Below are 72,089 nucleotides of genomic sequence, written 5' to 3'. Positions count from 1 at the left end.
TCTTCCTGTCTGCCTGTCTCTCTTCCTGTCTGTCTGTCTGTCTGTCTGTCTTTCTTCCTGTTTCTCTGCCTGTCTGTCTTTCTTCCTGTCTCTCTTCCTGTCTGCCTGTCTCTCTTCCTGTCTGTCTGTCTGTCTGTCTGTCTTTCTTCCTGTCTGTCTGTCTGTCTGTCTTTCTTCCTGTCTTTCTTCCTGTCTCTCTGCCTGTCTGTCTTTCTTTCTGTCTCTCTTCCTGTCTGCCTGTCTGCCTGCTTGTCTGTAGCAATAATTTATTAAACATTACATTGTTATAAGTTTGTTCTGTGTTTTGTTTCTGTTTCTCAGGGTCTTCATCTGCTCTGTAGTCAGTTAAGGGCTGAGTCAGCTTGTGTTTACTCGCGTACCTTCTACAGAGGTTTGTCAATATTTGTCTCCTGTTATAAGTTTGTTCTGTGTTTTGTTTCTGTTTCTCAGGGTCTTCATCTGCTCTGTAGTCAGTTAAGGGCTGAGTCAGCTTGTGTTTACTCGCGTACCTTCTACAGAGGTTTGTCAATATTTGTCTCCTGTTATAAGTTTGTTCTGTGTTTTGTTTCTGTTTCTCAGGGTCTTCATCTGCTCTGTAGTCAGTTAAGGGCTGAGTCAGCTTGTGTTTACTCACGTACCTTCTACAGAGGTTTGTCAATATTTGTCTCCTGTTATAAGTTTGTTCTGTGTTTTGTTTCTGTTTCTCAGGGTCTTCATCTGCTCTGTAGTCAGTTAAGGGCAGAGTCAGCTTGTGTTTACTCACGTACCTTCTACAGAGGTTTGTCAATATTTGTCTCCTGAATCTTGTCTGCCTGTCTCTCTTCCTGTCTGTCTGCCTGTCTGTAATTTATTGAACTCTAGCGATAATTTATTAAACATTACATTGTTTTAAGTTTGTTCTGTGTTTTGTTTCTGTTTCTCAGGGTCTTCATCAGCCCTTAACTTTGACTACAGGGCAGAGTCAGCTTGTTTACTCACGTACCTTCTACAGAGGTTTGTCAATATTTGTCTCCTGAATCTTGTCTGCCTGTCTCTCTTCCTGTCTGTCTGTCTGTCTGTTTCTCTTCCTGTCTGTCTGCCTGTCTCTCTTCCTGTCTGTCTGTCTGTCTGTCTGTCTGTCTCTCTTCCTGTCTGTCTGCCTGTCTCTCTTCCTGTGTGTCTGCCTGTCTGTAATTTATTGAACTCTAGCAATAATTTATTAAACATTACATTGTTAAAAGTTTGTTCTGTGTTTTGTTTCTGTTTCTCAGGGTCTTCATCAGCCCTTAACTTTGACTACAGGGCAGAGTCAGCTTGTGTTTACTCACGTACCTTCTACAGAGGTTTGTCAATATTTTTCTCCTGAATCTTGTCTGCCTGTCTCTCTTCCTGTCTGTCTGTCTGTCTGTTTCTCTTCCTGTCTGTCTGCCTGTCTCTCTTCCTGTCTGTCTGTCTGTCTGTCTGTCTGTCTGTCTGTCTCTCTTCCTGTCTGTCTGCCTGTCTCTCTTCCTGTGTGTCTGCCTGTCTGTAATTTATTGAACTCTAGCAATAATTTATTAAACATTACATTGTTAAAAGTTTGTTCTGTGTTTTGTTTCTGTTTCTCAGGGTCTTCATCAGCCCTTAACTTTGACTACAGGGCAGAGTCAGCTTGTGTTTACTCACGTACCTTCTACAGAGGTTTGTCAATATTTCTCCTGAATCTTGTCTGCCTGTCTCTCTTCCTGTCTGTCTTCCTGTCTCTCTGCCTGTCTGTCTGCCTGTCTTTCTTCCTGTCTCTCTTCCTGTCTGCCTGTCTCTCTTCCTGTCTGTCTGTCTGTCTGTCTTTCTTCCTGTCTGTCTGTCTGTCTGTCTTTCTTCCTGTCTTTCTTCCTGTCTCTCTGCCTGTCTGTCTTTCTTTCTGTCTCTCTTCCTGTCTGCCTGTCTGCCTGCTTGTCTGTAGCAATAATTTATTAAACATTACATTGTTATAAGTTTGTTCTGTGTTTTGTTTCTGTTTCGCAGGGTCTTCATCTGCTCTGTAGTCAGTTAAGGGCTGAGTCAGCTTGTGTTTACTCACGTACCTTCTACAGAGGTTTGTCAATATTTGTCTCCTGTTATAAGTTTGTTCTGTGTTTTGTTTCTGTTTCTCAGGGTCTTCATCTGCTCTGTAGTCAGTTAAGGGCTGAGTCAGCTTGTGTTTACTCACGTACCTTCTACAGAGGTTTGTCAATATTTGTCTCCTGTTATAAGTTTGTTCTGTGTTTTGTTTCTGTTTCTCAGGGTCTTCATCTGCTCTGTAGTCAGTTAAGGGCTGAGTCAGCTTGTGTTTACTCACGTACCTTCTACAGAGGTTTGTCAATATTTGTCTCCTGTTATAAGTTTGTTCTGTGTTTTGTTTCTGTTTCTCAGGGTCTTCATCTGCTCTGTAGTCAGTTAAGGGCTGAGTCAGCTTGTGTTTACTCGCGTACCTTCTACAGAGGTTTGTCAATATTTGTCTCCTGTTATAAGTTTGTTCTGTGTTTTGTTTCTGTTTCTCAGGGTCTTCATCTGCTCTGTAGTCAGTTAAGGGCTGAGTCAGCTTGTGTTTACTCACGTACCTTCTACAGAGGTTTGTCAATATTTGTCTCCTGTTATAAGTTTGTTCTGTGTTTTGTTTCTGTTTCTCAGGGTCTTCATCTGCTCTGTAGTCAGTTAAGGGCAGAGTCAGCTTGTGTTTACTCACGTACCTTCTACAGAGGTTTGTCAATATTTGTCTCCTGAATCTTGTCTGCCTGTCTCTCTTCCTGTCTGTCTGCCTGTCTGTAATTTATTGAACTCTAGCGATAATTTATTAAACATTACATTGTTTTAAGTTTGTTCTGTGTTTTGTTTCTGTTTCTCAGGGTCTTCATCAGCCCTTAACTTTGACTACAGGGCAGAGTCAGCTTGTTTACTCACGTACCTTCTACAGAGGTTTGTCAATATTTGTCTCCTGAATCTTGTCTGCCTGTCTCTCTTCCTGTCTGTCTGTCTGTCTGTTTCTCTTCCTGTCTGTCTGCCTGTCTCTCTTCCTGTCTGTCTGTCTGTCTGTCTGTCTGTCTCTCTTCCTGTCTGTCTGCCTGTCTCTCTTCCTGTGTGTCTGCCTGTCTGTAATTTATTGAACTCTAGCAATAATTTATTAAACATTACATTGTTAAAAGTTTGTTCTGTGTTTTGTTTCTGTTTCTCAGGGTCTTCATCAGCCCTTAACTTTGACTACAGGGCAGAGTCAGCTTGTGTTTACTCACGTACCTTCTACAGAGGTTTGTCAATATTTTTCTCCTGAATCTTGTCTGCCTGTCTCTCTTCCTGTCTGTCTGTCTGTCTGTTTCTCTTCCTGTCTGTCTGCCTGTCTCTCTTCCTGTCTGTCTGTCTGTCTGTCTGTCTGTCTGTCTGTCTCTCTTCCTGTCTGTCTGCCTGTCTCTCTTCCTGTGTGTCTGCCTGTCTGTAATTTATTGAACTCTAGCAATAATTTATTAAACATTACATTGTTAAAAGTTTGTTCTGTGTTTTGTTTCTGTTTCTCAGGGTCTTCATCAGCCCTTAACTTTGACTACAGGGCAGAGTCAGCTTGTGTTTACTCACGTACCTTCTACAGAGGTTTGTCAATATTTCTCCTGAATCTTGTCTGCCTGTCTCTCTTCCTGTCTGTCTTCCTGTCTCTCTGCCTGTCTGTCTGCCTGTCTTTCTTCCTGTCTCTCTTCCTGTCTGCCTGTCTCTCTTCCTGTCTGTCTGTCTGTCTGTCTTTCTTCCTGTCTGTCTGTCTGTCTGTCTGTCTTTCTTCCTGTCTTTCTTCCTGTCTCTCTGCCTGTCTGTCTTTCTTTCTGTCTCTCTTCCTGTCTGCCTGTCTGCCTGCTTGTCTGTAGCAATAATTTATTAAACATTACATTGTTATAAGTTTGTTCTGTGTTTTGTTTCTGTTTCGCAGGGTCTTCATCTGCTCTGTAGTCAGTTAAGGGCTGAGTCAGCTTGTGTTTACTCGCGTACCTTCTACAGAGGTTTGTCAATATTTGTCTCCTGTTATAAGTTTGTTCTGTGTTTTGTTTCTGTTTCTCAGGGTCTTCATCTGCTCTGTAGTCAGTTAAGGGCTGAGTCAGCTTGTGTTTACTCACGTACCTTCTACAGAGGTTTGTCAATATTTGTCTCCTGTTATAAGTTTGTTCTGTGTTTTGTTTGTTTCTCAGGGTCTTCATCTGCTCTGTAGTCAGTTAAGGGCAGAGTCAGCTTGTGTTTACTCACGTACCTTCTACAGAGGTTTGTCAATATTTGTCTCCTGAATCTTGTCTGCCTGTCTCTCTTCCTGTCTGTCTGCCTGTCTGTAATTTATTGAACTCTAGCAATAATTTATTAAACATTACATTGTTTTAAGTTTGTTCTGTGTTTTGTTTCTGTTTCTCAGGGTCTTCATCAGCCCTTAACTTTGACTACAGGGCAGAGTCAGCTTGTTTACTCACGTACCTTCTACAGAGGTTTGTCAATATTTTTCTCCTGAATCTTGTCTGCCTGTCTCTCTTCCTGTCTGTCTGTCTGTCTGTAATTTATTGAACTCTAGCAATAATTTATTAAACATTACATTGTTATAAGTTTGTTCTGTGTTTTGTTTCTGTTTCTCAGGGTCTTCATCAGCCCTTAACTTTGACTACAGGGCAGAGTCAGCTTGTTTACTCACGTACCTTCTACAGAGGTTTGTCAATATTTTTCTCCTGATTCTTGTCTGCCTGTCTCTCTTCCTGTCTGTCTGTCTGTCTGTCTTTCTTCCTGTCTGTCTGTCTGTCTGTCTTTCTTCCTGTCTTTCTTCCTGTCTCTCTGCCTGTCTGTCTTTCTTTCTGTCTTTCTTCCTGTCTGTCTGTCTGTCTGTCTTTCTTCCTGTCTTTCTTCCTGTCTCTCTGCCTGTCTGTCTTTCTTCCTGTCTTTCTTCCTGTCTGTCTGTCTTTCTTCCTGTCTGTCTGTCTTCCTGTCTCTCTGCCTGTCTGTCTTTCTTTCAGTCTTTCTTTCTGTCTCTTTTCCTGTCTGCCTGTCTGCCTGCTTGTCTGTAGCAATAATTTATTAAACATTACATTGTTATAAGTTTGTTCTGTGTTTTGTTTCTGTTTCGCAGGGTCTTCATCTGCTCTGTAGTCAGTTAAGGGCTGAGTCAGCTTGTGTTTACTCGCGTACCTTCTACAGAGGTTTGTCAATATTTGTCTCCTGTTATAAGTTTGTTCTGTGTTTTGTTTCTGTTTCTCAGGGTCTTCATCTGCTCTGTAGTCAGTTAAGGGCTGAGTCAGCTTGTGTTTACTCACGTACCTTCTACAGAGGTTTGTCAATATTTGTCTCCTGTTATAAGTTTGTTCTGTGTTTTGTTTCTGTTTCTCAGGGTCTTCATCTGCTCTGTAGTCAGTTAAGGGCAGAGTCAGCTTGTGTTTACTCACGTACCTTCTACAGAGGTTTGTCAATATTTGTCTCCTGTTATAAGTTTGTTCTGTGTTTTGTTTGTTTCTCAGGGTCTTCATCTGCTCTGTAGTCAGTTAAGGGCAGAGTCAGCTTGTGTTTACTCACGTACCTTCTACAGAGGTTTTTCAATATTTGTCTCCTGAATCTTGTCTGCCTGTCTCTCTTCCTGTCTGTCTGCCTGTCTGTAATTTATTGAACTCTAGCAATAATTTATTAAACATTACATTGTTTTAAGTTTGTTCTGTGTTTTGTTTCTGTTTCTCAGGGTCTTCATCAGCCCTTAACTTTGACTACAGGGCAGAGTCAGCTTGTTTACTCACGTACCTTCTACAGGGGTTTGTCAATATTTTTCTCCTGAATCTTGTCTGCCTGTCTCTCTTCCTGTCTGTCTGTCTGTCTGTCTGTCTGTCTGTCTGTCTCTCTTCCTGTCTGTCTGCCTGTCTCTCTTCCTGTGTGTCTGCCTGTCTGTAATTTATTGAACTCTAGCAATAATTTATTAAACATTACATTGTTATAAGTTTGTTCTGTGTTTTGTTTCTGTTTCTCAGGGTCTTCATCAGCCCTTAACTTTGACTACAGGGCAGAGTCAGCTTGTGTTTACTCACGTACCTTCTACAGAGGTTTGTCAATATTTTTCCTGAATCTTGTCTGCCGGTCTCTCTTCCTGTCTGTCTTCCTGTCTCTCTGCCTGTCTGTCTGCCTGTCTTTCTTCCTGTCTCTCTTCCTGTCTGCCTGTCTCTCTTCCTGTCTGCCTGTCTCTCTTCCTGTCTGTCTGTCTCTCTTTCTTCCTGTTTCTCTGCCTGTCTGTCTTTCTTCCTGTCTCTCTTCCTGTCTGCCTGTCTCTCTTCCTGTCTGTCTGTCTGTCTGTCTTTCTTCCTGTCTGTCTGTCTGTCTGTCTTTCTTCCTGTCTTTCTTCCTGTCTCTCTGCCTGTCTGTCTTTCTTTCTGTCTCTCTTCCTGTCTGCCTGTCTGCCTGCTTGTCTGTAGCAATAATTTATTAAACATTACATTGTTATAAGTTTGTTCTGTGTTTTGTTTCTGTTTCTCAGGGTCTTCATCTGCTCTGTAGTCAGTTAAGGGCTGAGTCAGCTTGTGTTTACTCGCGTACCTTCTACAGAGGTTTGTCAATATTTGTCTCCTGTTATAAGTTTGTTCTGTGTTTTGTTTCTGTTTCTCAGGGTCTTCATCTGCTCTGTAGTCAGTTAAGGGCTGAGTCAGCTTGTGTTTACTCGCGTACCTTCTACAGAGGTTTGTCAATATTTGTCTCCTGTTATAAGTTTGTTCTGTGTTTTGTTTCTGTTTCTCAGGGTCTTCATCTGCTCTGTAGTCAGTTAAGGGCAGAGTCAGCTTGTGTTTACTCACGTACCTTCTACAGAGGTTTGTCAATATTTGTCTCCTGAATCTTGTCTGCCTGTCTCTCTTCCTGTCTGTCTGCCTGTCTGTAATTTATTGAACTCTAGCGATAATTTATTAAACATTACATTGTTTTAAGTTTGTTCTGTGTTTTGTTTCTGTTTCTCAGGGTCTTCATCAGCCCTTAACTTTGACTACAGGGCATAGTCAGCTTGTTTACTCACGTACCTTCTACAGAGGTTTGTCAATATTTTTCTCCTGAATCTTGTCTGCCTGTCTCTCTTCCTGTCTGTCTGTCTGTCTGTCTGTCTCTCTTCCTGTCTGTCTGCCTGTCTCTCTTCCTGTGTGTCTGCCTGTCTGTAATTTATTGAACTCTAGCAATAATTTATTAAACATTACATTGTTAAAAGTTTGTTCTGTGTTTTGTTTCTGTTTCTCAGGGTCTTCATCAGCCCTTAACTTTGACTACAGGGCAGAGTCAGCTTGTGTTTACTCACGTACCTTCTACAGAGGTTTGTCAATATTTCTCCTGAATCTTGTCTGCCTGTCTCTCTTCCTGTCTGTCTTCCTGTCTCTCTGCCTGTCTGTCTGCCTGTCTTTCTTCCTGTCTCTCTTCCTGTCTGCCTGTCTCTCTTCCTGTCTGTCTGTCTGTCTTTCTTCCTGTCTGTCTGTCTGTCTTTCTTCCTGTCTTTCTTCCTGTCTCTCTGCCTGTCTGTCTTTCTTTCTGTCTCTCTTCCTGTCTGCCTGTCTGCCTGCTTGTCTGTAGCAATAATTTATTAAACATTACATTGTTATAAGTTTGTTCTGTGTTTTGTTTCTGTTTCGCAGGGTCTTCATCTGCTCTGTAGTCAGTTAAGGGCTGAGTCAGCTTGTGTTTACTCGCGTACCTTCTACAGAGGTTTGTCAATATTTGTCTCCTGTTATAAGTTTGTTCTGTGTTTTGTTTCTGTTTCTCAGGGTCTTCATCTGCTCTGTAGTCAGTTAAGGGCTGAGTCAGCTTGTGTTTACTCACGTACCTTCTACAGAGGTTTGTCAATATTTGTCTCCTGTTATAAGTTTGTTCTGTGTTTTGTTTGTTTCTCAGGGTCTTCATCTGCTCTGTAGTCAGTTAAGGGCTGAGTCAGCTTGTGTTTACTCACGTACCTTCTACAGAGGTTTGTCAATATTTGTCTCCTGAATCTTGTCTGCCTGTCTCTCTTCCTGTCTGTCTGCCTGTCTGTAATTTATTGAACGCTAGCAATAATTTATTAAACATTACATTGTTTTAAGTTTGTTCTGTGTTTTGTTTCTGTTTCTCAGGGTCTTCACCAGCCCTTAACTTTGACTACAGGGCAGAGTCAGCTTGTTTACTCACGTACCTTCTACAGAGGTTTGTCAATATTTTTCTCCTGAATCTTGTCTGCCTGTCTCTCTTCCTGTCTGTCTGTCTGTCTGTCTGTCTGTCTGTCTGTCTGTCTGTGTCTCTTCCTGTCTGTCTGCCTGTCTCTCTTCCTGTGTGTCTGCCTGTCTGTAATTTATTGAACTCTAGCAATAATTTATTAAACATTACATTGTTTTAAGTTTGTTCTGTGTTTTGTTTCTGTTTCTCAGGGTCTTCATCAGCCCTTAACTTTGACTACAGGGCAGAGTCAGCTTGTGTTTACTCACGTACCTTCTACAGAGGTTTGTCAATATTTCTCCTGAATCTTGTCTGCCTGTCTCTCTTCCTGTCTGTCTTCCTGTCTCTCTGCCTGTCTGTCTGCCTGTCTTTCTTCCTGTCTCTCTTCCTGTCTGCCTGTCTCTCTTCCTGTCTGTCTGTCTGTCTTTCTTCCTGTCTGTCTGTCTTTCTTCCTGTCTGTCTGTCTGTCTTCCTGTCTTTCTTCCTGTCTCTCTGCCTGTCTGTCTTTCTTTCTGTCTCTCTTCCTGTCTGCCTGTCTGCCTGCTTGTCTGTAGCAATAATTTATTAAACATTACATTGTTATAAGTTTGTTCTGTGTTTTGTTTCTGTTTCTCAGGGTCTTCATCTGCTCTGTAGTCAGTTAAGGGCTGAGTCAGCTTGTGTTTACTCGCGTACCTTCTACAGAGGTTTGTCAATATTTGTCTCCTGTTATAAGTTTGTTCTGTGTTTTGTTTCTGTTTCTCAGGGTCTTCATCTGCTCTGTAGTCAGTTAAGGGCTGAGTCAGCTTGTGTTTACTCACGTACCTTCTACAGAGGTTTGTCAATATTTGTCTCCTGTTATAAGTTTGTTCTGTGTTTTGTTTCTGTTTCTCAGGGTCTTCATCTGCTCTGTAGTCAGTTAAGGGCAGAGTCAGCTTGTGTTTACTCACGTACCTTCTACAGAGGTTTGTCAATATTTGTCTCCTGTTATAAGTTTGTTCTGTGTTTTGTTTCTGTTTCTCAGGGTCTTCATCTGCTCTGTAGTCAGTTAAGGGCTGAGTCAGCTTGTGTTTACTCACGTACCTTCTACAGAGGTTTGTCAATATTTGTCTCCTGTTATAAGTTTGTTCTGTGTTTTGTTTCTGTTTCTCAGGGTCTTCATCTGCTCTGTAGTCAGTTAAGGGCTGAGTCAGCTTGTGTTTACTCACGTACCTTCTACAGAGGTTTGTCAATATTTGTCTCCTGTTATAAGTTTGTTCTGTGTTTTGTTTCTGTTTCTCAGGGTCTTCATCTGCTCTGTAGTCAGTTAAGGGCTGAGTCAGCTTGTGTTTACTCGCGTACCTTCTACAGAGGTTTGTCAATATTTGTCTCCTGAATCTTGTCTGCCTGTCTCTCTTCCTGTCTGTCTGCCTGTCTGTAATTTATTGAACTCTAGCAATAATTTATTAAACATTACATTGTTTTAAGTTTGTTCTGTGTTTTGTTTCTGTTTCTCAGGGTCTTCATCAGCCCTTAACTTTGACTACAGGGCAGAGTCAGCTTGTTTACTCACGTACCTTCTACAGAGGTTTGTCAATATTTTTCTCCTGAATCTTGTCTGCCTGTCTCTCTTCCTGTCTGTCTGTCTGTCTGTCTGTCTGTCTCTCTTCCTGTCTGTCTGCCTGTCTCTCTTCCTGTGTGTCTGCCTGTCTGTAATTTATTGAACTCTAGCAATAATTTATTAAACATTACATTGTTATAAGTTTGTTCTGTGTTTTGTTTCTGTTTCTCAGGGTCTTCATCAGCCCTTAACTTTGACTACAGGGCAGAGTCAGCTTGTGTTTACTCACGTACCTTCTACAGAGGTTTGTCAATATTTCTCCTGAATCTTGTCTGCCTGTCTCTCTTCCTGTCTGTCTTCCTGTCTCTCTGCCTGTCTGTCTGCCTGTCTTTCTTCCTGTCTCTCTTCCTGTCTGCCTGTCTCTCTTCCTGTCTGTCTGTCTGTCTTTCTTCCTGTCTGTCTGTCTTTCTTCCTGTCTGTCTGTCTGTCTGTCTTTCTTCCTGTCTGTCTGTCTGTCTTTCTTTCTGTCTCTCTTCCTGTCTGCCTGTCTGCCTGCTTGTCTGTAGCAATAATTTATTAAACATTACATTGTTATAAGTTTGTTCTGTGTTTTGTTTCTGTTTCTCAGGGTCTTCATCTGCTCTGTAGTCAGTTAAGGGCTGAGTCAGCTTGTGTTTACTCACGTACCTTCTACAGAGGTTTGTCAATATTTGTTTCCTGTTATAAGTTTGTTCTGTGTTTTGTTTCTGTTTCTCAGGGTCTTCATCTGCTCTGTAGTCAGTTAAGGGCAGAGTCAGCTTGTGTTTACTCACGTACCTTCTACCGAGGTTTGTCAATATTTGTCTCCTGAATCTTGTCTGCCTGTCTCTCTTCCTGTCTGTCTGTCTGTCTGTCTCTCTTCCTGTCTGTCTGCCTGTCTTTCTTCCTGTCTCTCTTCCTGTGTGTCTGCCTGTCTGTAATTTATTGAACTCTAGCAATAATTTATTAAACATTACATTGTTTTAAGTTTGTTCTGTGTTTTGTTTCTGTTTCTCAGGGTCTTCATCAGCCCTTAACTTTGACTACAGGGCAGAGTCAGCTTGTTTACTCACGTACCTTCTACAGAGGTTTGTCAATATTTGTCTCCTGAATCTTGTCTGCCTGTCTCTCTTCCTGTCTGTCTGCCTGTCTGTAATTTATTGAACTCTAGCAATAATTTATTAAACATTACATTGTTATAAGTTTGTTCTGTGTTTTGTTTCTGTTTCTCAGGGTCTTCATCAGCCCTTAACTTTGACTACAGGGCAGAGTCAGCTTGTGTTTACTCACGTACCTTCTACAGAGGTTTGTCAATATTTCTCCTGAATCTTGTCTGCCTGTCTCTCTTCCTGTCTGTCTTCCTGTCTCTCTGCCTGTCTGTCTGCCTGTCTTTCTTCCTGTCTCTCTTCCTGTCTGCCTGTCTCTCTTCCTGTCTGTCTGTCTTTCTTCCTGTCTGTCTGTCTTTCTTCCTGTTTCTCTGCCTGTCTGTCTTTCTTTCTGTCTCTCTTCCTGTCTGCCTGTCTGCCTGAGTAGTACTTATGATATACCATGTGTCAAAATGATTGATGACTTCCGGTCCCGCCCACTAGATATGACATCTGGTCACCGCCCTTCCGGTTGTCCGTTGAGCTGTCCCGCCCTTTCTGGCGTGTATAGATATGGATATGGATTGTCGTATCGGGCGTTCGATCATGTGTTTTGACAGGTTTATCTACCGCATATGTTGTTTTTATCTACCGGTGTCTTTCCGGCATATGTTGTTATGGTTTGCCCTATTGTCCTAGCTAGTCGTAGATCATGTGGTTTTGACAGAAAGTTTGAAGACTGTGTCACACAACCATTATCTCTTGTGCACACGAGTTGGGTGTATTTTCTGTGTTTGTGATCTGTTTTTGACAGAAAGTTTGAATTTGCGGTCTGTATTCACAGAATTGGCCATAAACACTGATATCTCTGCTACGCAGACGTCCACGCTCACATTCCAGAGCAATGTATATAAATGGGTGTAGTGTGTTGTAAAACCATCACCAGAAACATGAGCTACATGAGCATGGATGGTTTATCCTCTCCTCAATCCCTAGAGCCGGGGGTGTGCGACCAAATGATGGAAAGGCTGACTATGGCACCAAGAAAAAAAACCCCTTTCGGACGCATCCGTTTGACAAGTTTTCTCCATGAACTTTCGGAATGGACTACTGCTGAATATGTAATGTGTAGGAACCGTGTATTCGGATACAAATTTCACAAACCAACTCGAGTTGTTACACTCTACACCACTGACAGCGTCGGAGAGTTTCAGCCTGGGGAAGATACGTGTGTGGTATTTCCTGAAAAAGACTGGACTCTCTTCTACAATCGTGTCTGGAAGGATCTGAATGATGACGGCGAAGAGCCTTTGTACATTTCGGAGTGGGACGGGGTAACCGATAATGTTCGGTACCGCGTGGTAGGTGACCATACTAACAAGAGTCCTACTGATTCTGTTTACATATTCTGTTGTAGAGACAAGACAAAGCTCAACAACAAGCGGTCGGGACGCATCCAGCCTAACGAGCATCACGATCTGTATGAAATGCAATTTTTGTTCGACTGGTGCGATCTGAATCTCCTGAATATGGTTTTTTCAATCATCAACAAAATGTTCAAATGGTGTGACATGCATGACGAATACAGCAAAATTAAAGTGCAACTGTTCCACCCTCAGACATGCCCACGGAGTAGCATATGGTCTCGACCATCCCCACCCATTTACTACAGCCATCCTAAAGCTCGCAAGCCAGACCTATCCAAATAACGTCTATTAATCAGGTTTTGAGTGCTACAACAACCCCGCCCCTTTACTACAACTATCATAAATTCCTGCGACCAGACCCTTCGAAGCAGCATTTATAAACCATGGCTGAAGACGTCGCTTCAGAACCCCATCATGTGTGCAGCTGCGGTATCTCTTTCGGCAGCATTCTCGACCCTCCCGACGACAACGCAACCATCCATACTCTGACTGACGCCTGCGGGCCATTGGGCATACACAAAGACTGGGCTCCGGCTAAAACTATCAAGCGTCGCATAGACTTTGAATCATGCATTGAAAGCGATTGGGGTCCGGGTAACATTTTCAACCCTGAACCATTGGACCTGTGCAAAGACTGGACTCTGGCTGAAAGACGCAAACGTAGCTTAGACTGGGATCCGGAGATCGAGTGCGACTGTGGTTGTACTAAACCTTGGTCAGCACCACCACCACCACCATCCAACAAAAAGCTTGAATCTCCCAACCTGGCTGACCTCTCTCATGCTAAACCCGGTTTCGATGCTACAGACGGATGTTTCAGTGACGTGGGATTCAAAATCATAAAAGCCGCGACAGTGGTTTTGCTGCAACATCTCATCGGAAAGAAGCTGAAGGACGAGTGCGAAGGGTGTGAGATTGATCACCCCAGTCAACTGCAACATTCCTGCCTGTTCGACCCACCTAACTACTACTTTGACACACATTTTGATGAACTTTCAACCAAACTGTTTAGACCCTATTTTCACGCCATCATCGGTATACTCCTAGGACGGTTGGGGTTAAAATCTCACCCCCAACGTATTCAAGGAACAGTCGGGACTATTCTGCACGAATTAAAAGACGAACCATTCATCGCCGCTAAGCTAGAAGAAATCAGGACGAGACTTCTGGACAAACCCTGTGAGGAAATAGTGCACGACGTCGTTGATCTCTGGGAAGGTATTTCGATCGTGAATGGCGAGTGACGAAGCCGTCTCCAACATGGGTGCTACCAGTAGTCTAACCAGCTGTATGGAATACCTGTTTAAAGGACATTACAGACGACAGATGACAAAACTGATGAAAAAGATTATCGATTTTGCATCACGCGACGGTCATCCACCTATGGAGGCAACTACGCGTGAAGCAAATTTCAAGAAACAAATGATGTATATAAGAGGAGCGGCTAATTCATGGGATGATTTGACGGACAAATGCGCTTATGGTACCGATCCGCCTGATGTAATGATAAAACAGGTTCTAGATATGATGTGTGAATCGCGACTCCCGCTCGGGGTCATCGATGTGCTATGTACTTGTACCTATGTGGCTGATGTATGTACCGAGCTGGTGAAGAAATCAAAAGAAGAAGAATATGACATCAATGATGATGATGAGAGCGATGCTGTTCAAATTATCGAAATGGATGTCGCCATCGGTGAAATTGTTGAAATGTACGTCGATTACATCCTAGACAAAAACATGATGGCCTGTCGTGATTTTCTTTTCTGGTTAGACTATCAGTGATCCATTTTACTTAGACTATGCATGTAACATTGTTATATCCAATTGTATTGTATTTTATGGTATAACCATTTTGTACTAACATCATTATATTAATTTTTACTTAGATTTTGTTGTACTAACATTATTATTATTATTATATCCATGTATACTATCTTGTATTATATACATTTTACTTCAATCATGTATCCTGTAATTTTTCAATAAAAGATTGATTCAAACCACATGTATGAGTTATTCTTTTGCAGCGGTTGAAACGGCAGCATGTCGGAGCTCATGAAAAAGGCTTATTATACACCCTCCAACCCCGGCTCTTTAGGGGGTAAAAAACGATTAAAAGACGCCGTCTTAAAAGATACCGGAGTTCGTCTAAGCGATAAAAAGGTTTCAGAATGGTTGTCTGGTGAGGATGCATACACTTTACACAAAACAGCTCCTATAAAATACAAACGAAATAGAGTGGTTGTGTACGGGGTCGATACCCAGTTCCAGGCCGATCTAGTCGACATGATCGCCTATGCCAAGGATAACGACTGCAATAAATATCTGTTGACTTGCATAGATGTATTTAGCAAGTATGCGTGGACTCGTGTGTTGAAGAATAAGAGTGGGCCCGAAGTCGCTAGAGCGTTCGAGTCTATACTCGAGGAGGGTCGTGTGCCACAGAAATTGCAGACGGATCAGGGGAAGGAATTTTTTAACAAACAATTTCAAGATGTAATGAAAAAGCACAACATTGATCATTTCGCTACCGCTACCGATTTGAAAGCCAGCGTCGTAGAACGATTTAATAGAACGTTAAAGAGTCGTATGTGGAGATTTTTAACAGCTACAAATTCCCGACGATACATAGATGTTTTACAAGACATTATGCAGGGGTACAACACCAGTTATCATCGAAGTATCTGCATGAGACCCGTGGACGTCGACAAAGTAAACGAGGATCAAGTGTTTCAAAACTTGTATGGTGATATAAAGAAGACCGAGAGAGCCGTATTTAATTTCAAAGTCGGTGACGTCGTCAGGATTTCTAAAGTGAGAGGCCCGTTCGCCAAAGGTTATGAGCAAAACTACACGGAAGAATTTTTCACCATATCCGCATGCATTCCGCGACAACCCCCGGTCTACAGACTCAGCGATTATGACGGTGATGTCATCGAGGGGGTTTTTTATGAAAAAGAGTTACAAAAAATAATTGTGAGTAAAAACAAATCTTTTAAGGTGGAAAAGATTTTAGGTCAGAAAAAACAAGGGAAATCTACGCTTGTTTTAGTGAAATGGCTAGGCTGGCCTTCAAAATTCAATAGTTATATAGATAAAAAAACACTGTTGGACTTAAAACACCCCGACGTTTAATGGATGAGTTCATATGAACGAAGGACAGTCATGGACGATCAAGGGTTCTACATTACGCTACCGTGCAATGCATCGAGGTCGGTTTACCCCGAAAATCGCATATCCTGCTATACAACCAGGTTAGCAAAAGCTATACAATTGAAAGGACAATGGGAGGTGGGGCTCGCCGAAATCGAATATCCTAGAAGTTGGTATAACTTTAATGACAAAGACGGGGATTTCACCCTGTACACAGGTCCCGTATACACAAATAGCGGGGGTCCCAAAGACGCTCCTAAAAAAAAAAAAGACTTACCCACGTTTTTTGTATCGAGGAAATTACACATAAGTGGTGGGTACTACGCGAACATTCGTGCGATCCTCCGTGTGATAAATCAACTTCTAGCACCCACGGCTGTATTGGATTACGACGAATTAAAAAACAAAGTGTTTCTGATCGCGAAACCCAATGTTTCAGTCAGCTTTCAAGGCAGACTCGCCACTATTTTAGGAATGATACCGGACGATACTCTCGGACGTTCGAACTATCATAAAGAAGCAGATTTTACTACGAGCCATATCACGTACGCTCCTCATCAATCCGATATCAACGCTGGGTTCTACACAATGTACGTTTACACCGACATCATTCAATATCAATCGGTCGGTGATTCTAACGTCCCGCTTTTGAGATGCGTACATATATCAGGTAAAAGCAACGAGACGGTCATTGCTAGATACGACAACCCGCATTACGCATCGATCAACAAGGATCACATCACAAGTATTACCATAGAGTTGAAGGACGACCAAAACCACGAAATACCATTTTCTTACGGGAAAGTCATCGTAAAACTACACTTTAAACCAACGAATCATTCTATTCTTTAAAATGAGTTATTACTATGGCCCTAGAGAGCACAATACCGCGGACTATGTGGACTATTACCGAAATCAGGCCGGCGGGGGTTTGCCAGGCTATGCCGGGGGAGGGGTTATGTACGGGGCAGGGTTAGGAGGACTTTTCAGAGGTTTGTTCAGGATGGCCATACCTCTGTTAAAAAGAGGATTTAGCATTGCGAAACCCCACCTAAAATCCGCCGCTAAAAATATAGTATCCGACGTCGTCTCAAACGTATTGACGCGTGCGCATAGCAATAATGCTAATGCTCAAGACGGATCTGGGCTGATGGTCATGGCAGGTAAGAGAATGTCTAAACCGCCGGGTGTGAGGAGGCGTGGTCAATGGGGTAAGAAGAGGAAGAAGACAACAAGCGGAACAAAGAAGCGTCCAGTCATACGCAGAAAGCGTAAGAAGTCTGTTAGTCGAAAAGCATCTGTCAAGAGATTTGTAAAAACCATATTCTAACATGGCGCTACTACATCGTATGTCGGGGGAATGCATCAAGTCCGAGCTGGACTTATTTACGGTCCCTCTGACACAGACGGTTATTGAGAAAAACGGCTATTTAGAAGTTGCCCCTTTATCCGCCATATCGGACACCGCTCCATTAGAGTTTTTTATCGCTGGCACTGGTGATGATTATCTGGACCTAAATAACACGATGCTCTATCTACGCCTGAAAATCACAAGACCTAATGGAGCGGACATCGTACATCCTGCACGGGTTGCCCTAATAAATTACCCCGGAGCCACCATATTTTCACAAGTCGACGTAACCCTGGGCGATCGTCTGATATCACAGAGTTCGAGCACCTACCCTTACCGTTGCATCATAGAGAGTCTGATCAACTACAGTAAAGATGCGTTGGAATCTCTTTTCTCTGCCGGACTGTTTTACAAAGACACTGCCGGTCACATGGACGTGAATGACCCCGTAGGCCGTAACGCGGGGTTGACAAAGAGATCGACCTACACCGCCGAAAGTAAGGTGGTGGAGCTGATGGTCCCTATACACAGCGATATATTCTTTCAAGAAAAACTTTTGCTGAATGGAGTTGACGTCAAGATACGCCTAATTAGAGCAAAAGATGAATTCTGTCTGATGAGGTGCGATGACGTGGCTTACAAAATAAAAATAGAGTCGGCGTCCCTATTTGTCAAGAAAGTCGCTGTAGCACCGCCGGTGAGACTGGGGCACGCCCAGGCACTACTCTCGACAACCGCAAAGTATCCCATAGATAGGGTGGTTCTAAAAAATTTCTCCATACCTGAGGGTACACGTGTTTCAAATCAAGAAAATCTGTTTTTAGGGACCCTGCCAAAATCTATCGTCATAGCCATGGTCGACAATGACGCATTCACCGGTTCCTACGAAAAAAATCCATTTGCATTCAAACATTACGATCTGGAGTTCCTGGCCGTCTATGTAGACGGTCAACAATTCCCCTCAAAGCCTCTACAGCCTAATTTCGAAGCTGGTTCGGCAGTGCGCGAATTTTATCAGTTGGCGATGACGACAGGAAGACATCTTAAAAACCAGGCACTCTCTATCGACAGGGGTGATTTCCTGAACGGATACACGCTTTACGCGTTTAATCTTACGCCTGATGAAGACTGTGGTCAGCACATTTCCCTCATCAAGTCCGGGAATATCAGACTCGAAGCTCGATTCAGACAACCGCTGCCGAATACCGTTAATTTATTAATTTACGCCGTATTCGACAGCATCATTGAAGTGTCTAACCGGCGACAAGTACTAGTCGATTACTACTGAGATGAATACTCTACAACTCACCGCGATCATGGATAAAATTACATGCAGGACTCATTTTCTCGGCGTGCTACCGAGCGATCAACTACCCGAAAAACCGCTTAGGATCTTACCGTCGATGGCCGTCATAAACACCCACCCTGCTCAGCTACCGGGAGAGCATTGGGTTGCCGTTTATTTAACCCAAGAGGGAGCCGCTTGTTTTTTCGATAGTTTTGGCAATCCGCCCAACAGCCCTCGCTTTCCAATCTCCATCAATAACTTTTTAACGATCAACAACGTCGACGTGTTATATTCCGACAGACGTGTCCAGGATTTTTCATCAGATACCTGTGGTCAGCATTGTGTGTTTTTTCTGTATCATTTAGTCAGAGGTTACGACTATAACCATGTGATGAAACTATACAGCGATGATTATATCAAAAATGATAAAATGGTGTCCCTCTTTGTAAAGAGATTAAGACCGCATGTTTGTAATGATAAAATGTTATCCTGCGTTCCCTGTGTGCAGACGTGTTTGACGTATAAATAATAAAATAAAAAGCTTGAAACCATTACATATTTTTAGTGTCTTTTATTTAATCTATTTGTTAAAATTCCAACCATCGCTTTCGTTTGAGAGCCGGCGATTTAAACACAGAGTCTTCGGGGTTTGGAACCGTGTAAGGCGAATATCTTTGTGTCTTTTTATAAGGTCTAACCCGGGGAGGACTGCCGGGTTTACTCTTTAGAGACTTAATCCTGCGTCTGACCTGCTGATTCGGTACTGTAGAAAATGGAATGTTTAATTCGGCAAAGGCACGTAGAAACTCCGACCATCCTCGAGGTCTCCGTTCATCCCTAACGTTTTGCGGTGCCGTAACATTTTTTAACAAATCGACCATGTGCGACCCTTGTACGGCTTTACCTCTGAACACAAACTCCCCCGATTCGTTCCACGCACTTAACGCTTTAGCTTTAGACATCTTGTCTAATATGTATCTGCTGTTTTTCACACTTCTCGAAGGTACGTTCTTCAGAACTTCATCGACAATGTCCTCCCCCTCAGCTCTGCCGTCTTCGACATTATTATCATCATCCGCTGGCTCGTCTTTATGGCTGAGATCAGTATTGGGTAGCGAAAGCGTTAAAACACTGCTCTCACGATCGCCTTGTTTAACGATGGTCAAAAACCTACTCAGGGTATTGGTGTAAAGTTTGGCTTTTTCGTACGGATTCAAGTCAGTGCGACGTAAAATATTTCTTATGCTATCATCCAAATCGTTCTCCACGCTCCGTTGAATGTTCTCGCGAACATTTTCACTCTTCATCTTATCCAGTTGATGGTGCGGAACTAAATACATCTTCTCGGCATACTCCATCCTATCGATTTGCTATTAAGCTTGATATAAAGGGTACTGCGACGCTTAGAAGTGGCAATAGGAATCCGCCCTTCTGGTTGAAGACTCGTTTCTTGGCCGTAATCCCAATTTTTTTATCGGCTATAAATTTGATTTCGGCTTTTCTCTTTTTCAGTTTTTGGTACTGTTGCCTATTGACCGGGATGGTACCGTAGAGGATGTTAAGCGCCACTTCACACAACGCTAAAATGAATTCGTCGGACGATGATTGTAAAATAAGACGTCGCTGTTTAGGACTGGATTTATGTAGCAGTTTTAACACCGGCAGATGTTTACAAAGTCTGGCGGACATGACGTTTGATCACGTTCTTCTTTTTTTCGGGATATAAACCACTTGACGCTCAGAAAGCAATCCTGTTCTGAGACGGTACTGCTCCGGAGTTTTTGCTTTATAGTCTATCATTAGATAGCCGAAAGGATGGTCGACTGCGTCGTGATAACACTCCATAAAGTATTTTGTGTTTCCCGGGTACATTTGACGTCCTAGCATCGCTACTTGATTGACGTCCCGAGGATTTTTAAACAGTATCATATAATTGGCGTTTAAGCTTATGGTTCGGCTGGACTTACCCTGTGCAAATAAATTTTGCACTATGTAAATAGAACTGAGATTCCTATGGTGACAGTATTGCGTAAAAACCCGTTGAAGTTCCACGTTACCACTAGCCTGCTCCATTAAATCATCCACCACGAGCAGGTTTGTCTTGGTGACAGGCAGTAAATCATCATCATTCAGAGTCTGTGGTATTCCTTGTACAAATTTAATGTCATACAATTGAAGTAAATCATCGTACAAAGTCTGCCAACAATCATACAACCAAACAATGTTTTCAATTTTCTTGGAAATGATATTCAAACCTTTTTCCAACAAAAGTTTTACAAAATAAGACTTTCCAGAATTTGATGGACCGCTCACGACACAAGAGAAAGGGTGTTGAAGTCTGAAATCAAAATTGGAAACATCCTGAGAGCCTCTGTGCATCATCATCATCTGATCAGTAGCCATAAGGAAGCGTGCTAAAGTCCTGTAAAAGTCTACGTTTATTGTACACAACCTTGAACCTTTTAACGACTGATTTGTTGTGCAATGTGAGAGACTTCTTATTTCGTACAATATTCTCGCTCTGAGCCAGAATGTATTTGGATCTATCATGCGACGTCACATAGCTGTCAACCAGACCAATCAGGGATTCGAGACAGATAGCTTGTGAATTTTTAGCATTCAGGGTTATCCCCTTAGCTTTCATACACACTTTACCTTTGGCCGTGGCAAAACCGTACGATTTGGGACCGCTCGACGAAAATTGTGATATAAAATCCCCATCGTCCAATTCGCTAGTCAGATCTCCTAAATAATCCCCCAGAGGCGGCTCCCAGTCCCCCTCCCTAGACACAAAAATAACACTATCTGTGTCGGAGTATAACAATCGGCTGCCGAGTCTGTCCATCAATTCGTACAATTCCAGTCGGGCGTGCGCGGTGGTAAAAGCACCTACAAAAACGTTCACGTCGCGCGCCTTACAAACATCCTCTTTGGATGGTTTATGCTGGACGAGCGCTACGTCATCTGAGATGAATGAGAAATACGCCAACGTGTCGGTATTTCCAAAAACAATTCTGGTGAAATCTTCGGGGTCGTTCACCAGAGTAGTTTGAGGCAAGTTCTGTCTTAAAGAGAAACGTCCCCATAGCGAATTCAAAATTAATTTCGTTATTGCCCTCTGGGCAGCGTTGTACTTAATCTTTTCGGGGTCGAGTTGAATCCCCTCTTTTTCAAAATACTCACGAATGTAAGTCTCTTTCTCAGCATCCGTAACGACATTGGACGGGTAACCGGACGCTTGTTGTTTCAAACGCAAAAACGTTTTTACGTATTCGGCAAACAACTTGTCTGACCGTTGAGGAAAATGCCAAACCTCGTCTATCTTGACCACCACATAACCCTTCTCGATGGCTTTTAAAAGCTCGATACTGACCCAACAGCCCGAGAGCGATCTTTCCTCGTCCGTGTGCCTACAACTCGTGGTCTGGTTTTGCTCCTGAGCGCATGTTCTGCATAGCGGGAACATGAGTTTTCCTTGACATCTGTAAGGGAGAACCGGGTGCAGTAATTTACGCGGAGGGTACACGGTCGCTTTGATAAGCCCGTAATAATTTTCAATCGGCTCAAAATCTGTGAATATGATTTGGGGGTGTTCGATCGGATAGGTTTTCCTCGCTTGGCAATAAGGATACAAGCTGGTGAAATCCAGATACCTTATTTTCTCATCACCGGTCACTTTGTGATAAAGTTTGTAGGCGTTCGTTCTGCCACCGTACAACGCGTCTCGGGGGTTCAATCTTTCCGGGGCGGAATAATCGGCCATAAACTCTATCACAGAGGGATCGGTCTTTTTCATCCGGTTCCATTCGCATTCCCAAAGAACTTCGATTTGCAAACCGTACGCGTTGCGTAGAATTTCAATCTTATCGTCAAACTCGCCCCTGAGAACCCCGTAGGGTACTCCCGAAAGGGGGTGGCTATGATGGGGTTCAAAGCGACAGCAATGACCATGGAAGACACAGCCGGCGTACTCTAAACCGTGCCTAACACCGTCCTGCTCGTAGTAGCCGTCTAAAAAGTACTTACCGATCGATACTTCACCATGGTTTACGGCGTGGTGAACGTCCACGTTTCGAGTCTTTTTTACATACTCTAGCCATTCGATCGAACCGCTTGAGTAGGCCTTATTCTGATGGACGTACGCTTTGTTATGGGTCAGCGCGAGTGTGTTTCTGTCGAGATAATGTGTTTTGAAGACCCCCATCGCGCAGCTTGCGATCGTTGTGAACGCAAAAGGGTCAAGTTCGGTGCATTGTATGAAAGACTTTCTGTATGTCATGCACCCTTCGCGTAATAAGACGACGTCGTTAACGCCGTACGCGTACAGTTCTTTCTTGAAATCAAAGAACTTACCCTGAACCGTGCTGTACCACGCATCAAACTTTTCTCTGTCTTTATCAGACATGTTATCGTAGTTGTAGAACTTTTTGTCGGGGTATGGTCCCAAATAGTTCTCATTTTCCACCCTGTTGAAAAGATGTGGAAAGTAACCTTTTTCATCCGTCGTTAAGTCTAACGCCGCGGGCATTTTGGCCAGAGCGAATGGGAAAAATGAGTAACTGTCGATATATCGCTGGGAGAATGCTTCGTCGTACAACAGAAGTAATTTGCAGCCTTGCATTATGACCTCAAGCGCGATCCCGACTTTGCTAAAATACTCCAGGATTAGAAAGGAGTCAAATCTGGAGGCGTAATGAGCGATGAAGCAGTAGCCTTCGTATCGAGGTTGTCTGAAATGGTTGATTAGCTTAGCGATGCAGTTGGTACCACGAGCAGTAAATTTCTTACCTTTGAATGTGATGGCGCAAACAAAATTAGCCACGTGCCTACCATTTTCGTAACGCGTTTCAAAATCATAGAAGATGTATTTCTCACACGGTTCCTTAGGCTCTAGAGGTTGTATGAAGCATTGGTGATCCCCATCGGTAGTCAGACACTCTCGACAGTGCATGCATTTGTCCAGGGCGCAGATGTGTTTACTTTTTTTCTTATCACCCGGTTTAACGTCGTAACGTCTGTTACATAGTTTACAGTATTTAATCATATCACAGGCTGGGTATTCCTGACCGGGAGGTGAGTTTTTTTTATGCATTTCGAAACAATATGCCGATTTACAGTACCGAAAACAATCGAGGCAATGTATGATTCTTACAGGGAACCTGTGACAATCGGTGTCAAAACAGATGTTGCAAGCGTACTTACATCGATGGGCCCTGCGGTTGGTGTAAGATTTGTAGCAAAATGGACACACGTATGGCGAACCCATGAACCCCGTCAAATTCAGTATCATGTAGTAATGATCATTGTGTAGGTAAAGGAAAATCGTTTTTGGGTGGGGTTCGTCAGAATTTTTGTACGTTTCTAAGACCATGGCGTTAGATCTGTGAAATACGACGATTTTAATGTCTAGCGCACGTTCAAACGATGCTATGTCGTCGAGACCGATTTTGTCTTGGATTGAGAAGCCGACGCTGTTTTGGATAACGACAGCCAGTTTTTCTAACTCACTCTCGGGATGTTGTGGGTTAAGGAAATGGGCGATACAGATGGAAAAGCACAAATTATTTGAAATATTGTTTGGGCAGAATAAGCTCGTCTTTTTTCTTTTAACTACCTGATCAACGGCCAGATCTGTAAGTTTTCGACGACCTCCCCCTTGTCTGTTCATTGCTACTGACGCATCAATTTCAACGGTTTGGTCAGATAGTAACCGATTGTTGCTCTGTAAAACTTTTTCAATTTGATCGAGAAGTAAATCCACGTTGTAATTATTACCATGAGTTAAAACCCCGCTGACTGGTGTTTGGAGACTGGGAGCTGACAATGTAATATTTATTACGGAATTGTGGTCGAATTCTCTAGCAAAATTAACAATCCCATTGACCATGTCGTGTAAACGTGTGTGGCAAGAGGCCAAATCTGTAGAGTTAATCTCTCTCAGATTTGTAGTCCTTCTCAACGTCACGCTATTGAAACGAGGTCTTGGTAAAACATGATATCCGTTAACGTCCCCACCCTCACGAATCAACCTGTCAATGTCTGTGCGACTTAGAGTCTGTGTAGTAGAATCGACATTACCTGATGTGGATGGTTGCGATGTATCATTACTGCCGGGGTGGTCTGGTGGTGGTTGGTTGTTTAAAACACCGCCAAATTGTACAACAGGATCAGCGTCTACACTTGGCATGTGATCGTACAAATTCATATTTGGATTTACAGCTAATTCGAAAAGATCCAAATTAGCGAAGGGTTGTGAAGATTCTAAATTAAACAGATAGTCTTCTAAAGAATCAGGAAGTATACTTAGCATTTCAATTTCGTCGGGCGACAGTTCTGTGTCGTCAGCGTCAAAGCTTTTAGCACCGTCCATTTTAGATTTCAGACCAAAACACGAAATAGTACAAAGTCAAGAGTATATGTAAAAAAGTATATAAAAAAGCAAACATAAAATAGTACAAAATCAGAGTATAAAACCATAAATGAAATAGCACAATATAAAAATCAAAGCAAAACATAGCATATAAAATCAGAGTATATAAAAATCAATACATGATTTAATGGAACACATGTATTTTACTCATCTGACTGTTCGACGAGAATGAGAAGAAGATGATGAACCAAAAGTACCAGTTCACGATGCTGTTCGTTGAACACGCGTCCGTTTCTATTGATACGTCGGAATATTTCATCAACCAGATTTTGAATAAATCGATCTTGCGCATCGATTCTGCTATGTACCTCCAGCTGAGAGCTGCGAAGATCACCGCTCAATGCGGCTAATCTACTGTGTGTTTCTATCTGTGCTTCACGAAGCTGTTGTCTCAATGATTCTATTGAATCAATAAGCGTACGCATCAGAGGACTAGCAGCGTTATCATCATCAACTGCCTGAGATCCTGCCGCTGGGGCTACTTCTTCCTCAATGTCTCCTTCGTCGTCTTCCGATGATTGACCGCTGTTTTCATCAATTGTTTGATTAGTGTTTACCGATACCTGGTCGTCGAGCTCACTTGCCCAAGAACCACGCTCCCATGCTTCCAGTTGATCACTATTCCAACCCGTCACATCATCATCATGCTTTCCGGTCGAACCTGTTGTGTAGAAAAATTACAAAATTCTTAATGGTCTGTTTCAATTTTTGGATTTTTTAACTTATGATAATGTAGTTAGTCTTACCGTAAAACCCGGTCGTGTTAGGACTGCGCTGGTGACTGCTTGCACCACTGGTAGATGGTCTGCCTGACTGGTTGTCAGGCGGGGTAGCAGGGGAAATGACAGGTGGGGTGATAGGTAGAATGACCGGAGGGGTGGTAGGAGGTGTGACAGGAGGTCTGGCAGGTGGTGTGATAGGACTGGGTGGTGGGGCGACGAGTGGAATGGCTGGCGGGCTATCGGGCGAACTGGAACCGACGGTCTTTCTCAAGGGTTCACCGCTTGGTCCAGCACTCTCCCCATCATCGACGTGCAGACTGGAATCGATGGTCTTTCTGACCTTTCTCAAAGGTTCACCGCATGGTTCAGCACTCTCGCCGTCATCATCATCTTTCGTAAGATCTATCACAGCCGATACTGTAAATTAAAAATTTAGTTAAAATAAATGGAATAAAATAAGTTCATTTTAATTTATAAAACAATATAAAAGATAAGTTCTCACATGCATCATTAATGGCTTGAAAGGCGATCAATTCAATATTCGGGGTGTTTGAGCCTGGAAAATATAAAACCTGTTTATGCATGAAAGACAATTTAGCGATCTGATTTTACACACACACACACACACACACACACACACACACACACACACACACACACACATCAAACGTGAATAATAAAACACATACGCATGTAGCATGTAGCATGTAACCTGGATCTCTACCCCTCAGCCTTGAGAGGGTCCGACTGACGCTTGAATTTGAAATGCTTGTTCTTTTAGCATACACGCTCATGCGCACAAACACACACACACACACACACAGACACACACACAGACACACACACACACACACACACAAAGCATGAATTTAAAAATAAATAATAAAAAATAATTAAAAATAATTAAAATAAATAAATAATTAAAAATAAAATAAATAATTAAATATAAATAATTTTAAAAATAAATAATAAAAATAATTAAAATAAAATAAATAATTTAAAATAAAATAAATAATTAAATAATAATAATTAAAAATAAATAAATTACATTTAAAAACAAAATAAATAATAAAAAAATAATTTAAATAAATAATTTAAAATAAAATAATTAAATATAAATAAATTTAAAAATAAAAAAATTACATTTAAAAACAAAATAATTAAATAATAAAAAAATAATTTAAATAAATAATTTAAAATAAAATAACTAATTAAATATAAATAAATTTAAAAATAAAAAAATAATTAAAATAAATAATTTAAAATAAAATAAATAATTAAATATAAAGAAATTAAATAAATAAATAAAATAATTAAATATAAATAAATTGAAAAAAAAAATATAACAGCTTGTCATACCAACATCAGCCACGAGATGGCAGTATTTAAAACAGCTTGTCGTACCAACATCAACCACAAGGTGGCAGTATTTAAAAACAGCTTGTCGTACCAACATCACCCACGAGATGTCAGTATTTAAAAACAGCTTGTCGTACCAACATCAGCCACAAGGTGGCAGTATTTAAAAACAGCTTGTCGTACCAACATCAGCCACAAGGTGGCAGTATTTAAAAACAGCTTGTCGTACCAACATCAGCCACAAGGTGGCAGTATTTAAAAACAGCTTGTCGTACCAACATCAGCCATAAGGTGGCAGTATTTAAAAACAGCTTGTCGTACCAACATCAGCCACAAGGTGGCAGTATTTAAAAACAGCTTGTCGTACCAACATCAGCCACGAGGTGGCAGTATTTAAAAACAGCTTGTCGTACCAACATCAGCCACAAGGTGGCAGTATTTAAAAACAGCTTGTACTAATAACAAACAGAATCAAGGAACAATTTTACCAAAACAGGATGTAGTTCTTACATCCCCAACGCTAGGGTTGCTGTGGTATCGGTTTAAACAACAGCTGGGTTGAATTTCAGACTTTTACCGCTTTCAGACAGTGTTAAAACAGACTTTTATGTTTTTAAAACATCACGAAAACATAGCGACCCAACTTAAGAAACCATGTAGACGGCGGTAAACAATTACAGGTAGAACATAAGTCACAGTTAGCACGCATATGATATGATAAGCCAAGAAACTATAATAGAACATCAAAATGAGATCAGACGGGACAGCGTTAGAACACAATTAGAGCAAAGACGTAATGAAAAGCTTAGATGTGGGGAAAAACATTTGTTGTGAACATAAAAAGACAAAAACAAATGTAGCATGATGGCTAATTAACCGACGGGGATTAAGGAGGCCTAGTCTTTTCATAATAAAAGTCATGGGAAAACGAACAAAATTCTAATTTTGTTTTTCTGAAACAAACGAGAAATTATGATAACCCATATTTTTGACAAAACAGTTTCAGAATTAACAGATTAATATAAACGATAGAGATTTTAACAGACGAAACCCAGCAACAGTTAAAACAGCAATAGAAGTCAACAGATTAAAAACAGCAAATATAAATAACAGATAAAGCCAGCAGTTAAAAACAGCAATAGCAGACAGCAGATATAAATAACAGATAAAGCCAACAGATAAAAATAGTAGACAAAGCAGTTTAAAACAATGTTTCTTAGATAAAACAGCAGCAATACCAGCCAAGCAACTATAGCCAATCAATGCTAAAAACAGTAATGAGTTATTCGTAAAGTATAAAAAACAGATAAAGCCAAGAGATAAAAATAGTAATATAACGTAAAACACTTACTTTTTTGCATCTTGAAAAGGTGAGGTGGTCAGAGTCGGTAAAACTGATGGTTTGGCTGAAATCCAAGCTCTGTATTTATAGACCTGTTGTGCCTGTGGTGAAAAACGGTTATTCACCAAAAGATGGCGCTCTTGCATCAGGAATAAATTTGTACTCAGGAAATGCACATCACGAGTCAGGATCGGAGCAGGATGTCACACCCAATGCAACGCCGTTAATCTATTTCAACCTGTCAAACGGACTAATAAAATGTCCAGCATCTGTGTGGTTCTTTTAAAAGAACGGCAAGCATGTTCATCCATGTGTAGTAGAGATATCACTGTTTATGGTCGATTTCTGTGAATACAGATCGTAAAGTCAAACGGACTGCAAAAATGACCACCATCTGTGTATCTTTTAAACATATTCATCCATGTGTAGCAGAGATATCAGTGCTTATGGGACGATTCAGCGAATACAGGCCGTAAAGTCAAACGGACTGCTAAAATGACCAGTACACAAAGTGCACGAGATAATGATTGTGCACAAAGGCGCTTACATCAGCTTTCTTGAACACATAAGTTCGGGGGTTGTAACTCTCTATAAACATGTTAGATTAAGAATTTATATATTCATCTAAAAACTAAAATTCCCTGTTACCTATGGAATAGCCTACTGAGGAGCAGGAGGACGCGCGCTTAGACAGACAGGCGCGCGTGCACCGTGATGACTGAATGAGTGAAACACCGACAGATGGAGCTGTGAGAGAGAGAGAGAGAGAGAGAGAAACACTGACATTTTATATTATATTATTTTATAATCTTTTCATTTATACTTTAAACGAACGGTATGTTTTCAACTCTTTTTGTGATAGGTTTTAGTAAAATCCTTATTCATTTTATTCTTTTGTTTATCTAAAACAATTGGTTCAATAAGATATTTATTTTATAAGCATTTCATTTATACTTTTATAAAGAACGGTATGTTTTTCAACCTTGGTTAAATTATTTTATAATCTTTTCATTTATACTTTTTAAAGAACAGTATGTTTTCAACTCTTTTTTTTGTGATAGGCTTTAGTATTTAGTAAAATCCTTATTCATTTTATTCTTTTGTTTCTCTAAAACTGAATTAAATGGTTTCAGTAGATTTTTAGTAAGATATTATTGCATATTATTTGTGTGAAATATAAAACATGATTAGGGTAACTCTCTTTTTCTCACTTTCACTGTTACCTCAGGAATGTGAAGGGGTCATGTCAGAGGACGCACACACACACACACACGCACACGCACACACACACACACACACACAGACACATAACTGAACCGGACAACAAATTCAAACTTTCTGTCAAAAACAGATCACAAACACAGAAAATACACCCAACTCGTGTGCACAAGAGATAATGGTTGTGTGACACAGTCTTCAAACTTTCTGTCAAAACCACATGATCTACGACTAGCTAGGACAATAGGGCAAACCATAACAACATATGCCGGAAAGACACCGGTAGATAAAAACAACATATGCGGTAGATAAACCTGTCAAAACACATGATCGAACGCCCGATACGACAATCCATATCCATATCTATACACGCCAGAAAGGGCGGGACAGCTCAACGGACAACCGGAAGGGCGGTGACCAGATGTCATATCTAGTGGGCGGGACCGGAAGTCATCAATCATTTTGACACATGGTATATCATAAGTACTACTTGCCTGCTTGTCTGTAGCAATAATTTATTAAACATTACATTGTTATAAGTTTGTTCTGTGTTTTGTTTCTGTTTCTCAGGGTCTTCATCAGCCCTTAACTTTGACTACAGGGCAGAGTCAGCTTGTGTTTACTCACGTACCTTCTACAGAGGTTTGTCAATATTTGTCTCCTGAATCTTGTCTGCCTGTCTCTCTTCCTGTCTGTCTTCCTGTCTCTCTGCCTGTCTGTCTGCCTGTCTTTCTTCCTGTCTCTCTTCCTGTCTGCCTGTCTCTCTTCCTGTCTGTCTGTCTGTCTTTCTTCCTGTCTGTCTGTCTTTCTTCCTGTCTGTCTGTCTGTCTTTCTTCCTGTCTCTCTGCCTGTCTGTCTTTCTTTCTGTCTCTCTTCCTGTCTGCCTGTCTGCCTGCTTGTCTGTAGCAATAATTTATTAAACATTACATTGTTATAAGTTTGTTCTGTGTTTTGTTTCTGTTTCTCAGGGTCTTCATCTGCTCTGTAGTCAGTTAAGGGCTGAGTCAGCTTGTGTTTACTCGCGTACCTTCTACAGAGGTTTGTCAATATTTGTCTCCTGTTATAAGTTTGTTCTGTGTTTTGTTTCTGTTTCTCAGGGTCTTCATCTGCTCTGTAGTCAGTTAAGGGCAGAGTCAGCTTGTGTTTACTCACGTACCTTCTACAGAGGTTTGTCAATATTTGTCTCCTGTTATAAGTTTGTTCTGTGTTTTGTTTCTGTTTCTCAGGGTCTTCATCTGCTCTGTAGTCAGTTAAGGGCAGAGTCAGCTTGTGTTTACTCACGTACCTTCTACAGAGGTTTGTCAATATTTGTCTCCTGTTATAAGTTTGTTCTGTGTTTTGTTTCTGTTTCTCAGGGTCTTCATCTGCTCTGTAGTCAGTTAAGGGCAGAGTCAGCTTGTGTTTACTCACGTACCTTCTACAGAGGTTTGTCAATATTTGTCTCCTGTTATAAGTTTGTTCTGTGTTTTGTTTCTGTTTCTCAGGGTCTTCATCTGCTCTGTAGTCAGTTAAGGGCAGAGTCAGCTTGTGTTTACTCACGTACCTTCTACAGAGGTTTGTCAATATTTGTCTCCTGTTATAAGTTTGTTCTGTGTTTTGTTTCTGTTTCTCAGGGTCTTCATCTGCTCTGTAGTCAGTTAAGGGCAGAGTCAGCTTGTGTTTTCTCACGTACCTTCTACAGAGGTTTGTCAATATTTGTCTCCTGTTATAAGTTTGTTCTGTGTTTTGTTTCTGTTTCTCAGGGTCTTCATCTGCTCTGTAGTCAGTTAAGGGCAGAGTCAGCTTGTGTTTACTCACGTACCTTCTACAGAGGTTTGTCAATATTTGTCTCCTGTTATAAGTTTGTTCTGTGTTTTGTTTCTGTTTCTCAGGGTCTTCATCTGCTCTGTAGTCAGTTAAGGGCTGAGTCAGCTTGTGTTTTCTCACGTACCTTCTACAGAGGTTTGTCAATATTTGTCTCCTGTTATAAGTTTGTTCTGTGTTTTGTTTCTGTTTCTCAGGGTCTTCATCTGCTCTGTAGTCAGTTAAGGGCAGAGTCAGCTTGTGTTTACTCACGTACCTTCTACAGAGGTTTGTCAATATTTGTCTCCTGAATCTTGTCTGCCTGTCTCTCTTCCTGTCTGTCTGCCTGTCTGTAATTTATTGAACTCTAGCAATAATTTATTAAACATTACATTGTTTTAAGTTTGTTCTGTGTTTTGTTTCTGTTTCTCAGGGTCTTCATCAGCCCTTAACTTTGACTACAGGGCAGAGTCAGCTTGTTTACTCACGTACCTTCTACAGAGGTTTGTCAATATTTTTCTCCTGATTCTTGTCTGCCTGTCTCTCTTCCTGTGTGTCTGCCTGTCTGTAATTTATTGAACTCTAGCAATAATTTATTAAACATTACATTGTTATAAGTTTGTTCTGTGTTTTGTTTCTGTTTCTCAGGGTCTTCATCAGCCCTTAACTTTGACTACAGGGCAGAGTCAGCTTGTGTTTACTCACGTACCTTCTACAGAGGTTTGTCAATATTTCTCCTGAATCTTGTCTGCCTGTCTCTCTTCCTGTCTGTCTTCCTGTCTCTCTACCTGTCTGTCTGCCTGTCTTTCTTCCTGTCTCTCTTCCTGTCTGCCTGTCTCTCTTCCTGTCTGTCTGTCTGTCTGTCTTTCTTCCTGTCTGTCTGTCTGTCTGTCTTTCTTCCTGTCTTTCTTCCTGTCTCTCTGCCTGTCTGTCTTTCTTTCTGTCTCTCTTCCTGTCTGTCTGCCTGTCTCTCTTCCTGTGTGTCTGCCTGTCTGTAATTTATTGAACTCTAGCAATAATTTATTAAACATTACATTGTTTTAAGTTTGTTCTGTGTTTTGTTTCTGTTTCTCAGGGTCTTCATCAGCCCTTAACTTTGACTACAGGGCAGAGTCAGCTTGTTTACTCACGTACCTTCTACAGAGGTTTGTCAATATTTCTCCTGAATCTTGTCTGCCTGTCTCTCTTCCTGTCTGTCTTCCTGTCTGTCTGTCTGTCTGTCTGTCTCTCTTCCTGTCTGTCTGCCTGTCTCTCTTCCTGTGTGTCTGCCTGTCTGTAATTTATTGAACTCTAGCAATAATTTATTAAACATTACATTGTTTTAAGTTTGTTCTGTGTTTTGTTTCTGTTTCTCAGGGTCTTCATCAGCCCTTAACTTTGACTACAGGGCAGAGTCAGCTTGTTTACTCACGTACCTTCTACAGAGGTTTGTCAATATTTGTCTCCTGAATCTTGTCTGCCTGTCTCTCTTCCTGTCTGTCTGCCTGTCTGTAATTTATTGAACTCTAGCAATAATTTATTAAACATTACATTGTTTTAAGTTTGTTCTGTGTTTTGTTTCTGTTTCTCAGGGTCTTCATCAGCCCTTAACTTTGACTACAGGGCAGAGTCAGCTTGTGTTTACTCACGTACCTTCTACAGAGGTTTGTCAATATTTCTCCTGAATCTTGTCTGCCTGTCTCTCTTCCTGTCTGTCTTCCTGTCTCTCTGCCTGTCTGTCTGCCTGTCTTTCTTCCTGTCTCTCTTCCTGTCTGCCTGTCTCTCTTCCTGTCTGTCTGTCTTTCTTCCTGTTTGTCTGTCTTTCTTCCTGTTTCTCTTCCTGTCTGCCTGTCTCTCTTCCTGTCTGTCTGTCTGTCTTTCTTCCTGTCTGTCTGTCTTTCTTCCTGTCTGTCTGTCTGTCTGTCTTTCTTCCTGTCTCTCTGCCTGTCTGTCTTTCTTTCTGTCTCTCTTCCTGTCTGCCTGTCTGCCTGCTTGTCTGTAGCAATAATTTATTAAACATTACATTGTTATAAGTTTGTTCTGTGTTTTGTTTCTGTTTCTCAGGGTCTTCATCTGCTCTGTAGTCAGTTAAGGGCTGAGTCAGCTTGTGTTTACTCGCGTACCTTCTACAGAGGTTTGTCAATATTTGTCTCCTGTTATAAGTTTGTTCTGTGTTTTGTTTCTGTTTCTCAGGGTCTTCATCTGCTCTGTAGTCAGTTAAGGGCTGAGTCAGCTTGTGTTTACTCACGTACCTTCTACAGAGGTTTGTCAATATTTGTCTCCTGTTATAAGTTTGTTCTGTGTTTTGTTTCTGTTTCTCAGGGTCTTCATCTGCTCTGTAGTCAGTTAAGGGCAGAGTCAGCTTGTGTTTTCTCACGTACCTTCTACAGAGGTTTGTCAATATTTGTCTCCTGTTATAAGTTTGTTCTGTGTTTTGTTTCTGTTTCTCAGGGTCTTCATCTGCTCTGTAGTCAGTTAAGGGCAGAGTCAGCTTGTGTTTACTCACGTACCTTCTACAGAGGTTTGTCAATATTTGTCTCCTGAATCTTGTCTGCCTGTCTCTCTTCCTGTCTGTCTGCCTGTCTGTAATTTATTGAACTCTAGCAATAATTTATTAAACATTACATTGTTTTAAGTTTGTTCTGTGTTTTGTTTCTGTTTCTCAGGGTCTTCATCAGCCCTTAACTTTGACTACAGGGCAGAGTCAGCTTGTTTACTCACGTACCTTCTACAGAGGTTTGTCAATATTTGTCTCCTGAATCTTGTCTGCCTGTCTCTCTTCCTGTCTGTCTGCCTGTCTGTAATTTATTGAACTCTAGCAATAATTTATTAAACATTACATTGTTTTAAGTTTGTTCTGTGTTTTGTTTCTGTTTCTCAGGGTCTTCATCAGCCCTTAACTTTGACTACAGGGCAGAGTCAGCTTGTGTTTACTCACGTACCTTCTACAGAGGTTTGTCAATATTTCTCCTGAATCTTGTCTGCCTGTCTCTCTTCCTGTCTGTCTTCCTGTCTCTCTGCCTGTCTGTCTGCCTGTCTTTCTTCCTGTCTCTCTTCCTGTCTGCCTGTCTCTCTTCCTGTCTGTCTGTCTTTCTTCCTGTTTGTCTGTCTTTCTTCCTGTTTCTCTTCCTGTCTGCCTGTCTCTCTTCCTGTCTGTCTGTCTGTCTTTCTTCCTGTCTGTCTGTCTTTCTTCCTGTCTGTCTGTCTGTCTTTCTTCCTGTCTCTCTGCCTGTCTGTCTTTCTTTCTGTCTCTCTTCCTGTCTGCCTGTCTGCCTGCTTGTCTGTAGCAATAATTTATTAAACATTACATTGTTATAAGTTTGTTCTGTGTTTTGTTTCTGTTTCTCAGGGTCTTCATCTGCTCTGTAGTCAGTTAAGGGCTGAGTCAGCTTGTGTTTACTCGCGTACCTTCTACAGAGGTTTGTCAATATTTGTCTCCTGTTATAAGTTTGTTCTGTGTTTTGTTTCTGTTTCTCAGGGTCTTCATCTGCTCTGTAGTCAGTTAAGGGCTGAGTCAGCTTGTGTTTACTCACGTACCTTCTACAGAGGTTTGTCAATATTTGTCTCCTGTTATAAGTTTGTTCTGTGTTTTGTTTCTGTTTCTCAGGGTCTTCATCTGCTCTGTAGTCAGTTAAGGGCAGAGTCAGCTTGTGTTTTCTCACGTACCTTCTACAGAGGTTTGTCAATATTTGTCTCCTGTTATAAGTTTGTTCTGTGTTTTGTTTCTGTTTCTCAGGGTCTTCATCTGCTCTGTAGTCAGTTAAGGGCAGAGTCAGCTTGTGTTTACTCACGTACCTTCTACAGAGGTTTGTCAATATTTGTCTCCTGAATCTTGTCTGCCTGTCTCTCTTCCTGTCTGTCTGCCTGTCTGTAATTTATTGAACTCTAGCAATAATTTATTAAACATTACATTGTTTTAAGTTTGTTCTGTGTTTTGTTTCTGTTTCTCAGGGTCTTCATCAGCCCTTAACTTTGACTACAGGGCAGAGTCAGCTTGTTTACTCACGTACCTTCTACAGAGGTTTGTCAATATTTTTCTCCTGAATCTTGTCTGCCTGTCTCTCTTCCTGTCTGTCTGTCTGTCTGTCTGTCTGTCTGTCTCTCTTCCTGTCTGTCTGCCTGTCTCTCTTCCTGTGTGTCTGCCTGTCTGTAATTTATTGAACTCTAGCAATAATTTATTAAACATTACATTGTTATAAGTTTGTTCTGTGTTTTGTTTCTGTTTCTCAGGGTCTTCATCAGCCCTTAACTTTGACTACAGGGCAGAGTCAGCTTGTGTTTACTCACGTACCTTCTACAGAGGTTTGTCAATATTTCTCCTGAATCTTGTCTGCCTGTCTGTCTGCCTGTCTTTCTTCCTGTCTCTCTTCCTGTCTGCCTGTCTCTCTTCCTGTCTGTCTGTCTGTCTCTCTTCCTGTCTGTCTGTCTGTCTTTCTTCCTGTCTGTCTGTCTGTCTGTCTTTCTTCCTGTCTGTCTGTCTGTCTTTCTTTCTGTCTCTCTTCCTGTCTGCCTGTCTGCCTGCTTGTCTGTAGCAATAATTTATTAAACATTACATTGTTATAAGTTTGTTCTGTGTTTTGTTTCTGTTTCTCAGGGTCTTCATCTGCTCTGTAGTCAGTTAAGGGCTGAGTCAGCTTGTGTTTACTCACGTACCTTCTACAGAGGTTTGTCAATATTTGTTTCCTGTTATAAGTTTGTTCTGTGTTTTGTTTCTGTTTCTCAGGGTCTTCATCTGCTCTGTAGTAAGTTAAGGGCAGAGTCAGCTTGTGTTTACTCACGTACCTTCTACAGAGGTTTGTCAATATTTGTCTCCTGAATCTTGTCTGCCTGTCTCTCTTCCTGTCTGTCTGTCTGTCTGTCTCTCTTCCTGTCTGTCTGCCTGTCTTTCTTCCTGTCTCTCTTCCTGTGTGTCTGCCTGTCTGTAATTTATTGAACTCTAGCAATAATTTATTAAACATTACATTGTTTTAAGTTTGTTCTGTGTTTTGTTTCTGTTTCTCAGGGTCTTCATCAGCCCTTAACTTTGACTACAGGGCAGAGTCAGCTTGTTTACTCACGTACCTTCTACAGAGGTTTGTCAATATTTGTCTCCTGAATCTTGTCTGCCTGTCTCTCTTCCTGTCTGTCTGCCTGTCTGTAATTTATTGAACTCTAGCAATAATTTATTAAACATTACATTGTTTTAAGTTTGTTCTGTGTTTTGTTTCTGTTTCTCAGGGTCTTCATCAGCCCTTAACTTTGACTACAGGGCAGAGTCAGCTTGTGTTTACTCACGTACCTTCTACAGAGGTTTGTCAATATTTCTCCTGAATCTTGTCTGCCTGTCTCTCTTCCTGTCTGTCTTCCTGTCTCTCTGCCTGTCTGTCTGCCTGTCTTTCTTCCTGTCTCTCTTCCTGTCTGCCTGTCTCTCTTCCTGTCTGTCTGTCTTTCTTCCTGTTTGTCTGTCTTTCTTCCTGTTTCTCTTCCTGTCTGCCTGTCTCTCTTCCTGTCTGTCTGTCTGTCTTTCTTCCTGTCTGTCTGTCTTTCTTCCTGTCTGTCTGTCTGTCTTTCTTCCTGTCTCTCTGCCTGTCTGTCTTTCTTTCTGTCTCTCTTCCTGTCTGCCTGTCTGCCTGCTTGTCTGTAGCAATAATTTATTAAACATTACATTGTTATAAGTTTGTTCTGTGTTTTGTTTCTGTTTCTCAGGGTCTTCATCTGCTCTGTAGTCAGTTAAGGGCTGAGTCAGCTTGTGTTTACTCGCGTACCTTCTACAGAGGTTTGTCAATATTTGTCTCCTGTTATAAGTTTGTTCTGTGTTTTGTTTCTGTTTCTCAGGGTCTTCATCTGCTCTGTAGTCAGTTAAGGGCTGAGTCAGCTTGTGTTTACTCACGTACCTTCTACAGAGGTTTGTCAATATTTGTCTCCTGTTATAAGTTTGTTCTGTGTTTTGTTTCTGTTTCTCAGGGTCTTCATCTGCTCTGTAGTCAGTTAAGGGCTGAGTCAGCTTGTGTTTACTCACGTACCTTCTACAGAGGTTTGTCAATATTTGTCTCCTGTTATAAGTTTGTTCTGTGTTTTGTTTCTGTTTCTCAGGGTCTTCATCTGCTCTGTAGTCAGTTAAGGGCAGAGTCAGCTTGTGTTTACTCACGTACCTTCTACAGAGGTTTGTCAATATTTGTCTCCTGAATCTTGTCTGCCTGTCTCTCTTCCTGTCTGTCTGCCTGTCTGTAATTTATTGAACTCTAGCAATAATTTATTAAACATTACATTGTTTTAAGTTTGTTCTGTGTTTTGTTTCTGTTTCTCAGGGTCTTCATCAGCCCTTAACTTTGACTACAGGGCAGAGTCAGCTTGTTTACTCACGTACCTTCTACAGAGGTTTGTCAATATTTTTCTCCTGAATCTTGTCTGCCTGTCTCTCTTCCTGTCTGTCTGTCTGTCTGTAATTTATTGAACTCTAGCAATAATTTATTAAACATTACATTGTTATAAGTTTGTTCTGTGTTTTGTTTCTGTTTCTCAGGGTCTTCATCAGCCCTTAACTTTGACTACAGGGCAGAGTCAGCTTGTTTACTCACGTACCTTCTACAGAGGTTTGTCAATATTTTTCTCCTGATTCTTGTCTGCCTGTCTCTCTTCCTGTCTGTCTGTCTGTCTGTCTGTCTTTCTTCCTGTCTGTCTGTCTGTCTGTCTTTCTTCCTGTCTTTCTTCCTGTCTCTCTGCCTGTCTGTCTTTCTTTCTGTCTCTCTTCCTGTCTGCCTGTCTGCCTGCTTGTCTGTAGCAATAATTTATTAAACATTACATTGTTATAAGTTTGTTCTGTGTTTTGTTTCTGTTTCTCAGGGTCTTCATCTGCTCTGTAGTCAGTTAAGGGCTGAGTCAGCTTGTGTTTACTCGCGTACCTTCTACAGAGGTTTGTCAATATTTGTCTCCTGTTATAAGTTTGTTCTGTGTTTTGTTTCTGTTTCTCAGGGTCTTCATCTGCTCTGTAGTCAGTTAAGGGCTGAGTCAGCTTGTGTTTACTCACGTACCTTCTACAGAGGTTTGTCAATATTTGTCTCCTGTTATAAGTTTGTTCTGTGTTTTGTTTCTGTTTCTCAGGGTCTTCATCTGCTCTGTAGTCAGTTAAGGGCAGAGTCAGCTTGTGTTTACTCACGTACCTTCTACAGAGGTTTGTCAATATTTGTCTCCTGAATCTTGTCTGCCTGTCTCTCTTCCTGTCTGTCTGCCTGTCTGTAATTTATTGAACTCTAGCGATAATTTATTAAACATTACATTGTTTTAAGTTTGTTCTGTGTTTTGTTTCTGTTTCTCAGGGTCTTCATCAGCCCTTAACTTTGACTACAGGGCAGAGTCAGCTTGTGTTTACTCACGTACCTTCTACAGAGGTTTGTCAATATTTTTCTCCTGAATCTTGTCTGCCTGTCTCTCTTCCTGTCTGTCTGTCTGTCTGTCTGTCTCTCTTCCTGTCTGTCTGCCTGTCTCTCTTCCTGTGTGTCTGCCTGTCTGTAATTTATTGAACTCTAGCAATAATTTATTAAACATTACATTGTTAAAAGTTTGTTCTGTGTTTTGTTTCTGTTTCTCAGGGTCTTCATCAGCCCTTAACTTTGACTACAGGGCAGAGTCAGCTTGTGTTTACTCACGTACCTTCTACAGAGGTTTGTCAATATTTGTCTCCTGAATCTTGTCTGCCTGTCTCTCTTCCTGTCTGTCTTCCTGTCTCTCTGCCTGTCTGTCTGCCTGTCTTTCTTCCTGTCTCTCTTCCTGTCTGCCTGTCTCTCTTCCTGTCTGTCTGTCTGTCTTTCTTCCTGTCTGTCTGTCTTTCTTCCTGTCTGTCTGTCTTCCTGTCTCTCTGCCTGTCTGTCTTTCTTTCAGTCTTTCTTTCTGTCTCTTTTCCTGTCTGCCTGTCTGCCTGCTTGTCTGTAGCAATAATTTATTAAACATTACATTGTTATAAGTTTGTTCTGTGTTTTGTTTCTGTTTCGCAGGGTCTTCATCTGCTCTGTAGTCAGTTAAGGGCTGAGTCAGCTTGTGTTTACTCACGTACCTTCTACAGAGGTTTGTCAATATTTGTCTCCTGTTATAAGTTTGTTCTGTGTTTTGTTTCTGTTTCTCAGGGTCTTCATCTGCTCTGTAGTCAGTTAAGGGCTGAGTCAGCTTGTGTTTACTCACGTACCTTCTACAGAGGTTTGTCAATATTTGTCTCCTGAATCTTGTCTGCCTGTCTCTCTTCCTGTCTGTCTTCCTGTCTCTCTGCCTGTCTGTCTGCCTGTCTTTCTTCCTGTCTCTCTTCCTGTCTGCCTGTCTCTCTTCCTGTCTGTCTGTCTGTCTTTCTTCCTGTCTGTCTGTCTTTCTTCCTGTCTGTCTGTCTTCCTGTCTCTCTGCCTGTCTGTCTTTCTTTCAGTCTTTCTTTCTGTCTCTTTTCCTGTCTGCCTGTCTGCCTGCTTGTCTGTAGCAATAATTTATTAAACATTACATTGTTATAAGTTTGTTCTGAGTTTTGTTTCTGTTTCTCAGGGTCTTCATCTGCTCTGTAGTCAGTTAAGGGCTGAGTCAGCTTGTGTTTACTCGCGTACCTTCTACAGAGGTTTGTCAATATTTGTCTCCTGTTATAAGTTTGTTCTGTGTTTTGTTTCTGTTTCTCAGGGTCTTCATCTGCTCTGTAGTCAGTTAAGGGCTGAGTCAGCTTGTGTTTACTCACGTACCTTCTACAGAGGTTTGTCAATATTTGTCTCCTGTTATAAGTTTGTTCTGTGTTTTGTTTGTTTCTCAGGGTCTTCATCTGCTCTGTAGTCAGTTAAGGGCAGAGTCAGCTTGTGTTTACTCACGTACCTTCTACAGAGGTTTGTCAATATTTGTCTCCTGAATCTTGTCTGCCTGTCTCTCTTCCTGTCTGTCTGCCTGTCTGTAATTTATTGAACTCTAGCAATAATTTATTAAACATTACATTGTTTTAAGTTTGTTCTGTGTTTTGTTTCTGTTTCTCAGGGTCTTCATCAGCCCTTAACTTTGACTACAGGGCAGAGTCAGCTTGTGTTTACTCACGTACCTTCTACAGAGGTTTGTCAATATTTTTCTCCTGAATCTTGTCTGCCTGTCTCTCTTCCTGTCTGTCTGTCTGTCTGTCTGTCTCTCTTCCTGTCTGTCTGCCTGTCTCTCTTCCTGTGTGTCTGCCTGTCTGTAATTTATTGAACTCTAGCAATAATTTATTAAACATTACATTGTTAAAAGTTTGTTCTGTGTTTTGTTTCTGTTTCTCAGGGTCTTCATCAGCCCTTAACTTTGACTACAGGGCAGAGTCAGCTTGTGTTTACTCACGTACCTTCTACAGAGGTTTGTCAATATTTGTCTCCTGAATCTTGTCTGCCTGTCTCTCTTCCTGTCTGTCTGCCTGTCTGTCTGCCTGTCTTTCTTCCTGTCTCTCTTCCTGTCTGCCTGTCTCTCTTCCTGTCTGTCTGTCTGTCTTTCTTCCTGTCTGTCTGTCTTTCTTCCTGTCTGTCTGTCTTCCTGTCTCTCTGCCTGTCTGTCTTTCTTTCAGTCTTTCTTTCTGTCTCTTTTCCTGTCTGCCTGTCTGCCTGCTTGTCTGTAGCAATAATTTATTAAACATTACATTGTTATAAGTTTGTTCTGTGTTTTGTTTCTGTTTCTCAGGGTCTTCATCTGCTCTGTAGTCAGTTAAGGGCTGAGTCAGCTTGTGTTTACTCACGTACCTTCTACAGAGGTTTGTCAATATTTGTCTCCTGAATCTTGTCTGCCTGTCTCTCTTCCTGTCTGTCTTCCTGTCTCTCTGCCTGTCTGTCTGCCTGTCTTTCTTCCTGTCTCTCTTCCTGTCTGCCTGTCTCTCTTCCTGTCTGTCTGTCTGTCTTTCTTCCTGTCTGTCTGTCTTTCTTCCTGTCTGTCTGTCTTCCTGTCTCTCTGCCTGTCTGTCTTTCTTTCAGTCTTTCTTTCTGTCTCTTTTCCTGTCTGCCTGTCTGCCTGCTTGTCTGTAGCAATAATTTATTAAACATTACATTGTTATAAGTTTGTTCTGAGTTTTGTTTCTGTTTCTCAGGGTCTTCATCTGCTCTGTAGTCAGTTAAGGGCTGAGTCAGCTTGTGTTTACTCGCGTACCTTCTACAGAGGTTTGTCAATATTTGTCTCCTGTTATAAGTTTGTTCTGTGTTTTGTTTCTGTTTCTCAGGGTCTTCATCTGCTCTGTAGTCAGTTAAGGGCTGAGTCAGCTTGTGTTTACTCACGTACCTTCTACAGAGGTTTGTCAATATTTGTCTCCTGTTATAAGTTTGTTCTGTGTTTTGTTTGTTTCTCAGGGTCTTCATCTGCTCTGTAGTCAGTTAAGGGCAGAGTCAGCTTGTGTTTACTCACGTACCTTCTACAGAGGTTTGTCAATATTTGTCTCCTGAATCTTGTCTGCCTGTCTCTCTTCCTGTCTGTCTGCCTGTCTGTAATTTATTGAACTCTAGCAATAATTTATTAAACATTACATTGTTTTAAGTTTGTTCTGTGTTTTGTTTCTGTTTCTCAGGGTCTTCATCAGCCCTTAACTTTGACTACAGGGCAGAGTCAGCTTGTGTTTACTCACGTACCTTCTACAGAGGTTTGTCAATATTTGTCTCCTGTTATAAGTTTGTTCTGTGTTTTGTTTCTGTTTCTCAGGGTCTTCATCTGCTCTGTAGTCAGTTAAGGGCTGAGTCAGCTTGTGTTTACTCACGTACCTTCTACAGAGGTTTGTCAATATTTGTCTCCTGAATCTTGTCTGCCTGTCTCTCTTCCTGTCTGTCTTCCTGTCTCTCTGCCTGTCTGTCTGCCTGTCTTTCTTCCTGTCTCTCTTCCTGTCTGCCTGTCTCTCTTCCTGTCTGTCTGTCTGTCTTTCTTCCTGTCTGTCTGTCTTTCTTCCTGTCTGTCTGTCTTCCTGTCTCTCTGCCTGTCTGTCTTTCTTTCAGTCTTTCTTTCTGTCTCTTTTCCTGTCTGCCTGTCTGCCTGCTTGTCTGTAGCAATAATTTATTAAACATTACATTGTTATAAGTTTGTTCTGAGTTTTGTTTCTGTTTCTCAGGGTCTTCATCTGCTCTGTAGTCAGTTAAGGGCTGAGTCAGCTTGTGTTTACTCGCGTACCTTCTACAGAGGTTTGTCAATATTTGTCTCCTGTTATAAGTTTGTTCTGTGTTTTGTTTCTGTTTCTCAGGGTCTTCATCAGCCCTGTAGTCAGTTAAGGGCTGAGTCAGCTTGTGTTTACTCACGTACCTTCTACAGAGGTTTGTCAATATTTGTCTCCTGTTATAAGTTTGTTCTGTGTTTTGTTTCTGTTTCTCAGGGTCTTCATCTGCTCTGTAGTCAGTTAAGGGCAGAGTCAGCTTGTGTTTACTCACGTACCTTCTACAGAGGTTTGTCAATATTTTTCTCCTGAATCTTGTCTGCCTGTCTCTCTTCCTGTCTGTCTGTCTGTCTGTCTGTCTGTCTGTCTGTCTGTCTCTCTTCCTGTCTGTCTGCCTGTCTCTCTTCCTGTGTGTCTGCCTGTCTGTAATTTATTGAACTCTAGCAATAATTTATTAAACATTACATTGTTATAAGTTTGTTCTGTGTTTTGTTTCTGTTTCTCAGGGTCTTCATCAGCCCTTAACTTTGACTACAGGGCAGAGTCAGCTTGTGTTTACTCACGTACCTTCTACAGAGGTTTGTCAATATTTTTCCTGAATCTTGTCTGCCGGTCTCTCTTCCTGTCTGTCTTCCTGTCTCTCTGCCTGTCTGTCTGCCTGTCTTTCTTCCTGTCTCTCTTCCTGTCTGCCTGTCTCTCTTCCTGTCTGTCTGTCTGTCTTTCTTCCTGTTTCTCTGCCTGTCTGTCTTTCTTCCTGTCTCTCTTCCTGTCTGCCTGTCTCTCTTCCTGTCTGTCTGTCTGTCTGTCTGTCTTTCTTCCTGTCTGTCTGTCTGTCTGTCTTTCTTCCTGTCTTTCTTCCTGTCTCTCTGCCTGTCTGTCTTTCTTTCTGTCTCTCTTCCTGTCTGCCTGTCTGCCTGCTTGTCTGTAGCAATAATTTATTAAACATTACATTGTTATAAGTTTGTTCTGTGTTTTGTTTCTGTTTCTCAGGGTCTTCATCTGCTCTGTAGTCAGTTAAGGGCTGAGTCAGCTTGTGTTTACTCGCGTACCTTCTACAGAGGTTTGTCAATATTTGTCTCCTGTTATAAGTTTGTTCTGTGTTTTGTTTCTGTTTCTCAGGGTCTTCATCTGCTCTGTAGTCAGTTAAGGGCTGAGTCAGCTTGTGTTTACTCGCGTACCTTCTACAGAGGTTTGTCAATATTTGTCTCCTGTTATAAGTTTGTTCTGTGTTTTGTTTCTGTTTCTCAGGGTCTTCATCTGCTCTGTAGTCAGTTAAGGGCTGAGTCAGCTTGTGTTTACTCACGTACCTTCTACAGAGGTTTGTCAATATTTGTCTCCTGTTATAAGTTTGTTCTGTGTTTTGTTTCTGTTTCTCAGGGTCTTCATCTGCTCTGTAGTCAGTTAAGGGCAGAGTCAGCTTGTGTTTACTCACGTACCTTCTACAGAGGTTTGTCAATATTTGTCTCCTGAATCTTGTCTGCCTGTCTCTCTTCCTGTCTGTCTGCCTGTCTGTAATTTATTGAACTCTAGCGATAATTTATTAAACATTACATTGTTTTAAGTTTGTTCTGTGTTTTGTTTCTGTTTCTCAGGGTCTTCATCAGCCCTTAACTTTGACTACAGGGCAGAGTCAGCTTGTTTACTCACGTACCTTCTACAGAGGTTTGTCAATATTTTTCTCCTGAATCTTGTCTGCCTGTCTCTCTTCCTGTCTGTCTGTCTGTCTGTTTCTCTTCCTGTCTGTCTGCCTGTCTCTCTTCCTGTGTGTCTGCCTGTCTGTAATTTATTGAACTCTAGCAATAATTTATTAAACATTACATTGTTAAAAGTTTGTTCTGTGTTTTGTTTCTGTTTCTCAGGGTCTTCATCAGCCCTTAACTTTGACTACAGGGCAGAGTCAGCTTGTGTTTACTCACGTACCTTCTACAGAGGTTTGTCAATATTTCTCCTGAATCTTGTCTGCCTGTCTCTCTTCCTGTCTGTCTTCCTGTCTCTCTGCCTGTCTTTCTTCCTGTCTCTCTTCCTGTCTGCCTGTCTCTCTTCCTGTCTGTCTGTCTGTCTTTCTTCCTGTCTCTCTGCCTGTCTGTCTTTCTTTCTGTCTCTCTTCCTGTCTGCCTGTCTGCCTGCTTGTCTGTAGCAATAATTTATTAAACATTACATTGTTATAAGTTTGTTCTGTGTTTTGTTTCTGTTTCGCAGGGTCTTCATCTGCTCTGTAGTCAGTTAAGGGCTGAGTCAGCTTGTGTTTACTCGCTTACCTTCTACAGAGGTTTGTCAATATTTGTCTCCTGTTATAAGTTTGTTCTGTGTTTTGTTTCTGTTTCTCAGGGTCTTCATCTGCTCTGTAGTCAGTTAAGGGCTGAGTCAGCTTGTGTTTACTCACGTACCTTCTACAGAGGTTTGTCAATATTTGTCTCCTGTTATAAGTTTGTTCTGTGTTTTGTTTGTTTCTCAGGGTCTTCATCTGCTCTGTAGTCAGTTAAGGGCAGAGTCAGCTTGTGTTTACTCACGTACCTTCTACAGAGGTTTGTCAATATTTGTCTCCTGAATCTTGTCTGCCTGTCTCTCTTCCTGTCTGTCTGCCTGTCTGTAATTTATTGAACTCTAGCAATAATTTATTAAACATTACATTGTTTTAAGTTTGTTCTGTGTTTTGTTTCTGTTTCTCAGGGTCTTCATCAGCCCTTAACTTTGACTACAGGGCAGAGTCAGCTTGTTTACTCACGTACCTTCTACAGAGGTTTGTCAATATTTTTCTCCTGAATCTTGTCTGCCTGTCTCTCTTCCTGTCTGTCTGTCTGTAATTTATTGAACTCTAGCAATAATTTATTAAACATTACATTGTTATAAGTTTGTTCTGTGTTTTGTTTCTGTTTCTCAGGGTCTTCATCAGCCCTTAACTTTGACTACAGGGCAGAGTCAGCTTGTTTACTCACGTACCTTCTACAGAGGTTTGTCAATATTTTTCTCCTGATTCTTGTCTGCCTGTCTCTCTTCCTGTCTGTCTGTCTGTCTGTCTTTCTTCCTGTCTGTCTGTCTTTCTTCCTGTCTTTCTTCCTGTCTCTCTGCCTGTCTGTCTTTCTTTCTGTCTTTCTTCCTGTCTGTCTGTCTGTCTGTCTTTCTTCCTGTCTTTCTTCCTGTCTCTCTGCCTGTCTGTCTTTCTTCCTGTCTTTCTTCCTGTCTGTCTGTCTTTCTTCCTGTCTGTCTGTCTTCCTGTCTCTCTGCCTGTCTGTCTTTCTTTCAGTCTTTCTTTCTGTCTCTTTTCCTGTCTGCCTGTCTGCCTGCTTGTCTGTAGCAATAATTTATTAAACATTACATTGTTATAAGTTTGTTCTGTGTTTTGTTTCTGTTTCGCAGGGTCTTCATCTGCTCTGTAGTCAGTTAAGGGCTGAGTCAGCTTGTGTTTACTCGCGTACCTTCTACAGAGGTTTGTCAATATTTGTCTCCTGTTATAAGTTTGTTCTGTGTTTTGTTTCTGTTTCTCAGGGTCTTCATCTGCTCTGTAGTCAGTTAAGGGCTGAGTCAGCTTGTGTTTACTCACGTACCTTCTACAGAGGTTTGTCAATATTTGTCTCCTGTTATAAGTTTGTTCTGTGTTTTGTTTCTGTTTCTCAGGGTCTTCATCTGCTCTGTAGTCAGTTAAGGGCAGAGTCAGCTTGTGTTTACTCACGTACCTTCTACAGAGGTTTGTCAATATTTGTCTCCTGTTATAAGTTTGTTCTGTGTTTTGTTTGTTTCTCAGGGTCTTCATCTGCTCTGTAGTCAGTTAAGGGCAGAGTCAGCTTGTGTTTACTCACGTACCTTCTACAGAGGTTTGTCAATATTTGTCTCCTGAATCTTGTCTGCCTGTCTCTCTTCCTGTCTGTCTGCCTGTCTGTAATTTATTGAACTCTAGCAATAATTTATTAAACATTACATTGTTTTAAGTTTGTTCTGTGTTTTGTTTCTGTTTCTCAGGGTCTTCATCAGCCCTTAACTTTGACTACAGGGCAGAGTCAGCTTGTTTACTCACGTACCTTCTACAGGGGTTTGTCAATATTTTTCTCCTGAATCTTGTCTGCCTGTCTCTCTTCCTGTCTGTCTGTCTGTCTGTCTGTCTGTCTGTCTGTCTGTCTGCCTGTCTCTCTTCCTGTGTGTCTGCCTGTCTGTAATTTATTGAACTCTAGCAATAATTTATTAAACATTACATTGTTATAAGTTTGTTCTGTGTTTTGTTTCTGTTTCTCAGGGTCTTCATCAGCCCTTAACTTTGACTACAGGGCAGAGTCAGCTTGTGTTTACTCACGTACCTTCTACAGAGGTTTGTCAATATTTTTCCTGAATCTTGTCTGCCGGTCTCTCTTCCTGTCTGTCTTCCTGTCTCTCTGCCTGTCTGTCTGCCTGTCTTTCTTCCTGTCTCTCTTCCTGTCTGCCTGTCTCTCTTCCTGTCTGTCTGTCTGTCTTTCTTCCTGTTTCTCTGCCTGTCTGTCTTTCTTCCTGTCTCTCTTCCTGTCTGCCTGTCTCTCTTCCTGTCTGTCTGTCTGTCTGTCTTTCTTCCTGTCTGTCTGTCTGTCTGTCTTTCTTCCTGTCTTTCTTCCTGTCTCTCTGCCTGTCTGTCTTTCTTTCTGTCTCTCTTCCTGTCTGCCTGTCTGCCTGCTTGTCTGTAGCAATAATTTATTAAACATTACATTGTTATAAGTTTGTTCTGTGTTTTGTTTCTGTTTCTCAGGGTCTTCATCTGCTCTGTAGTCAGTTAAGGGCTGAGTCAGCTTGTGTTTACTCGCGTACCTTCTACAGAGGTTTGTCAATATTTGTCTCCTGTTATAAGTTTGTTCTGTGTTTTGTTTCTGTTTCTCAGGGTCTTCATCTGCTCTGTAGTCAGTTAAGGGCTGAGTCAGCTTGTGTTTACTCGCGTACCTTCTACAGAGGTTTGTCAATATTTGTCTCCTGTTATAAGTTTGTTCTGTGTTTTGTTTCTGTTTCTCAGGGTCTTCATCTGCTCTGTAGTCAGTTAAGGGCTGAGTCAGCTTGTGTTTACTCGCGTACCTTCTACAGAGGTTTGTCAATATTTGTCTCCTGTTATAAGTTTGTTCTGTGTTTTGTTTCTGTTTCTCAGGGTCTTCATCTGCTCTGTAGTCAGTTAAGGGCAGAGTCAGCTTGTGTTTACTCACGTACCTTCTACAGAGGTTTGTCAATATTTGTCTCCTGAATCTTGTCTGCCTGTCTCTCTTCCTGTCTGTCTGCCTGTCTGTAATTTATTGAACTCTAGCGATAATTTATTAAACATTACATTGTTTTAAGTTTGTTCTGTGTTTTGTTTCTGTTTCTCAGGGTCTTCATCAGCCCTTAACTTTGACTACAGGGCAGAGTCAGCTTGTTTACTCACGTACCTTCTACAGAGGTTTGTCAATATTTTTCTCCTGAATCTTGTCTGCCTGTCTCTCTTCCTGTCTGTCTGTCTGTCTGTCTGTCTCTCTTCCTGTCTGTCTGCCTGTCTCTCTTCCTGTGTGTCTGCCTGTCTGTAATTTATTGAACTCTAGCAATAATTTATTAAACATTACATTGTTAAAAGTTTGTTCTGTGTTTTGTTTCTGTTTCTCAGGGTCTTCATCAGCCCTTAACTTTGACTACAGGGCAGAGTCAGCTTGTGTTTACTCACGTACCTTCTACAGAGGTTTGTCAATATTTCTCCTGAATCTTGTCTGCCTGTCTCTCTTCCTGTCTGTCTTCCTGTCTCTCTGCCTGTCTGTCTGCCTGTCTTTCTTCCTGTCTCTCTTCCTGTCTGCCTGTCTCTCTTCCTGTCTGTCTGTCTGTCTTTCTTCCTGTCTGTCTGTCTGTCTGTCTTCCTGTCTTTCTTCCTGTCTCTCTGCCTGTCTGTCTTTCTTTCTGTCTCTCTTCCTGTCTGCCTGTCTGCCTGCTTGTCTGTAGCAATAATTTATTAAACATTACATTGTTATAAGTTTGTTCTGTGTTTTGTTTCTGTTTCTCAGGGTCTTCATCTGCTCTGTAGTCAGTTAAGGGCTGAGTCAGCTTGTGTTTACTCACGTACCTTCTACAGAGGTTTGTCAATATTTGTCTCCTGTTATAAGTTTGTTCTGTGTTTTGTTTCTGTTTCTCAGGGTCTTCATCTGCTCTGTAGTCAGTTAAGGGCTGAGTCAGCTTGTGTTTACTCACGTACCTTCTACAGAGGTTTGTCAATATTTGTCTCCTGTTATAAGTTTGTTCTGTGTTTTGTTTCTGTTTCTCAGGGTCTTCATCTGCTCTGTAGTCAGTTAAGGGCTGAGTCAGCTTGTGTTTACTCGCGTACCTTCTACAGAGGTTTGTCAATATTTGTCTCCTGTTATAAGTTTGTTCTGTGTTTTGTTTCTGTTTCTCAGGGTCTTCATCTGCTCTGTAGTCAGTTAAGGGCTGAGTCAGCTTGTGTTTACTCGCGTACCTTCTACAGAGGTTTGTCAATATTTGTCTCCTGTTATAAGTTTGTTCTGTGTTTTGTTTCTGTTTCTCAGGGTCTTCATCTGCTCTGTAGTCAGTTAAGGGCAGAGTCAGCTTGTGTTTACTCACGTACCTTCTACAGAGGTTTGTCAATATTTGTCTCCTGAATCTTGTCTGCCTGTCTCTCTTCCTGTCTGCCTGTCTGCCTGCTTGTCTGTAGCAATAATTTATTAAACATTACATTGTTATAAGTTTGTTCTGTGTTTTGTTTCTGTTTCTCAGGGTCTTCATCTGCTCTGTAGTCAGTTAAGGGCTGAGTCAGCTTGTGTTTACTCACGTACCTTCTACAGAGGTTTGTCAATATTTGTCTCCTGAATCTTGTCTGCCTGTCTCTCTTCCTGTCTGTCTGCCTGTCTGTAATTTATTGAACTCTAGCAATAATTTATTAAACATTACATTGTTTTAAGTTTGTTCTGTGTTTTGTTTCTGTTTCTCAGGGTCTTCATCAGCCCTTAACTTTGACTACAGGGCAGAGTCAGCTTGTTTACTCACGTACCTTCTACAGAGGTTTGTCAATATTTTTCTCCTGAATCTTGTCTGCCTGTCTCTCTTCCTGTCTGTCTGTCTGTCTGTCTGTCTGTCTGTCTCTCTTCCTGTCTGTCTGCCTGTCTCTCTTCCTGTGTGTCTGCCTGTCTGTAATTTATTGAACTCTAGCAATAATTTATTAAACATTACATTGTTATAAGTTTGTTCTGTGTTTTGTTTCTGTTTCTCAGGGTCTTCATCAGCCCTTAACTTTGACTACAGGGCAGAGTCAGCTTGTGTTTACTCACGTACCTTCTACAGAGGTTTGTCAATATTTCTCCTGAATCTTGTCTGCCTGTCTCTCTTCCTGTCTGTCTTCCTGTCTCTCTGCCTGTCTGTCTGCCTGTCTTTCTTCCTGTCTCTCTTCCTGTCTGCCTGTCTCTCTTCCTGTCTGTCTGTCTGTCTTTCTTCCTGTCTGTCTGTCTTTCTTCCTGTCTGTCTGTCTGTCTGTCTTTCTTCCTGTCTGTCTGTCTGTCTTTCTTTCTGTCTCTCTTCCTGTCTGCCTGTCTGCCTGCTTGTCTGTAGCAATAATTTATTAAACATTACATTGTTATAAGTTTGTTCTGTGTTTTGTTTCTGTTTCTCAGGGTCTTCATCTGCTCTGTAGTCAGTTAAGGGCTGAGTCAGCTTGTGTTTACTCACGTACCTTCTACAGAGGTTTGTCAATATTTGTTTCCTGTTATAAGTTTGTTCTGTGTTTTGTTTCTGTTTCTCAGGGTCTTCATCTGCTCTGTAGTCAGTTAAGGGCAGAGTCAGCTTGTGTTTACTCACGTACCTTCTACCGAGGTTTGTCAATATTTGTCTCCTGAATCTTGTCTGCCTGTCTCTCTTCCTGTCTGTCTGTCTGTCTGTCTCTCTTCCTGTCTGTCTGCCTGTCTTTCTTCCTGTCTCTCTTCCTGTGTGTCTGCCTGTCTGTAATTTATTGAACTCTAGCAATAATTTATTAAACATTACATTGTTTTAAGTTTGTTCTGTGTTTTGTTTCTGTTTCTCAGGGTCTTCATCAGCCCTTAACTTTGACTACAGGGCAGAGTCAGCTTGTTTACTCACGTACCTTCTACAGAGGTTTGTCAATATTTGTCTCCTGAATCTTGTCTGCCTGTCTCTCTTCCTGTCTGTCTGCCTGTCTGTAATTTATTGAACTCTAGCAATAATTTATTAAACATTACATTGTTTTAAGTTTGTTCTGTGTTTTGTTTCTGTTTCTCAGGGTCTTCATCAGCCCTTAACTTTGACTACAGGGCAGAGTCAGCTTGTTTACTCACGTACCTTCTACAGAGGTTTGTCAATATTTGTCTCCTGAATCTTGTCTGCCTGTCTCTCTTCCTGTCTGTCTGCCTGTCTGTAATTTATTGAACTCTAGCAATAATTTATTAAACATTACATTGTTATAAGTTTGTTCTGTGTTTTGTTTCTGTTTCTCAGGGTCTTCATCAGCCCTTAACTTTGACTACAGGGCAGAGTCAGCTTGTGTTTACTCACGTACCTTCTACAGAGGTTTGTCAATATTTCTCCTGAATCTTGTCTGCCTGTCTCTCTTCCTGTCTGTCTTCCTGTCTCTCTGCCTGTCTGTCTGCCTGTCTTTCTTCCTGTCTCTCTTCCTGTCTGCCTGTCTCTCTTCCTGTCTGTCTGTCTTTCTTCCTGTCTGTCTGTCTTTCTTCCTGTTTCTCTGCCTGTCTGTCTTTCTTTCTGTCTCTCTTCCTGTCTGCCTGTCTGCCTGAGTAGTACTTATGATATACCATGTGTCAAAATGATTGATGACTTCCGGTCCCGCCCACTAGATATGACATCTGGTCACCGCCCTTCCGGTTGTCCGTTGAGCTGTCCCGCCCTTTCTGGCGTGTATAGATATGGATATGGATTGTCGTATCGGGCGTTCGATCATGTGTTTTGACAGGTTTATCTACCGCATATGTTGTTTTTATCTACCGGTGTCTTTCCGGCATATGTTGTTATGGTTTGCCCTATTGTCCTAGCTAGTCGTAGATCATGTGGTTTTGACAGAAAGTTTGAAGACTGTGTCACACAACCATTATCTCTTGTGCACACGAGTTGGGTGTATTTTCTGTGTTTGTGATCTGTTTTTGACAGAAAGTTTGAATTTGCGGTCTGTATTCACAGAATTGGCCATAAACACTGATATCTCTGCTACGCAGACGTCCACGCTCACATTCCAGAGCAATGTATATAAATGGGTGTAGTGTGTTGTAAAACCATCACCAGAAACATGAGCTACATGAGCATGGATGGTTTATCCTCTCCTCAATCCCTAGAGCCGGGGGTGTGCGACCAAATGATGGAAAGGCTGACTATGGCACCAAGAAAAAAAACCCCTTTCGGACGCATCCGTTTGACAAGTTTTCTCCATGAACTTTCGGAATGGACTACTGCTGAATATGTAATGTGTAGGAACCGTGTATTCGGATACAAATTTCACAAACCAACTCGAGTTGTTACACTCTACACCACTGACAGCGTCGGAGAGTTTCAGCCTGGGGAAGATACGTGTGTGGTATTTCCTGAAAAAGACTGGACTCTCTTCTACAATCGTGTCTGGAAGGATCTGAATGATGACGGCGAAGAGCCTTTGTACATTTCGGAGTGGGACGGGGTAACCGATAATGTTCGGTACCGCGTGGTAGGTGACCATACTAACAAGAGTCCTACTGATTCTGTTTACATATTCTGTTGTAGAGACAAGACAAAGCTCAACAACAAGCGGTCGGGACGCATCCAGCCTAACGAGCATCACGATCTGTATGAAATGCAATTTTTGTTCGACTGGTGCGATCTGAATCTCCTGAATATGGTTTTTTCAATCATCAACAAAATGTTCAAATGGTGTGACATGCATGACGAATACAGCAAAATTAAAGTGCAACTGTTCCACCCTCAGACATGCCCACGGAGTAGCATATGGTCTCGACCATCCCCACCCATTTACTACAGCCATCCTAAAGCTCGCAAGCCAGACCTATCCAAATAACGTCTATTAATCAGGTTTTGAGTGCTACAACAACCCCGCCCCTTTACTACAACTATCATAAATTCCTGCGACCAGACCCTTCGAAGCAGCATTTATAAACCATGGCTGAAGACGTCGCTTCAGAACCCCATCATGTGTGCAGCTGCGGTATCTCTTTCGGCAGCATTCTCGACCCTCCCGACGACAACGCAACCATCCATACTCTGACTGACGCCTGCGGGCCATTGGGCATACACAAAGACTGGGCTCCGGCTAAAACTATCAAGCGTCGCATAGACTTTGAATCATGCATTGAAAGCGATTGGGGTCCGGGTAACATTTTCAACCCTGAACCATTGGACCTGTGCAAAGACTGGACTCTGGCTGAAAGACGCAAACGTAGCTTAGACTGGGATCCGGAGATCGAGTGCGACTGTGGTTGTACTAAACCTTGGTCAGCACCACCACCACCACCATCCAACAAAAAGCTTGAATCTCCCAACCTGGCTGACCTCTCTCATGCTAAACCCGGTTTCGATGCTACAGACGGATGTTTCAGTGACGTGGGATTCAAAATCATAAAAGCCGCGACAGTGGTTTTGCTGCAACATCTCATCGGAAAGAAGCTGAAGGACGAGTGCGAAGGGTGTGAGATTGATCACCCCAGTCAACTGCAACATTCCTGCCTGTTCGACCCACCTAACTACTACTTTGACACACATTTTGATGAACTTTCAACCAAACTGTTTAGACCCTATTTTCACGCCATCATCGGTATACTCCTAGGACGGTTGGGGTTAAAATCTCACCCCCAACGTATTCAAGGAACAGTCGGGACTATTCTGCACGAATTAAAAGACGAACCATTCATCGCCGCTAAGCTAGAAGAAATCAGGACGAGACTTCTGGACAAACCCTGTGAGGAAATAGTGCACGACGTCGTTGATCTCTGGGAAGGTATTTCGATCGTGAATGGCGAGTGACGAAGCCGTCTCCAACATGGGTGCTACCAGTAGTCTAACCAGCTGTATGGAATACCTGTTTAAAGGACATTACAGACGACAGATGACAAAACTGATGAAAAAGATTATCGATTTTGCATCACGCGACGGTCATCCACCTATGGAGGCAACTACGCGTGAAGCAAATTTCAAGAAACAAATGATGTATATAAGAGGAGCGGCTAATTCATGGGATGATTTGACGGACAAATGCGCTTATGGTACCGATCCGCCTGATGTAATGATAAAACAGGTTCTAGATATGATGTGTGAATCGCGACTCCCGCTCGGGGTCATCGATGTGCTATGTACTTGTACCTATGTGGCTGATGTATGTACCGAGCTGGTGAAGAAATCAAAAGAAGAAGAATATGACATCAATGATGATGATGAGAGCGATGCTGTTCAAATTATCGAAATGGATGTCGCCATCGGTGAAATTGTTGAAATGTACGTCGATTACATCCTAGACAAAAACATGATGGCCTGTCGTGATTTTCTTTTCTGGTTAGACTATCAGTGATCCATTTTACTTAGACTATGCATGTAACATTGTTATATCCAATTGTATTGTATTTTATGGTATAACCATTTTGTACTAACATCATTATATTAATTTTTACTTAGATTTTGTTGTACTAACATTATTATTATTATTATATCCATGTATACTATCTTGTATTATATCCATTTTACTTCAATCATGTATCCTGTAATTTTTCAATAAAAGATTGATTCAAACCACATGTATGAGTTATTCTTTTGCAGCGGTTGAAACGGCAGCATGTCGGAGCTCATGAAAAAGGCTTATTATACACCCTCCAACCCCGGCTCTTTAGGGGGTAAAAAACGATTAAAAGACGCCGTCTTAAAAGATACCGGAGTTCGTCTAAGCGATAAAAAGGTTTCAGAATGGTTGTCTGGTGAGGATGCATACACTTTACACAAAACAGCTCCTATAAAATACAAACGAAATAGAGTGGTTGTGTACGGGGTCGATACCCAGTTCCAGGCCGATCTAGTCGACATGATCGCCTATGCCAAGGATAACGACTGCAATAAATATCTGTTGACTTGCATAGATGTATTTAGCAAGTATGCGTGGACTCGTGTGTTGAAGAATAAGAGTGGGCCCGAAGTCGCTAGAGCGTTCGAGTCTATACTCGAGGAGGGTCGTGTGCCACAGAAATTGCAGACGGATCAGGGGAAGGAATTTTTTAACAAACAATTTCAAGATGTAATGAAAAAGCACAACATTGATCATTTCGCTACCGCTACCGATTTGAAAGCCAGCGTCGTAGAACGATTTAATAGAACGTTAAAGAGTCGTATGTGGAGATTTTTAACAGCTACAAATTCCCGACGATACATAGATGTTTTACAAGACATTATGCAGGGGTACAACACCAGTTATCATCGAAGTATCTGCATGAGACCCGTGGACGTCGACAAAGTAAACGAGGATCAAGTGTTTCAAAACTTGTATGGTGATATAAAGAAGACCGAGAGAGCCGTATTTAATTTCAAAGTCGGTGACGTCGTCAGGATTTCTAAAGTGAGAGGCCCGTTCGCCAAAGGTTATGAGCAAAACTACACGGAAGAATTTTTCACCATATCCGCATGCATTCCGCGACAACCCCCGGTCTACAGACTCAGCGATTATGACGGTGATGTCATCGAGGGGGTTTTTTATGAAAAAGAGTTACAAAAAATAATTGTGAGTAAAAACAAATCTTTTAAGGTGGAAAAGATTTTAGGTCAGAAAAAACAAGGGAAATCTACGCTTGTTTTAGTGAAATGGCTAGGCTGGCCTTCAAAATTCAATAGTTATATAGATAAAAAAACACTGTTGGACTTAAAACACCCCGACGTTTAATGGATGAGTTCATATGAACGAAGGACAGTCATGGACGATCAAGGGTTCTACATTACGCTACCGTGCAATGCATCGAGGTCGGTTTACCCCGAAAATCGCATATCCTGCTATACAACCAGGTTAGCAAAAGCTATACAATTGAAAGGACAATGGGAGGTGGGGCTCGCCGAAATCGAATATCCTAGAAGTTGGTATAACTTTAATGACAAAGACGGGGATTTCACCCTGTACACAGGTCCCGTATACACAAATAGCGGGGGTCCCAAAGACGCTCCTAAAAAAAAAAAAGACTTACCCACGTTTTTTGTATCGAGGAAATTACACATAAGTGGTGGGTACTACGCGAACATTCGTGCGATCCTCCGTGTGATAAATCAACTTCTAGCACCCACGGCTGTATTGGATTACGACGAATTAAAAAACAAAGTGTTTCTGATCGCGAAACCCAATGTTTCAGTCAGCTTTCAAGGCAGACTCGCCACTATTTTAGGAATGATACCGGACGATACTCTCGGACGTTCGAACTATCATAAAGAAGCAGATTTTACTACGAGCCATATCACGTACGCTCCTCATCAATCCGATATCAACGCTGGGTTCTACACAATGTACGTTTACACCGACATCATTCAATATCAATCGGTCGGTGATTCTAACGTCCCGCTTTTGAGATGCGTACATATATCAGGTAAAAGCAACGAGACGGTCATTGCTAGATACGACAACCCGCATTACGCATCGATCAACAAGGATCACATCACAAGTATTACCATAGAGTTGAAGGACGACCAAAACCACGAAATACCATTTTCTTACGGGAAAGTCATCGTAAAACTACACTTTAAACCAACGAATCATTCTATTCTTTAAAATGAGTTATTACTATGGCCCTAGAGAGCACAATACCGCGGACTATGTGGACTATTACCGAAATCAGGCCGGCGGGGGTTTGCCAGGCTATGCCGGGGGAGGGGTTATGTACGGGGCAGGGTTAGGAGGACTTTTCAGAGGTTTGTTCAGGATGGCCATACCTCTGTTAAAAAGAGGATTTAGCATTGCGAAACCCCACCTAAAATCCGCCGCTAAAAATATAGTATCCGACGTCGTCTCAAACGTATTGACGCGTGCGCATAGCAATAATGCTAATGCTCAAGACGGATCTGGGCTGATGGTCATGGCAGGTAAGAGAATGTCTAAACCGCCGGGTGTGAGGAGGCGTGGTCAATGGGGTAAGAAGAGGAAGAAGACAACAAGCGGAACAAAGAAGCGTCCAGTCATACGCAGAAAGCGTAAGAAGTCTGTTAGTCGAAAAGCATCTGTCAAGAGATTTGTAAAAACCATATTCTAACATGGCGCTACTACATCGTATGTCGGGGGAATGCATCAAGTCCGAGCTGGACTTATTTACGGTCCCTCTGACACAGACGGTTATTGAGAAAAACGGCTATTTAGAAGTTGCCCCTTTATCCGCCATATCGGACACCGCTCCATTAGAGTTTTTTATCGCTGGCACTGGTGATGATTATCTGGACCTAAATAACACGATGCTCTATCTACGCCTGAAAATCACAAGACCTAATGGAGCGGACATCGTACATCCTGCACGGGTTGCCCTAATAAATTACCCCGGAGCCACCATATTTTCACAAGTCGACGTAACCCTGGGCGATCGTCTGATATCACAGAGTTCGAGCACCTACCCTTACCGTTGCATCATAGAGAGTCTGATCAACTACAGTAAAGATGCGTTGGAATCTCTTTTCTCTGCCGGACTGTTTTACAAAGACACTGCCGGTCACATGGACGTGAATGACCCCGTAGGCCGTAACGCGGGGTTGACAAAGAGATCGACCTACACCGCCGAAAGTAAGGTGGTGGAGCTGATGGTCCCTATACACAGCGATATATTCTTTCAAGAAAAACTTTTGCTGAATGGAGTTGACGTCAAGATACGCCTAATTAGAGCAAAAGATGAATTCTGTCTGATGAGGTGCGATGACGTGGCTTACAAAATAAAAATAGAGTCGGCGTCCCTATTTGTCAAGAAAGTCGCTGTAGCACCGCCGGTGAGACTGGGGCACGCCCAGGCACTACTCTCGACAACCGCAAAGTATCCCATAGATAGGGTGGTTCTAAAAAATTTCTCCATACCTGAGGGTACACGTGTTTCAAATCAAGAAAATCTGTTTTTAGGGACCCTGCCAAAATCTATCGTCATAGCCATGGTCGACAATGACGCATTCACCGGTTCCTACGAAAAAAATCCATTTGCATTCAAACATTACGATCTGGAGTTCCTGGCCGTCTATGTAGACGGTCAACAATTCCCCTCAAAGCCTCTACAGCCTAATTTCGAAGCTGGTTCGGCAGTGCGCGAATTTTATCAGTTGGCGATGACGACAGGAAGACATCTTAAAAACCAGGCACTCTCTATCGACAGGGGTGATTTCCTGAACGGATACACGCTTTACGCGTTTAATCTTACGCCTGATGAAGACTGTGGTCAGCACATTTCCCTCATCAAGTCCGGGAATATCAGACTCGAAGCTCGATTCAGACAACCGCTGCCGAATACCGTTAATTTATTAATTTACGCCGTATTCGACAGCATCATTGAAGTGTCTAACCGGCGACAAGTACTAGTCGATTACTACTGAGATGAATACTCTACAACTCACCGCGATCATGGATAAAATTACATGCAGGACTCATTTTCTCGGCGTGCTACCGAGCGATCAACTACCCGAAAAACCGCTTAGGATCTTACCGTCGATGGCCGTCATAAACACCCACCCTGCTCAGCTACCGGGAGAGCATTGGGTTGCCGTTTATTTAACCCAAGAGGGAGCCGCTTGTTTTTTCGATAGTTTTGGCAATCCGCCCAACAGCCCTCGCTTTCCAATCTCCATCAATAACTTTTTAACGATCAACAACGTCGACGTGTTATATTCCGACAGACGTGTCCAGGATTTTTCATCAGATACCTGTGGTCAGCATTGTGTGTTTTTTCTGTATCATTTAGTCAGAGGTTACGACTATAACCATGTGATGAAACTATACAGCGATGATTATATCAAAAATGATAAAATGGTGTCCCTCTTTGTAAAGAGATTAAGACCGCATGTTTGTAATGATAAAATGTTATCCTGCGTTCCCTGTGTGCAGACGTGTTTGACGTATAAATAATAAAATAAAAAGCTTGAAACCATTACATATTTTTAGTGTCTTTTATTTAATCTATTTGTTAAAATTCCAACCATCGCTTTCGTTTGAGAGCCGGCGATTTAAACACAGAGTCTTCGGGGTTTGGAACCGTGTAAGGCGAATATCTTTGTGTCTTTTTATAAGGTCTAACCCGGGGAGGACTGCCGGGTTTACTCTTTAGAGACTTAATCCTGCGTCTGACCTGCTGATTCGGTACTGTAGAAAATGGAATGTTTAATTCGGCAAAGGCACGTAGAAACTCCGACCATCCTCGAGGTCTCCGTTCATCCCTAACGTTTTGCGGTGCCGTAACATTTTTTAACAAATCGACCATGTGCGACCCTTGTACGGCTTTACCTCTGAACACAAACTCCCCCGATTCGTTCCACGCACTTAACGCTTTAGCTTTAGACATCTTGTCTAATATGTATCTGCTGTTTTTCACACTTCTCGAAGGTACGTTCTTCAGAACTTCATCGACAATGTCCTCCCCCTCAGCTCTGCCGTCTTCGACATTATTATCATCATCCGCTGGCTCGTCTTTATGGCTGAGATCAGTATTGGGTAGCGAAAGCGTTAAAACACTGCTCTCACGATCGCCTTGTTTAACGATGGTCAAAAACCTACTCAGGGTATTGGTGTAAAGTTTGGCTTTTTCGTACGGATTCAAGTCAGTGCGACGTAAAATATTTCTTATGCTATCATCCAAATCGTTCTCCACGCTCCGTTGAATGTTCTCGCGAACATTTTCACTCTTCATCTTATCCAGTTGATGGTGCGGAACTAAATACATCTTCTCGGCATACTCCATCCTATCGATTTGCTATTAAGCTTGATATAAAGGGTACTGCGACGCTTAGAAGTGGCAATAGGAATCCGCCCTTCTGGTTGAAGACTCGTTTCTTGGCCGTAATCCCAATTTTTTTATCGGCTATAAATTTGATTTCGGCTTTTCTCTTTTTCAGTTTTTGGTACTGTTGCCTATTGACCGGGATGGTACCGTAGAGGATGTTAAGCGCCACTTCACACAACGCTAAAATGAATTCGTCGGACGATGATTGTAAAATAAGACGTCGCTGTTTAGGACTGGATTTATGTAGCAGTTTTAACACCGGCAGATGTTTACAAAGTCTGGCGGACATGACGTTTGATCACGTTCTTCTTTTTTTCGGGATATAAACCACTTGACGCTCAGAAAGCAATCCTGTTCTGAGACGGTACTGCTCCGGAGTTTTTGCTTTATAGTCTATCATTAGATAGCCGAAAGGATGGTCGACTGCGTCGTGATAACACTCCATAAAGTATTTTGTGTTTCCCGGGTACATTTGACGTCCTAGCATCGCTACTTGATTGACGTCCCGAGGATTTTTAAACAGTATCATATAATTGGCGTTTAAGCTTATGGTTCGGCTGGACTTACCCTGTGCAAATAAATTTTGCACTATGTAAATAGAACTGAGATTCCTATGGTGACAGTATTGCGTAAAAACCCGTTGAAGTTCCACGTTACCACTAGCCTGCTCCATTAAATCATCCACCACGAGCAGGTTTGTCTTGGTGACAGGCAGTAAATCATCATCATTCAGAGTCTGTGGTATTCCTTGTACAAATTTAATGTCATACAATTGAAGTAAATCATCGTACAAAGTCTGCCAACAATCATACAACCAAACAATGTTTTCAATTTTCTTGGAAATGATATTCAAACCTTTTTCCAACAAAAGTTTTACAAAATAAGACTTTCCAGAATTTGATGGACCGCTCACGACACAAGAGAAAGGGTGTTGAAGTCTGAAATCAAAATTGGAAACATCCTGAGAGCCTCTGTGCATCATCATCATCTGATCAGTAGCCATAAGGAAGCGTGCTAAAGTCCTGTAAAAGTCTACGTTTATTGTACACAACCTTGAACCTTTTAACGACTGATTTGTTGTGCAATGTGAGAGACTTCTTATTTCGTACAATATTCTCGCTCTGAGCCAGAATGTATTTGGATCTATCATGCGACGTCACATAGCTGTCAACCAGACCAATCAGGGATTCGAGACAGATAGCTTGTGAATTTTTAGCATTCAGGGTTATCCCCTTAGCTTTCATACACACTTTACCTTTGGCCGTGGCAAAACCGTACGATTTGGGACCGCTCGACGAAAATTGTGATATAAAATCCCCATCGTCCAATTCGCTAGTCAGATCTCCTAAATAATCCCCCAGAGGCGGCTCCCAGTCCCCCTCCCTAGACACAAAAATAACACTATCTGTGTCGGAGTATAACAATCGGCTGCCGAGTCTGTCCATCAATTCGTACAATTCCAGTCGGGCGTGCGCGGTGGTAAAAGCACCTACAAAAACGTTCACGTCGCGCGCCTTACAAACATCCTCTTTGGATGGTTTATGCTGGACGAGCGCTACGTCATCTGAGATGAATGAGAAATACGCCAACGTGTCGGTATTTCCAAAAACAATTCTGGTGAAATCTTCGGGGTCGTTCACCAGAGTAGTTTGAGGCAAGTTCTGTCTTAAAGAGAAACGTCCCCATAGCGAATTCAAAATTAATTTCGTTATTGCCCTCTGGGCAGCGTTGTACTTAATCTTTTCGGGGTCGAGTTGAATCCCCTCTTTTTCAAAATACTCACGAATGTAAGTCTCTTTCTCAGCATCCGTAACGACATTGGACGGGTAACCGGACGCTTGTTGTTTCAAACGCAAAAACGTTTTTACGTATTCGGCAAACAACTTGTCTGACCGTTGAGGAAAATGCCAAACCTCGTCTATCTTGACCACCACATAACCCTTCTCGATGGCTTTTAAAAGCTCGATACTGACCCAACAGCCCGAGAGCGATCTTTCCTCGTCCGTGTGCCTACAACTCGTGGTCTGGTTTTGCTCCTGAGCGCATGTTCTGCATAGCGGGAACATGAGTTTTCCTTGACATCTGTAAGGGAGAACCGGGTGCAGTAATTTACGCGGAGGGTACACGGTCGCTTTGATAAGCCCGTAATAATTTTCAATCGGCTCAAAATCTGTGAATATGATTTGGGGGTGTTCGATCGGATAGGTTTTCCTCGCTTGGCAATAAGGATACAAGCTGGTGAAATCCAGATACCTTATTTTCTCATCACCGGTCACTTTGTGATAAAGTTTGTAGGCGTTCGTTCTGCCACCGTACAACGCGTCTCGGGGGTTCAATCTTTCCGGGGCGGAATAATCGGCCATAAACTCTATCACAGAGGGATCGGTCTTTTTCATCCGGTTCCATTCGCATTCCCAAAGAACTTCGATTTGCAAACCGTACGCGTTGCGTAGAATTTCAATCTTATCGTCAAACTCGCCCCTGAGAACCCCGTAGGGTACTCCCGAAAGGGGGTGGCTATGATGGGGTTCAAAGCGACAGCAATGACCATGGAAGACACAGCCGGCGTACTCTAAACCGTGCCTAACACCGTCCTGCTCGTAGTAGCCGTCTAAAAAGTACTTACCGATCGATACTTCACCATGGTTTACGGCGTGGTGAACGTCCACGTTTCGAGTCTTTTTTACATACTCTAGCCATTCGATCGAACCGCTTGAGTAGGCCTTATTCTGATGGACGTACGCTTTGTTATGGGTCAGCGCGAGTGTGTTTCTGTCGAGATAATGTGTTTTGAAGACCCCCATCGCGCAGCTTGCGATCGTTGTGAACGCAAAAGGGTCAAGTTCGGTGCATTGTATGAAAGACTTTCTGTATGTCATGCACCCTTCGCGTAATAAGACGACGTCGTTAACGCCGTACGCGTACAGTTCTTTCTTGAAATCAAAGAACTTACCCTGAACCGTGCTGTACCACGCATCAAACTTTTCTCTGTCTTTATCAGACATGTTATCGTAGTTGTAGAACTTTTTGTCGGGGTATGGTCCCAAATAGTTCTCATTTTCCACCCTGTTGAAAAGATGTGGAAAGTAACCTTTTTCATCCGTCGTTAAGTCTAACGCCGCGGGCATTTTGGCCAGAGCGAATGGGAAAAATGAGTAACTGTCGATATATCGCTGGGAGAATGCTTCGTCGTACAACAGAAGTAATTTGCAGCCTTGCATTATGACCTCAAGCGCGATCCCGACTTTGCTAAAATACTCCAGGATTAGAAAGGAGTCAAATCTGGAGGCGTAATGAGCGATGAAGCAGTAGCCTTCGTATCGAGGTTGTCTGAAATGGTTGATTAGCTTAGCGATGCAGTTGGTACCACGAGCAGTAAATTTCTTACCTTTGAATGTGATGGCGCAAACAAAATTAGCCACGTGCCTACCATTTTCGTAACGCGTTTCAAAATCATAGAAGATGTATTTCTCACACGGTTCCTTAGGCTCTAGAGGTTGTATGAAGCATTGGTGATCCCCATCGGTAGTCAGACACTCTCGACAGTGCATGCATTTGTCCGGGGCGCAGATGTGTTTACTTTTTTTCTTATCACCCGGTTTAACGTCGTAACGTCTGTTACATAGTTTACAGTATTTAATCATATCACAGGCTGGGTATTCCTGACCGGGAGGTGAGTTTTTTTTATGCATTTCGAAACAATATGCCGATTTACAGTACCGAAAACAATCGAGGCAATGTATGATTCTTACAGGGAACCTGTGACAATCGGTGTCAAAACAGATGTTGCAAGCGTACTTACATCGATGGGCCCTGCGGTTGGTGTAAGATTTGTAGCAAAATGGACACACGTATGGCGAACCCATGAACCCCGTCAAATTCAGTATCATGTAGTAATGATCATTGTGTAGGTAAAGGAAAATCGTTTTTGGGTGGGGTTCGTCAGAATTTTTGTACGTTTCTAAGACCATGGCGTTAGATCTGTGAAATACGACGATTTTAATGTCTAGCGCACGTTCAAACGATGCTATGTCGTCGAGACCGATTTTGTCTTGGATTGAGAAGCCGACGCTGTTTTGGATAACGACAGCCAGTTTTTCTAACTCACTCTCGGGATGTTGTGGGTTAAGGAAATGGGCGATACAGATGGAAAAGCACAAATTATTTGAAATATTGTTTGGGCAGAATAAGCTCGTCTTTTTTCTTTTAATTACCTGATCAACGGCCAGATCTGTAAGTTTTCGACGACCTCCCCCTTGTCTGTTCATTGCTACTGACGCATCAATTTCAACGGTTTGGTCAGATAGTAACCGATTGTTGCTCTGTAAAACTTTTTCAATTTGATCGAGAAGTAAATCCACGTTGTAATTATTACCATGAGTTAAAACCCCGCTGACTGGTGTTTGGAGACTGGGAGCTGACAATGTAATATTTATTACGGAATTGTGGTCGAATTCTCTAGCAAAATTAACAATCCCATTGACCATGTCGTGTAAACGTGTGTGGCAAGAGGCCAAATCTGTAGAGTTAATCTCTCTCAGATTTGTAGTCCTTCTCAACGTCACGCTATTGAAACGAGGTCTTGGTAAAACATGATATCCGTTAACGTCCCCACCCTCACGAATCAACCTGTCAATGTCTGTGCGACTTAGAGTCTGTGTAGTAGAATCGACATTACCTGATGTGGATGGTTGCGATGTATCATTACTGCCGGGGTGGTCTGGTGGTGGTTGGTTGTTTAAAACACCGCCAAATTGTACAACAGGATCAGCGTCTACACTTGGCATGTGATCGTACAAATTCATATTTGGATTTACAGCTAATTCGAAAAGATCCAAATTAGCGAAGGGTTGTGAAGATTCTAAATTAAACAGATAGTCTTCTAAAGAATCAGGAAGTATACTTAGCATTTCAATTTCGTCGGGCGACAGTTCTGTGTCGTCAGCGTCAAAGCTTTTAGCACCGTCCATTTTAGATTTCAGACCAAAACACGAAATAGTACAAAGTCAAGAGTATATGTAAAAAAGTATATAAAAAAGCAAACATAAAATAGTACAAAATCAGAGTATAAAACCATAAATGAAATAGCACAATATAAAAATCAAAGCAAAACATAGCATATAAAATCAGAGTATATAAAAATCAATACATGATTTAATGGAACACATGTATTTTACTCATCTGACTGTTCGACGAGAATGAGAAGAAGATGATGAACCAAAAGTACCAGTTCACGATGCTGTTCGTTGAACACGCGTCCGTTTCTATTGATACGTCGGAATATTTCATCAACCAGATTTTGAATAAATCGATCTTGCGCATCGATTCTGCTATGTACCTCCAGCTGAGAGCTGCGAAGATCACCGCTCAATGCGGCTAATCTACTGTGTGTTTCTATCTGTGCTTCACGAAGCTGTTGTCTCAATGATTCTATTGAATCAATAAGCGTACGCATCAGAGGACTAGCAGCGTTATCATCATCAACTGCCTGAGATCCTGCCGCTGGGGCTACTTCTTCCTCAATGTCTCCTTCGTCGTCTTCCGATGATTGACCGCTGTTTGAGCCTGGAAAATATAAAACCTGTTTATGCATGAAAGACAATTTAGCGATCTGATTTTACACACACACACACACACACACACACACACACACACACACACACACACACACACACACACACACACACACACACACACACACACACACACACATCAAACGTGAATAATAAAACACATACGCATGTAGCATGTAACCTGGATCTCTACCCCTCAGCCTTGAGAGGGTCCGACTGACGCTTGAATTTGAAATGCTTGTTCTTTTAGCATACACGCTCATGCGCACAAACACACAGACACACACACACACACACACACAAAGCATGAATTTAAAAATAAATAATAAAAAATAATTAAAAATAATTAAAATAAATAAATAATTAAAAATAAAATAAATAATTAAATATAAATAATTTTAAAAATAAATAATAAAAATAATTAAAATAAAATAAATAATTTAAAATAAAATAAATAATTAAATAATAATAATTAAAAATAAATAAATTACATTTAAAAACAAAATAAATAATAAAAAAATAATTTAAATAAATAATTTAAAATAAAATAATTAAATATAAATAAATTTAAAAATAAAAAAATTACATTTAAAAACAAAATAATTAAATAATAAAAAGATAATTTAAATAAATAATTTAAAATAAAATAACTAATTAAATATAAATAAATTTAAAAATAAAAAAATAATTAAAATAAATAATTTAAAATAAAATAAATAATTAAATATAAAGAAATTAAATAAATAAATAAAATAATTAAATATAAATAAATTGAAAAAAAAAATATAACAGCTTGTCATACCAACATCAGCCACGAGATGGCAGTATTTAAAACAGCTTGTCGTACCAACATCAACCACAAGGTGGCAGTATTTAAAAACAGCTTGTCGTACCAACATCACCCACGAGATGTCAGTATTTAAAAACAGCTTGTCGTACCAACATCAGCCACAAGGTGGCAGTATTTAAAAACAGCTTGTCGTACCAACATCAGCCACAAGGTGGCAGTATTTAAAAACAGCTTGTCGTACCAACATCAGCCACAAGGTGGCAGTATTTAAAAACAGCTTGTCGTACCAACATCAGCCATAAGGTGGCAGTATTTAAAAACAGCTTGTCGTACCAACATCAGCCACAAGGTGGCAGTATTTAAAAACAGCTTGTCGTACCAACATCAGCCACGAGGTGGCAGTATTTAAAAACAGCTTGTCGTACCAACATCAGCCACAAGGTGGCAGTATTTAAAAACAGCTTGTACTAATAACAAACAGAATCAAGGAACAATTTTACCAAAACAGGATGTAGTTCTTACATCCCCAACGCTAGGGTTGCTGTGGTATCGGTTTAAACAACAGCTGGGTTGAATTTCAGACTTTTACCGCTTTCAGACAGTGTTAAAACAGACTTTTATGTTTTTAAAACATCACGAAAACATAGCGACCCAACTTAAGAAACCATGTAGACGGCGGTAAACAATTACAGGTAGAACATAAGTCACAGTTAGCACGCATATGATATGATAAGCCAAGAAACTATAATAGAACATCAAAATGAGATCAGACGGGACAGCGTTAGAACACAATTAGAGCAAAGACGTAATGAAAAGCTTAGATGTGGGGAAAAACATTTGTTGTGAACATAAAAAGACAAAAACAAATGTAGCATGATGGCTAATTAACCGACGGGGATTAAGGAGGCCTAGTCTTTTCATAATAAAAGTCATGGGAAAACGAACAAAATTCTAATTTTGTTTTTCTGAAACAAACGAGAAATTATGATAACCCATATTTTTGACAAAACAGTTTCAGAATTAACAGATTAATATAAACGATAGAGATTTTAACAGACGAAACCCAGCAACAGTTAAAACAGCAATAGAAGTCAACAGATTAAAAACAGCAAATATAAATAACAGATAAAGCCAGCAGTTAAAAACAGCAATAGCAGACAGCAGATATAAATAACAGATAAAGCCAACAGATAAAAATAGTAGACAAAGCAGTTTAAAACAATGTTTCTTAGATAAAACAGCAGCAATACCAGCCAAGCAACTATAGCCAATCAATGCTAAAAACAGTAATGAGTTATTCGTAAAGTATAAAAAACAGATAAAGCCAAGAGATAAAAATAGTAATATAACGTAAAACACTTACTTTTTTGCATCTTGAAAAGGTGAGGTGGTCAGAGTCGGTAAAACTGATGGTTTGGCTGAAATCCAAGCTCTGTATTTATAGACCTGTTGTGCCTGTGGTGAAAAACGGTAATTCACCAAAAGATGGCGCTCTTGCATCAGGAATAAATTTGTACTCAGGAAATGCACATCACGAGTCAGGATCGGAGCAGGATGTCACACCCAATGCAACGCCGTTAATCTATTTCAACCTGTCAAACGGACTAATAAAATGTCCAGCATCTGTGTGGTTCTTTTAAAAGAACGGCAAGCATGTTCATCCATGTGTAGTAGAGATATCACTGTTTATGGTCGATTTCTGTGAATACAGATCGTAAAGTCAAACGGACTGCAAAAATGACCACCATCTGTGTATCTTTTAAACATATTCATCCATGTGTAGCAGAGATATCAGTGCTTATGGGACGATTCAGCGAATACAGGCCGTAAAGTCAAACGGACTGCTAAAATGACCAGTACACAAAGTGCACGAGATAATGATTGTGCACAAAGGCGCTTACATCAGCTTTCTTGAACACATAAGTTCGGGGGTTGTAACTCTCTATAAACATGTTAGATTAAGAATTTATATATTCATCTAAAAACTAAAATTCCCTGTTACCTATGGAATAGCCTACTGAGGAGCAGGAGGACGCGCGCTTAGACAGACAGGCGCGCGTGCACCGTGATGACTGAATGAGTGAAACACCGACAGATGGAGCTGTGAGAGAGAGAGAGAGAGAGAGAGAGAAACACTGACATTTTATATTATATTATTTTATAATCTTTTCATTTATACTTTAAACGAACGGTATGTTTTCAACTCTTTTTGTGATAGGTTTTAGTAAAATCCTTATTCATTTTATTCTTTTGTTTATCTAAAACAATTGGTTCAATAAGATATTTATTTTATAAGCATTTCATTTATACTTTTATAAAGAACGGTATGTTTTTCAACCTTGGTTAAATTATTTTATAATCTTTTCATTTATACTTTTTAAAGAACAGTATGTTTTCAACTCTTTTTTTTGTGATAGGCTTTAGTATTTAGTAAAATCCTTATTCATTTTATTCTTTTGTTTCTCTAAAACTGAATTAAATGGTTTCAGTAGATTTTTAGTAAGATATTATTGCATATTATTTGTGTGAAATATAAAACATGATTAGGGTAACTCTCTTTTTCTCACTTTCACTGTTACCTCAGGAATGTGAAGGGGTCATGTCAGAGGACGCACACACACACACACACGCACACGCACACACACACACACACACAGACACATAACTGAACCGGACAACAAATTCAAACTTTCTGTCAAAAACAGATCACAAACACAGAAAATACACCCAACTCGTGTGCACAAGAGATAATGGTTGTGTGACACAGTCTTCAAACTTTCTGTCAAAACCACATGATCTACGACTAGCTAGGACAATAGGGCAAACCATAACAACATATGCCGGAAAGACACCGGTAGATAAAAACAACATATGCGGTAGATAAACCTGTCAAAACACATGATCGAACGCCCGATACGACAATCCATATCCATATCTATACACGCCAGAAAGGGCGGGACAGCTCAACGGACAACCGGAAGGGCGGTGACCAGATGTCATATCTAGTGGGCGGGACCGGAAGTCATCAATCATTTTGACACATGGTATATCATAAGTACTACTTGCCTGCTTGTCTGTAGCAATAATTTATTAAACATTACATTGTTATAAGTTTGTTCTGTGTTTTGTTTCTGTTTCTCAGGGTCTTCATCAGCCCTTAACTTTGACTACAGGGCAGAGTCAGCTTGTGTTTACTCACGTACCTTCTACAGAGGTTTGTCAATATTTGTCTCCTGAATCTTGTCTGCCTGTCTCTCTTCCTGTCTGTCTTCCTGTCTCTCTGCCTGTCTGTCTGCCTGTCTTTCTTCCTGTCTCTCTTCCTGTCTGCCTGTCTCTCTTCCTGTCTGTCTGTCTGTCTTTCTTCCTGTCTGTCTGTCTTTCTTCCTGTCTGTCTGTCTGTCTTTCTTCCTGTCTCTCTGCCTGTCTGTCTTTCTTTCTGTCTCTCTTCCTGTCTGCCTGTCTGCCTGCTTGTCTGTAGCAATAATTTATTAAACATTACATTGTTATAAGTTTGTTCTGTGTTTTGTTTCTGTTTCTCAGGGTCTTCATCTGCTCTGTAGTCAGTTAAGGGCTGAGTCAGCTTGTGTTTACTCGCGTACCTTCTACAGAGGTTTGTCAATATTTGTCTCCTGTTATAAGTTTGTTCTGTGTTTTGTTTCTGTTTCTCAGGGTCTTCATCTGCTCTGTAGTCAGTTAAGGGCAGAGTCAGCTTGTGTTTACTCACGTACCTTCTACAGAGGTTTGTCAATATTTGTCTCCTGTTATAAGTTTGTTCTGTGTTTTGTTTCTGTTTCTCAGGGTCTTCATCTGCTCTGTAGTCAGTTAAGGGCAGAGTCAGCTTGTGTTTACTCACGTACCTTCTACAGAGGTTTGTCAATATTTGTCTCCTGTTATAAGTTTGTTCTGTGTTTTGTTTCTGTTTCTCAGGGTCTTCATCTGCTCTGTAGTCAGTTAAGGGCAGAGTCAGCTTGTGTTTACTCACGTACCTTCTACAGAGGTTTGTCAATATTTGTCTCCTGTTATAAGTTTGTTCTGTGTTTTGTTTCTGTTTCTCAGGGTCTTCATCTGCTCTGTAGTCAGTTAAGGGCAGAGTCAGCTTGTGTTTACTCACGTACCTTCTACAGAGGTTTGTCAATATTTGTCTCCTGTTATAAGTTTGTTCTGTGTTTTGTTTCTGTTTCTCAGGGTCTTCATCTGCTCTGTAGTCAGTTAAGGGCAGAGTCAGCTTGTGTTTTCTCACGTACCTTCTACAGAGGTTTGTCAATATTTGTCTCCTGTTATAAGTTTGTTCTGTGTTTTGTTTCTGTTTCTCAGGGTCTTCATCTGCTCTGTAGTCAGTTAAGGGCAGAGTCAGCTTGTGTTTACTCACGTACCTTCTACAGAGGTTTGTCAATATTTGTCTCCTGTTATAAGTTTGTTCTGTGTTTTGTTTCTGTTTCTCAGGGTCTTCATCTGCTCTGTAGTCAGTTAAGGGCTGAGTCAGCTTGTGTTTTCTCACGTACCTTCTACAGAGGTTTGTCAATATTTGTCTCCTGTTATAAGTTTGTTCTGTGTTTTGTTTCTGTTTCTCAGGGTCTTCATCTGCTCTGTAGTCAGTTAAGGGCAGAGTCAGCTTGTGTTTACTCACGTACCTTCTACAGAGGTTTGTCAATATTTGTCTCCTGAATCTTGTCTGCCTGTCTCTCTTCCTGTCTGTCTGCCTGTCTGTAATTTATTGAACTCTAGCAATAATTTATTAAACATTACATTGTTTTAAGTTTGTTCTGTGTTTTGTTTCTGTTTCTCAGGGTCTTCATCAGCCCTTAACTTTGACTACAGGGCAGAGTCAGCTTGTTTACTCACGTACCTTCTACAGAGGTTTGTCAATATTTTTCTCCTGATTCTTGTCTGCCTGTCTCTCTTCCTGTGTGTCTGCCTGTCTGTAATTTATTGAACTCTAGCAATAATTTATTAAACATTACATTGTTATAAGTTTGTTCTGTGTTTTGTTTCTGTTTCTCAGGGTCTTCATCAGCCCTTAACTTTGACTACAGGGCAGAGTCAGCTTGTGTTTACTCACGTACCTTCTACAGAGGTTTGTCAATATTTCTCCTGAATCTTGTCTGCCTGTCTCTCTTCCTGTCTGTCTTCCTGTCTCTCTACCTGTCTGTCTGCCTGTCTTTCTTCCTGTCTCTCTTCCTGTCTGCCTGTCTCTCTTCCTGTCTGTCTGTCTGTCTGTCTTTCTTCCTGTCTGTCTGTCTGTCTGTCTTTCTTCCTGTCTTTCTTCCTGTCTCTCTGCCTGTCTGTCTTTCTTTCTGTCTCTCTTCCTGTCTGTCTGCCTGTCTCTCTTCCTGTGTGTCTGCCTGTCTGTAATTTATTGAACTCTAGCAATAATTTATTAAACATTACATTGTTTTAAGTTTGTTCTGTGTTTTGTTTCTGTTTCTCAGGGTCTTCATCAGCCCTTAACTTTGACTACAGGGCAGAGTCAGCTTGTTTACTCACGTACCTTCTACAGAGGTTTGTCAATATTTCTCCTGAATCTTGTCTGCCTGTCTCTCTTCCTGTCTGTCTTCCTGTCTGTCTGTCTGTCTGTCTGTCTGTCTCTCTTCCTGTCTGTCTGCCTGTCTCTCTTCCTGTGTGTCTGCCTGTCTGTAATTTATTGAACTCTAGCAATAATTTATTAAACATTACATTGTTTTAAGTTTGTTCTGTGTTTTGTTTCTGTTTCTCAGGGTCTTCATCAGCCCTTAACTTTGACTACAGGGCAGAGTCAGCTTGTTTACTCACGTACCTTCTACAGAGGTTTGTCAATATTTCTCCTGAATCTTGTCTGCCTGTCTCTCTTCCTGTCTCTCTTCCTGTCTGTCTGTCTGTCTGTCTGTCTCTCTTCCTGTCTGTCTGCCTGTCTCTCTTCCTGTGTGTCTGCCTGTCTGTAATTTATTGAACTCTAGCAATAATTTATTAAACATTACATTGTTTTAAGTTTGTTCTGTGTTTTGTTTCTGTTTCTCAGGGTCTTCATCAGCCCTTAACTTTGACTACAGTGCAGAGTCAGCTTGTGTTTACTCACGTACCTTCTACAGAGGTTTGTCAATATTTCTCCTGAATCTTGTCTGCCTGTCTCTCTTCCTGTCTGTCTTCCTGTCTCTCTGCCTGTCTGTCTGCCTGTCTTTCTTCCTGTCTCTCTTCCTGTCTGCCTGTCTCTCTTCCTGTCTGTCTGTCTGTCTTTCTTCCTGTCTGTCTGTCTTTCTTCCTGTCTGTCTGTCTGTCTTCCTGTCTTTCTTCCTGTCTCTCTGCCTGTCTGTCTTTCTTTCTGTCTCTCTTCCTGTCTGCCTGTCTGCCTGCTTGTCTGTAGCAATAATTTATTAAACATTACATTGTTATAAGTTTGTTCTGTGTTTTGTTTCTGTTTCTCAGGGTCTTCATCAGCCCTGTAGTCAGTTAAGGGCTGAGTCAGCTTGTGTTTACTCGCGTACCTTCTACAGAGGTTTGTCAATATTTGTCTCCTGTTATAAGTTTGTTCTGTGTTTTGTTTCTGTTTCTCAGGGTCTTCATCTGCTCTGTAGTCAGTTAAGGGCTGAGTCAGCTTGTGTTTACTCACGTACCTTCTACAGAGGTTTGTCAATATTTGTCTCCTGTTATAAGTTTGTTCTGTGTTTTGTTTCTGTTTCTCAGGGTCTTCATCTGCTCTGTAGTCAGTTAAGGGCAGAGTCAGCTTGTGTTTACTCACGTACCTTCTACAGAGGTTTGTCAATATTTGTCTCCTGAATCTTGTCTGCCTGTCTCTCTTCCTGTCTGTCTGCCTGTCTGTAATTTATTGAACTCTAGCAATAATTTATTAAACATTACATTGTTTTAAGTTTGTTCTGTGTTTTGTTTCTGTTTCTCAGGGTCTTCATCAGCCCTTAACTTTGACTACAGGGCAGAGTCAGCTTGTTTACTCACGTACCTTCTACA

The sequence above is a fragment of the Scardinius erythrophthalmus genome, assembly GCF_964197995.2.
Source record: "Scardinius erythrophthalmus genome assembly, chromosome: 14".
Lineage (NCBI taxonomy): Eukaryota > Metazoa > Chordata > Actinopteri > Cypriniformes > Leuciscidae > Scardinius > Scardinius erythrophthalmus.
Note: the sequence above shows the minus strand (reverse complement) of the source record.